This window comes from Phragmites australis, chromosome 15, assembly GCF_958298935.1.
Source record: "Phragmites australis chromosome 15, lpPhrAust1.1, whole genome shotgun sequence".
NCBI lineage: Eukaryota > Viridiplantae > Streptophyta > Magnoliopsida > Poales > Poaceae > Phragmites > Phragmites australis.
In genome coordinates this window covers 22,005,335-22,077,221 of record NC_084935.1, presented here as the reverse complement: position 1 = coordinate 22,077,221, position 71,887 = coordinate 22,005,335, and the positions used below count along the sequence as shown (strand labels likewise).

The 71,887-nt window shown below is 44.3% G+C and overlaps 5 protein-coding genes, 1 long non-coding RNA gene and 1 pseudogene across 7 annotated transcripts; 3 read left to right on the top strand and 4 right to left on the bottom strand.

Moving 5' to 3' along the window:
* Positions 1-1,850: 1,850 nt before the first annotated feature.
* Positions 1,851-3,278, bottom strand: LOC133891948 (protein FAR1-RELATED SEQUENCE 5-like). The gene is made up of 2 exons (XM_062332669.1): positions 2,049-3,278; positions 1,851-1,959 (listed from the first exon to the last, which is right to left on the bottom strand). The coding sequence occupies exon 1, from the start codon at positions 3,268-3,270 to the stop codon at positions 2,176-2,178; it is 1,095 nt and encodes a 364-aa protein (XP_062188653.1). The 5' UTR covers positions 3,271-3,278; the 3' UTR covers positions 1,851-1,959; positions 2,049-2,175.
* Positions 3,279-7,122: 3,844 nt separating this feature from the next.
* On the top strand, positions 7,123-8,878 carry LOC133892031 (putative disease resistance protein RGA3). Its single transcript, XM_062332768.1, has one exon. It carries the CDS (start codon positions 7,309-7,311, stop codon positions 8,806-8,808), a length of 1,500 nt encoding a protein of 499 aa, XP_062188752.1. The 5' UTR covers positions 7,123-7,308; the 3' UTR covers positions 8,809-8,878.
* Positions 8,879-25,408: 16,530 nt separating this feature from the next.
* LOC133892786 (uncharacterized) lies at positions 25,409-31,437 on the top strand. The gene is made up of 6 exons (XM_062333735.1): positions 25,409-25,776; positions 26,848-26,921; positions 29,602-29,751; positions 29,904-30,189; positions 30,362-30,595; positions 30,724-31,437. Exons 1-6 carry the CDS (start codon positions 25,624-25,626, stop codon positions 31,042-31,044), a joined length of 1,218 nt encoding a protein of 405 aa, XP_062189719.1. The 5' UTR covers positions 25,409-25,623; the 3' UTR covers positions 31,045-31,437.
* Positions 31,438-33,259: 1,822 nt separating this feature from the next.
* On the bottom strand, positions 33,260-35,098 carry LOC133891961 (pentatricopeptide repeat-containing protein At1g31790). The gene is made up of 2 exons (XM_062332684.1): positions 33,585-35,098; positions 33,260-33,466 (listed from the first exon to the last, which is right to left on the bottom strand). Exon 1 carries the CDS (start codon positions 35,041-35,043, stop codon positions 33,715-33,717), a length of 1,329 nt encoding a protein of 442 aa, XP_062188668.1. The 5' UTR covers positions 35,044-35,098; the 3' UTR covers positions 33,260-33,466; positions 33,585-33,714.
* Positions 35,099-45,538: 10,440 nt separating this feature from the next.
* LOC133892205 (uncharacterized) lies at positions 45,539-46,013 on the top strand (annotated as a pseudogene).
* Positions 46,014-46,847: 834 nt separating this feature from the next.
* On the bottom strand, positions 46,848-47,219 carry LOC133892204 (non-specific lipid-transfer protein C6-like). The gene has a single exon (XM_062332911.1). It carries the CDS (start codon positions 47,217-47,219, stop codon positions 46,848-46,850), a length of 372 nt encoding a protein of 123 aa, XP_062188895.1.
* Positions 47,220-48,126: 907 nt separating this feature from the next.
* Positions 48,127-49,941, bottom strand: LOC133892992 (uncharacterized). Of its 2 annotated transcripts, XR_009904426.1 has the most exons (4): positions 49,137-49,941; positions 48,949-49,016; positions 48,552-48,616; positions 48,127-48,475 (listed from the first exon to the last, which is right to left on the bottom strand). It is a non-coding gene; the product is annotated as an uncharacterized LOC133892992 (long non-coding RNA). The 2 variants fall into 2 exon arrangements; XR_009904425.1 differs by having other exon boundaries at positions 48,949-49,932.
* Between the last annotated feature and the right edge of the window lie 21,946 nt (positions 49,942-71,887).

The window sequence follows — 71,887 nt, the reverse complement described above, 5'->3', positions numbered from 1 at the left end:
AAAGATGATGTACTTGCCATGGCCGATTCTTAGTTTAAATTCTTATGTTTGATGGCTACCCTCTTGGCCGATTAAGGTGTATGAACTGTTTCGTTAATTATCTGTATACTTGCTTCGTATATGGTTGATTAAGGTGTATGAACTGTTTCGTTAATTATCTGTATCTTGGATGAAAGTGTGGGGGGCTCAACTCTGTCAGAACATGCAACTCCACCATTCTGGTTTGTAATCCTGAGGCTACGTCTCACTTCAGTTTCCACCATTGGTCAGTGATTGGTTCTCTTCTTTTTCATGATATGGAAAATTATGTCAATATATGAAGGGCAGATGTGCTATAGGAAGCACCATCTCCAAAGAACCCCTGATTGATAGGGGTGCTAGGAGCTGAACTTTCACTGCCTGTGTCAGGACTCTGGTCTGCCAAAACTTCTTTAGCTTTGGTAGATAAAACAATGTGGAGCGATATATTGATTTGCAAAATATGAGCTAGCAAATATTATTGTCTCAAGCAGTTTGTAAAATGGTCACAGGTCGTCAGTCATCTAAGGAAGCTGCAGCAACAACAGGATCAGAGAGAGCGACGGATCTGTACACGTTATAGCTCTCCGCTGGCAGCTTCTCCCTTCTCCGACGGCACCGCAAGTGCGAAACCGTTCCATCAGAACTACGCGACGCCGCGCGTCCTCCACCTCCTCGTGAGCCATCACGGCCTCTTCCCACTCCTGTTGTCGGGCAGTTTTGGGATCTTTCCATCTCTGCCCATGCCACCCCGTGCAAACTACAACGAGAGCACATGTATGTACACACTAATACACGTAACCAAGCAAGGTGAGAATGAGAACTCGTCCCTAGCTCCCACTCCCAGCTGATAGGCTGATGATAGTTAGAAACTGTGATCTGAGTTAGTTTCCTATGATTCAGCAGAGGACACATCATCCCGGTCCCTGGCCATCAAAGCTGATCGGTGTTCTCATCAGATGCTACGATGGTCACTTAAATTATTGTCTCAAGCAGTTTGTAAAATGGTCACAGGTCGTCAGTCTCAAAAGGAAGCTGCAGCAACAACAGCACAGGGAAAAGCCCATATTCATTGCAGCCCTTATGTTACAGAACTTTGTAAGAATCACAATTAGTTTGCAAAATGGAGTCATACTCAAGTGCTTAACCTATCATGCCATCAAAGCCTACAACAGTATGCCACATTGCCACCGGACACCTTCCTCTAGAACACCCATGTAATGATACAATTCATGATTCTGATTACTGCAAGAACAGCCCAAGCAAGCCATCTAGCTATAACATCCGTCAAAAATAATGGATTATACTGCACCCACAAATGTAACTTTTCTGGTGTTCATCCGAATATGGTTATGTTGTCGCTGTACCCTGGTCATAAGTAGAAGTGATACAAGTTAGTTCAGCAAAATTATCAAAACTGAATCAGTCAATACCTGCACTGCTAAATATAGACTCAGGGTATACTGCATAACTAGAGCAGAACATAATGATAAGAAAATGAACTTGGCACCTATTTTGCTCAATCATGTAAGGATCATCAAGCTGAAGATAGAATAGAGATTTAGTACATGCTGATCAATTATTAGACCACCAAATAGCAAGCTTTAAAAAAGTACTGACAACTATCACCAGTGTTTAAGGCAAGTAATAAATGTTAGAATTAAGTAAGCAGTGAAGCAACTCAAATATGGAATTGTCAAAATTCAACCATCTCAGTGGTGCACTTCAGTTGATTACAAAGATTCTTCAAGCAAATGCTCCAAAGCTCTACATCACAACTGATGCATAGAACCATATAAAAAATGTTATCACATAAGAAATATGTAACCTACACTGCAGCACCATGCTACAACACTTAAGGCATCACAGTTAGATCTTCAGGTCACAGCAACAGAAGAATTGTCCTTGGTTATTCTTTTGAAACTTGAAGTGCCATCCAAGCTGAAAAAAACAACTACAATCAGAACGTACCAAATTAAGTAGCATGAAAGTTATTATAAAATGCGGAGTACATATTACATAACATTAACCTTTTTTTTGGCAATTCCTTTTATCGTGGTCGGTTCCCTTGCATTGAGAACATCTCCTTATTCTCTTCTTGTCCACAAAGCTTTTCATTCTTTTTGGTGCCCCTTTGTTCTGCACTTGCACAGGATCTTAGACATTTATTGCTTCTGCCTCTCCTTCCAATTTATTCCCTTCCTCTTGAGTACTACTACATTTTCCATCCATGTCATTGCTTTTCCGTTTGTTATTGCGCTCGCTCAATAGAATTTCCTTCCATCTCACAAATTCTTCAGTTGAACTTGATGCTTCTTCGAAAACTTGTTTTGCCAAGTTTACTAATTCAGTCACACGTGCTCTTTGCATTGAGGTCACATGATCAGGAGTGTCAAAAGCGCTACTTGACTTGCCATTCCTTGTCCATCTGTTTAGCACACAACACTGTGGGATCGTCGCAGCACCAAGTTTAATCAGCACAACCATGATATGGCAACAGGGTATTCCTTCGCACTCGAATTTCAAGCAGCTGCATCTAACATTTGCTAGTGTCACCTCATCATCGCAGTCAACATCAAAGACCTTGCTGCCCTCTCTTGCCGCGATGATGTATTTGGTGCAAACATCAGTATCTAATATTTCCACAATCTCATAATTTAATGTCCTTTCAATTTCCCTCTGTACGAAATGAAAAATTGCCGGAGTGAAACAGGTAGCAGCTGATATTTCCAAAACTTGGTGTTCAGTAGTAGCAACTGGGATAGACTGTGATGCAATACAATCCAGTTCGGACTCATTTCTTCTAATACGAGAAACACAATGGAAATAATGCTCAATCATATCATATAGCGTCATTTTCCTATCCAGGTGCTTGTGAAGTCGAGAATTTAAGCTTTCACTTCGCTGGTTACTCTGTGTACCCAAGAAATATTTATTCTTTAAATAACAAAATGCCCACAGCTTTCTGATTTTGTACATCTTTGACAGCCACCTGCGACACTTATGGCGCTTACCAATCTTGTGGTCCTTGATGAACCTTTTCCACTTCGCCTTAAATGTTTTTGGACTACGACGCATGTAAATTAGCTTCCTAAATGCAGAAATCATGTAATGATGAAGATAGCGAATTGCATTCCTCTCAATATGCCAAGCGCACAAACGATGAGCAGTGTTAGGCAAAACTACCCTTACAACCCTTCGCATTGCACGATCGCCATCAGTTATTATGGACCTAGGTTCCTTATGGTACATTGCTGTTAAAAGAGTGCGTAGTAACCATTCATATGATTCTACATTTTCATGGGAAACAATGCCACAGCAAATATCGTAGTGCTGCGATGATGATTCATACCTATAAAAGGAACAAATGGCATGTTGTACCTATTTGTACGGTATGTGCTGTCAAAAATAACCAAATCCCCAAAAGCTTGGTAATCTAGGCGAGACTGCGCATCACACCAGAACATATTTAGCAAGCGACCATCACAATTAGTCTGATACTGGAAGAAGAATTCAGAATCCTCAAGTTGCCTTCGTTTCATATATTGCAACACTGTGTTTGCATCACCATCTGCAATCTTCCCCTTTTTATTCAAATACGAAAAGTTATACACATCCCTAAGGACATGACCGACATTATGGTACCCTCTGCACTGCTGCTCCATAACATCCATAATTTGATATTTCCTAAGACCCGCAGTCTGGTACGCTATGATTTCTTTTTTCTGATGCTCTGTGATTTTACGGTGCGAAAACAAAAACCCTACTTCATTTGATGTTGCCAACTCATGGTTGTGTGTATCGATGTACTTGTGTACATACCACAGGTTCATCTGAGGGTTATTTTTAATTACTATCTCAACAGGACATCTGAATCGAGTAAATGGGCGTGGCCTCCTTGTCCTATTTGCCATATTGAAGAATTTTGGTTGTCTGGTACCTTGTTTCGAGCAGATAAACTGGCGACATGTTATATCTTCTCTGTTTCCAGAGTATCTAACATTGCCCTTCCGTAAACTAAAGCCTTTATTCCTGGCAAAACTATTGAAAAACTCATATCCCTCATCCTCAGATCTAAAGGTCCTCTGAATGATATCTTCGTACTCGGCTAAATCTTCAAGTGTCTGGTTTACCACATTCCCATCTTGACTATGGTACGACATGTTGAATGATTACTGGTATCTACTTAAAAAAATCAACCAACATTGATTTAGATCACTCTAATTTCAGATTTGTCTTAGATTTGTGTGGACGCAGATGAAGTGATTAAAGACAAAAGATAACAAAAATAATACGCCTAATATGACCAAAGATGAAACAATCATGCAATCTGAAGCATCACCATGAGATCAGTATTTGATTTGTACTGTTCCACATCAATGACTAACTGTTCATCCATATATCGATTCAGGAATGGTAGCTAGCTACGGCCTAAACAACCAAATATTTGCATAATCAATTACTAAATAATATTCAGATTGCCAATTGTAGATTTCAACACAGACAACGGAAATCACATTTAACTACAAATGTCATTGGACTGTGAATGCAAATCTAAATGTGAAGAGGTGAATTTTAAGGAAAAGGTGAAAGAATGGGTCATGGAGATCGATTTACCTTCGGTTCCTCGCCTCGACGACGACTGACAGGGACGTGCCGTTGGAGAGGACTAGCACGGACGGGCGCGTCCGGGCGGAGGAGCTTGGCGTCGGGGTCGTCCGCGTCGTTCTCGGCCGCGCTGATGTGGGACCTCCTCGTGCTGCAGCGCTCGCGCTCTCTCCGGGACCCCTCCACGATCCGCTCGATCGACTCCGCGTCCAATGGAGTCAACGTCGACCCCGACGCCGACGGCGACGCCGACCACTCCCTCGGCGGTGGGCTGAAGGCCCCCCTCGGCCGCGCGTCGTTCTCCACGGGCGCCCGCGCCTGGGCTGTGTCGATCGACTGTGAGGCTAGGGTTCGGCGGGTGCGGGTGGCGGTGTGGCTCCGTGGCAGCGTGACGGTGGGAGACGAGGTCTCGGGCAGACGGTCACTGGGGAGGCGATTCTGATTACGGTACTTACGCGCCTGGGCTGTAATACCACTTTGTGTAATAGTACTTGAAGTGGCCTAATTAGGAGTCCAGCCCATTTGCTAATATGGGCTGTATTACTACTTTGTTTCAGATGTATATATTGACAAAAAAATTATAATATCTCATCGACGTGTGGGCCCACCTTATTTGTATGATATTTTTCAAGTTAAGTATTTTAACTACAAATATACACATTTAAAATTTCACCGACATGTGGACCTGCCTTGTAATAGATGGATTTTCCAACCTTTTTTTGAAGTATATGTCACGACCTACTGGCAATTCACAAAGGAGGAGGTACAACGGCACGGATTCGAGCTCGGGCGAGTGGCGTCCTCATCAGGAGCGCTCACCTACCGAGCTACGCTCGATTCGCATGGATTTTCTAACTTTAACATTAAAAAAAAAAATCAACAAAGAACATGTCATAATTAAACAATCACGGGATCTAGCGTTTGCACAACTATGACTTCAATTGAGACACATCACGAAGTCACACGAAAACGAGCGTCATATTTCTGAAGTTATAATTTATATAAAAATTAGATAAACGGTATGAGCCTCGTGGGGAAGCAATGGCTAGTCCACGGGGCTCGTTCAGCACTGCAGTGCTTGGTACTCATACCACGACTCGAGATATTTTTTCTACAAGGGGTAGTACAGAAATATTGACATGTTGTCCATCTATTAGGCCATTAGGCCTGCTCTTTGCCCCTGACTCACCCACCATGGACGAACCTTGCAGAGGAAAACTCTAATTTTCGGGATATTGGACTCTCACCAATGTTTTCGTTACTCAAGCCGACATTCTCGCTTCCGCTTCGTCCACCCCTGCTTTTGCGGATGCTTCACTCTAATGACAACAGGTATATCACATGTGATGATTAGATCGTACCCCTCACTTACGTCAATAGTGTAGACTGCAGGTTCACCAGGGGTAAAATGGTACAGTACAATATTTGCAGTATCGCGAAACCTTGATAGATACCTCGAAGTAAGTGTAACTCAATTAGCGTGCTATCTAGTCGGAACTATACCTTATGAGCGCTAACATATTCTTCACGTTCCCACATTACATGGTGCTGCACTGTCACGCTTCACGTCACATTCTCAAGTTCAATGGTGCGCTCTACCACGTCACCTGATGATTGCGCCGTTAGCTAGGAATGACACCATACGCATGCTAAAACAATTGTTACATTCACATGTTATGTGGTACACTATCATATTATCAGTTCTTTCAAATTTCGTATAGGACGCCTAATGAAAAGTTCATGTCCTTCAAATTTTTTACAGATCGTTGGATTTAGCTATGTCACATGTATGGTAACACTAAAATTCTGTAGATGCTATCGTGTGTGGTGTACATACTATGAATCAACACATGTTGTCTTTCCAAATTTAATAATTAGAGATTAGTCATGCCGCCTATAAATTACGAAGGAAATTCCGGTCACAAAATTTAATCAACGTGTTATATACACATAAACCAGTACGTTTTTTAACTAAACCATCACGTTTAACCAACCATACCAAAACTTTGTAACCGTATCAAAATCTGATGCTGATTCATCTGTACACTTGAACCGAACCAGTACGTTTTTTTTAACTCATCAATCATGTTGAACAAAACGTACCTAAACCAAAACTTCGTACCAAAACCAAAGCTTCGTGACGTACCAAAATCCTTTGGAGCTAAATCCGGCAACCACCCATCATGTTCAACTGTGACCGCACCGTACCAAAATCCATACCAAAACTTTCCACAAAAAGAGCAACTAATTAATAGATATTAATAGAATTTCCAAAACAAATAACATAAAAATAATTATAATAATTATGGATGACCTATTACCTCTTAGGAGGTAATATGTCATCTTCTTTATTACGATCTAATAAGATGAACGGCCCACAATTATTTGAGTGTACCGTAAAAAAATCCAAAAAAAAAAAGAAGTCTAGCCCAATTGCTGTTGTTCCGTATCAGCTGGGAGAAGGAACATTGGCGACGTGCTCGTCCGCATCTCTCGTTTGATCCTAGGGACGCGTGAAGAAAAGTATGACGTCTTCTCTTGGTCAACCCTTTGGATTCTACACCAACTCTCTTCCAGACATTGGACGATGCCTCGCGAGTCGTCAGGAAAAGAATTCAGGCAAGCTCATTTCTATCGTCCGTTCCTGGTGACCTCGCTGCAAGAATTGAAGAGGTGCTCAAGATGGAGATGTTCTTCTCTGCAATTCTGAGCGACCTTACCAGCAGATCCGTGTCTTTCCTGATCGACAAATGCTCGAGGCCGACCGCGGCGCCGTCGGTGGAGGAGACGCTGGACAGCCTGCAGAGGCTTCTCCTCAGGGTTGGCGTTGTCGTCGAGGAGGCGGAGGAGCGGCTCATCGCGAACCAGGCGATGTTGCGGCAGCTGAACCGGCTAAGGACGGAGATGTACAGAGGGTACCACACGCTTGACACCTTCAGATGCCAAGCTCAATGGGACAAGGCCAAAGATCACCAAGTGAGTCCCTCCCCTACCCCATCTAGGTTCAATCCTGCCAAGCGTGTCTGTTTCTGCAATGGTAGCAGTTCAAGTGAACAGGAGAAGCTCAATGAAGTGATTGGGTGCCTAGAGCTCACCATTAGAGATGCGAGTGAGCTTGTTGTGTTCCTGACCGGATGCCCTCGCCTGTACCGCCAACCGTACAGCATGTACCTGCTTCTGGAGAAGTCCATGTTCGGTCGCCAAATGGAGATGGAGCAAATCATGGACTTTCTGTTGGAGGCAGAGGCGCCCATTGATGGAAATCCAGGTGTTCTACCGATCATTGGCCCGGGAAAGGTTGGGAAGAGCACCCTAATTGAGCATGCTTGCAACGACGAAAGGGTTCGTAACCACTTCTCTCAGATCTTGCGTTTCAGTGAAGATAGTATAACGGATAAAATGACCGCAGTAACTCTTTGTGATTGTGGTGTGATCAAGCATAACAACCGTGACATTGGAAGTGAAAGGATACTGGTCATCATCGAGCTAACCGGGGACATCGATGAAGGTGTGTGGAGGAAATTGCACTCTGACTGCAAACATTACACTGCAATTGGAAGTAAGATTATAGTCGCTAGCCGATCGGACAAGATTGCGAGGTTAGGAACCACACAAGACTTGAGAGTACAATTCTTCAGTAAAGAAGCGTATTGGTATTTCTTCAAGGTGCGTACGTTTGGAAGCACGGACACGGAGGACCACCCGAAACTGGCATCATTAGCCATGGACATGGCACGGGAGATGAACGGGTGCTTCTTCGGTGCGAGCGCTTTCAGCGTGCTGCTGAAAGCGAATTTCAACGCCCACTTCTGGAGCGTGGCTCTTGCAAGCATCAAAGAGTTCAAGCGGACGAATCTCTTGCTCTTCGGTGCGCATTTCGCCGATCCTTGGCAGATTGTCGACCCGATATATGTCCGAAGAGTGAACAAAACGTCTTCTGAATATTTTGTGATTCTTGATGATTATCAAACGGGTTCTGTGCAGAACTCGGCTCAAAGTGAAGCACCCAACATGAGTATCAGAGATCTCCTCTTCGGACGTGTTAGGCCTCATGGGAGATTCAAGGTTCTTGCATGGAGGTCACATATACCACCTCACTACAGCTACATGCTACACTGCGAGATGCGGAGGCCTCAGCGTACGGTCTCCAGGAAGAAGAGGATTCAAGAGACCACGAGCTGATCATCTTGTTGTCTCTCAAGGTGTTGTATTGTCACGTGACTCATATATGATAGGTAATCTAGAAGCTCAACATCTGTGAAATACAAAATAAGATGTACTCCGCTCTTTTGTGTTTGACGTTTTGAACTTTTTGCGGTTTTCGAGATGCGGTTCTGACCACTTCTTAAAGTTTGTATCAACAAATGCTAATAAAATTATATTTTTGTGAAATTATTTTCAAAGATAAATCTGATCATACAATTACTAAAGGAGAAAGAATAGAGCCACATGATCAAGCAGTATATAAAAGCACTCCTCTCCAATGCAAGCAGGTGCTTAGGTTTTTTTCCCTTGTAGGTTCCTACTTGGTTGCATGTTATACTAATTAGTGGTGGCTATATATCATTAGTGCCAAATCAAGCAAGATAAGTACCGTCCATCCTCGTGGCCACAAGAAACTGCTAAGCTCCACTGCTAACTTCTAGGATGCTCCACCAGAGATGGCCTAACAGTGTCGCAGGCACGGATCCACTAGAAAATTAGCACCTTAATACAGACTCCATCTGCTCAAATTGGAAATCGTTTCAAATTAAAATGGGACATAAATGCCCTTTATTAGTTAGTTCATTCCATACTAACGATACACTATATTCTCTCGCACCCTAGCTATCTCGCTTCTTCATGTACAGTGTAACACCCTACTTTACAACTAAGCATAAATTAGTCAAAAATTCAAATTTTTGACAACATCTTCTCTATAGTTGTGATAACTGGTGACACAATCACATGCAAGATAAAAAGATATATTTTTTAAACAATATATAAAACTTTTTATGACGCAACTACGTTATACAATACTTTACAACAGGTATAAGATGATTCTTCTTCAAACAAAACATAATACAACACAAATGACGTACTGCCAAAAACAGAGATTCAAAACACGAGTTGGGTTATTAACATTATGGTGAAGTGGTGCATGCAGCTACCAAGTCCCATGCCCATGATGCATGTCGACAATCTAAGCGTACCTGTAAGAGAGTTAACAGGAGTGAGATAAGCTCGGCAAGTAACAGTTATGTATATAAACATATCTCACCTAGTTAAAGACTGATTTAGAAGCAACCATTTTACTCAAAGAAATGCCAAAACATATGAATTTAAATAGAGTATTCTTTCGTATGACATAGTATTTGTCAACAGAACAACAACAACAACAATCTCCAACAGAGTCTCTCATATATCATGGCATTAAACTCTACAAGATTCTGTATTCTTCAAATATTATATAAATGTATGAATGATATGATGCAACTTCATTTGAGAGTTTTGTTCTGGACGATGCTAGCCTCTCATGCAACTCCATGTACCAGTACGAGTCACGGCGCGATGGTGATGACTGGCCTTTATCTCCATATGAAATGCATATATGCATGTGAATTGACATCAATTCTCAATTTTTCTTCTGATAACTCCTCATGATGAATAACACCACTACCAACCCATGACGCCAACAACATAATCAAAGTTATTAAAATAGCATAATTCAATTTGTTAAATGCAATATCATCCACAATTTGAATAAATTAGGAAAAGGCAAATACTTCAATCTATTCACAAAAGAAGTAAGATATGGATATAATACATAGTACTTAATCACACCCCTATGTTACTTACTTTTTACCGAAGGCAGTGAAGAAAGCTCGTCTAACCACGATCGAAGATATCTCCACCCTGCCAAAAGGACAACTAGCACTCCGAGAGCAACAGATAGTCCAACCATGCCAATGAAAGTAGAGACACCATTCAAACGAACCTGCAAATGTGTCTCTTCACCAGAATCTTCATATATTGTAGCGAAAATGGTCATATTAGAGCATGTATATGATTTTGGTGGTTAATGACAACACAGTCCATGGGACTAACATATTTGTCAAGTATATGCTTTAGTAGATCTTATGGATGCAATACATGAAGAAGCCATTGAAACCGGGACAAAGTATGATTGAATTGGAGTCCCAGAGAATTTGTTCTCACGTGCAGAGGAGTTTGTACTCACCGAAGCATTATGTCCAGAAGCTATTAGCCTCACCAGATAGTTCGGTGCTCTGCGTACTGAACTCACTGGAGTGTCTCTGACAAATAGGAGAAGGCAGAAGAACTCATCGGATAGTCCGATGTTAAGCAAGTTCAACACACCGGACAATGAACAATGCAAAGAGAAAGCAGTTCACCTCACCAGATGGTCCGGTGATCACCGGAGGATCATGCTGGAGTATTTCTTGCAGAGAAGAATCAAGTGACTCGGTTGGCTCAAGACAACTCACCGGATAGTCCGGTGATGAAGAAATGCACATCGAATGCTTACACCAGAGCAATTTACATAGAGAGGCTACAGAGGCTCGGATGGCTCAAGTGTACTCACCGGATAGTCCGGTGATGGAGATGAAGTATACACTAGAGTGTTCGGTATTCACAGTTGGTTTGAGTGAGTTTTAACAGCTAGTTTATGAGAAAGTACTCATCGGATGATCCGGTGTTAGTACTACTGTTGTCATCGGATCCGGTGTTCACAGTTTTTTTGAGCCGTTGGGGAAACAGCTATTTGGCGGGTTTTAGGCTATAAATACCCCTCCACTCAGTCATTTGAAGGTGTGGTATGTTGCTGGAGTCCAGAGAAGCTCATATACACTTGAGAAGACATGCAAGCCACCAAAGTGCTTAAAGTGATCATCTAAGGCGATTAAGTACAAGATTAGTGAGTGATTAGTGCTTATAAGGATAGAGAAAGAGTTGCTAGGTGATTGCTACCTAGAAAGTTAATCAAGGAGTGATCCTAGCTTGTACCGAGAGGTACGCCGATGTCTTAGAGTCTTGGTGACTCGCCGATAACTTGAGCCGAAGTTGCTCAAGCTTGTTAACCCTCTGACTTGGTGTGGAGCGACGATAAGACACGTATACGGGGACGCAGAGACCCTTGCCTTGGTGGCTCAAACTCCGAAGTGATCACGACGGCAAGGGACCGAAAGAGAGGCTTGCGGTGAGACCTTGTCTTGGTTGGTTGGTGGTTCAAACTACTTGAGGTCTTGGTGGCTCAAGGGCCGTGACCGGGTGCTGACCGGGAGCATATCCTTGGTAGAGCTCCAACGTGGACTAGGAGTGGCATTTATGCCATCAATACCATGGGATAAAAATCTCTTGTGCCAAGTTTGCTCTCTCTACATTATTTATATTTCCGCATTTACATACTTGCGCATTAACCTTTCTAGAGTAGTTTGCTAGGATTGCCTATAGGTTACAAATCTTTTGAGCGGTAGAGTAGACACTCTAGATAAATTGATATAGGTTTATCTTGTGTAGTTTTTGGAGCCGATTAAGTTTCTAAGTATCATAATTCACCCTCCCCTCTTAGAACGTCTAAGTGTCCTGATTCACCCTCCCCTCTTAGAACATCACCAATCCCTACATATGTGCTTTCCATTAAGAATCCCCATTCAGCGTTTATACCGACAGTAGTCACTAGGATCGTGCCATAGCCATCAGCGACTTTGCAACCCGACATCAGAAATGGTGACTTCTGATCTTTGTGTAATGCATGGTATATATAATTATCATCAGTTTTAACTGTCTTCCTGTTATGTACATAACATTTAGTATAGCTTCAACAACAGGTATATAACGAATTTGTGAAATTAGCACCTGAACACATATCATTCTCATCATTCCCCCACTCATGAAGAAAAGTCGCCCTCGACTTTTGTAAGATTGTAATAAAATCCAATACCTTCCGTGCTTCAATTGTTCTACTCTGATTATTAATGTGTAATTTGCATGGACACATTGGCAGCATTCTCTTCTTCAAATAGCAAGCACTATCATATGTTTCTTTATTAGGATGGTCAAAATATTTTTGATCCAATAAACTCAACTTCAAACTAGCAAGATTATCACAAGTGATGCATAGTCTATGCACATAAATTTTTCTATCTACACCATAATCTGCAATCAGATTCAACTTATACATGTTAGTGTAGATACTAGGCAAATATTTCGTGGATGTGATCTTATAAACGTTTTCCATCATACAAGATAATTCCATAGGCTTGTCAAGCATGATATAAAACAATGAATCAGCAGGGGATATTCTAGAAAGCACTTCTTTGTGAATATGATTTCCACATGAGCAAAATTGTATGTAATTAATTCAGAACATGGATTAATTAAATTTGTACATATAGGCTCACATAAATTCATTGAAACAGGCTTATACTCACAATTGCTCACCTTTTCTCGCTGCACAATCAAAGTAACATGTGTTCCATTATCTTTTATATCATCCTTATATGTTGTAGGTGCTGTAGGTGATGTGTCTTCACCTTCCTCCTCAAGTGACACTGGTTAGGTATTAATTACCTTCTCCTTTTATTTATTAACCTGCATAATGTAAGAAATGCTAGAAGCATATATGAATTCGTTAGTGTATGAAATATCCTCACTTTTTCGAGTATCTGCTTCTCTCATTTCTTTTTGTGGATCTCTCACATTCTCAATTTCGATGATCTCAACCTCACGTATGGTGGAATCACACAGTTCACTAGCTTTATCTCTCTCACTCAATTGGGCTATGTGGATCTCATACTCACAATGGTTTTGATGCATCGTGTCATGTAAAGACCATTGACCAGCAATGGAACAATTCCCATCAACCACGATCTTCTCATGTGTTGCATGTAGCAAAGGGACAATTCTACATATCCACTTGGCCAAAGTGAAAGTCCTATGCTCGACCATCTTCCCTTGCTTCTGAATTCTTTTCTCCACCTCAATAGCACAATACACAAGATCACACATGCTACTAAAATATTTATATTGAATTGCAACAGCAATATTAGAATTTAGACCACTCTTGAAGTATGTCTTTGCTTTATATGCATTGGTTATACCAGCATGCCGCAATGCACGACTCAGCTCAACATAGTAGTCTTGGACAAATTTTCTCCCTTGTGCTATGCTCTCCACATGGTGAAGTAGCTCTTTATCATAATATGGTGGAACAAACTCATGTCTCATGAAAAACTTCAATGTTTCCCAAGATGTAATAAGTTGATTCACACGAAGGTTCTACCACCAAGTACAAGCATAATCTTCAAACTTCATAGTGACTCGAATAACTTCTGAAACTTTAGAAATCTTCTCAAATTTAATCAACTTCTCCATCCGCTCCTCCCACTGAATATACTCTTCAGGATCATTGCTTCCATACAACGGAAGTCCCACAAATTTTTGACCTGCCATTCATTCCTTCTTGAGACGACGGGCTGATCACACTCCGGTGGTAGTAGAGATGGTTAAGCGAATTCGAAGTTCATGAGTAATTGCACAAGTAGTAAATATATGGAGCTTGGAGGGTTTAGTGTTTGTCCGAGCAAATCTGATTCTAGGTGTTGCCCTGTTAAGTAGTAATCCAAGCTAGAACTCAATGCCTAGTTGCTGATAAGAGATATAAGTTAAGCTTAAGCAACTCACACACACAATGATAATGGATCTTAATGCAACCAAGGAAGGAGTTATACAATCCGAAATCAATCAACAGAAGCTCGCATTGCAAAAGATATGGAGAGACGCTAGCTGGTTGCTCAAACGACAAAGCATGGCTACAAGATTTGCACAATATAGATAACAAGATAATTATGATCAGTAGCAAATAATGATAATCAATGTAGTGACCACAACACTTCTATCTCTCTCTTTTTCTGCACTATTTTTTTCTTTTTCTTCTTTTTTTTCACTTGTGCTACTATGTTCAGCACATCAGATTATTGATCAAGATAATTCACAAGACGCAACTGTGCAAAGCCACGGAGCAACTTCCTATTGCTAGTCTCAAAGGGATCAAAGTTTTCGTGAAGGATGGAATCAGGTTAACTTTTTTTTTGCCTTTTTGTTTTATGGACCCAAACTTGATGAGACAAAATAAGATTGAACCATGCTGACTTCTGCATGACAAACTTGATATTTGGATAGGAGCCGAAGTAAGCTTTCTAACAAGTATAAAAACACCTAAATCGGACTCTGTATGATGATGTTATGGCTATTTAATTGAACAACACACAATCTGAAAATTCAAAAGTGTTCTTTCACAAGGATGAACTAGTGCTGTGGAGTAAACTCACCCAAAAACTTGCACGAACTGATAATGAATTAAATTCACGTGCAAATATGGGATCAAAACAGCAAGCCCTAATTGTGAAGGCAAGAACGGATTGAAACAATGAACAGTAGAATGAACACACGAAGGAATTGATGATCAGCAAACTAAACACAACTCTAATGGATTAAAACCTAACAAAACTCAAAAGAATAAAAGATTGCAAATTATGGGCTAATCTTTTTTTCACTTTTTGGGTATAGGACAGTAAACAAATATGTAGCTAAGGGTAAAAGATCCTACTGAGACAACCATGCTATGTTACCAAGATGATGCAGGGGCGCCCGACCTTCTCGACGTAGAATCTAGATACACCGTGAAACTCGATGAAGTAGATGAACAACACACTGCCCGTGCAACACGCCTTTCACCTCGAATTCGCAAAACCACACGCTACAATAGATTATTCTACTTGATCACGCATAAGTGGATGAATTGCTCCCTCAATTCCCAACGGAACAACAAGAACAATCGATGGCAGCTCCTAATTCCCTATGTAGTTATTGGTTTGCAAGAGGCTAAACCCTAGATGAGAACAAGAGTAATTGCTGCGAGTTTTTCTTTAAAATAAACATGATCTGACGTAAAAGGTCATGTACACGAGTTTATATAGCCCCTAGGACAGTTGTGACCGACTTGGACTTGAATACAAAACAAAACAGAAAACTTAAGTTACATCCGATGCATTGTTGTGATGACTGTGGCCGGCTTGAGTAATCTGACAATGGGACTGGATGCGTTGGAAAGATGAAGAGATAGGCTTTCTAACCTGTACTTATAGAGCCCAAACTAACTCGGTATGAGGGAGTTATGGAACTTTTAATCCGCGTCTATCTGGCTACACCAATCCGAGTCCGAATCGAATTGAATCTTCCTTATCTTGTTTGTCCATGATTGTATTGATTTGAGTCCATGTAGGACTTTCCAAGGAGGTGTTGCCACGCCTTTGAAAGCCTTGAAAAATCTGGATATATGCTTTATGATCTCTGCAAGCCACGAGCTCCACATCAACAAGTATCACGTGTCGTTTTGGACAACCCATACAACATGCATTCAAAACTGCATAACTCCTTATAGACTGATCCAAATCTTGCACTTTTTATTTTGTTGGAAGATAGACTCCGTATCCTTTCCAAATATGTGTCCCTTGCACGCTGGAGTCTTGTGTGTTTAAGTATAATTCATGTAGAACTTGATTGGCATAACTGCAAAGGTTGTTCTGCTTGTGTGCCTCTATCTCCCTTGCCTTCCATTGGGTCGACAAAGTATATTTGCACATCCAAGCTTCTCTGCATTCAAATCTGAACACAATTGAATAACAAATATTATGTAGCCCACAATTCTCATCAAGATCATATCTTAAAATACTTAGGAACAAAATCACCTTATTATGAAGTTCCCATTGACAAGCTTATGTCATTAGTTCTTTGTATGCGTCGGAGATGCTTTCAACTCTTTTAGTGAGTTCATGTTGTTTAAAAGTACTTGAATCATTCACCATAATTGGTGGAACAACATGTAATCTATGATTGGTATAGATATCCGCATCACGTTGGGTCTTTCGCCAGTTGGCCCTATATCAACCGTGCAATTGTTAAGATTTTTGAGCCCGGTTTCCCTCATAAAGTGGGTCAACTCTCTTCTTCTATAATAAAAAAAAGGGATTAGGGGACAAATAGTCCAATGATCATTTCTTTCAAAACTTTTTGGACAAGAAAAAATCCTTGAAAATTTGATTTACTTGTATGAAACAAGAACATAAGAACACATTGTTTTACCTGAGGCCAAGGTTCAAGCACCTGCTAAGATCCACACCGCCGTAGCTGACACCACTCACCTCTAATAAAAAAAATGGAATCCTCAGCACGAGATCCGCACCGCCGCCGCCATAGCTATCAGAGACACCACCTCAGTCACCACTTCCAATCGCCACCACTCAACAAAATGGCAAGCTTACCACAGATCAGCAGCGTCACCGAAGATCAATCATCGCCACCACCAGAGATCAGAACCACCCCTACCTTGTGGCTTCCTCGAAAGAAAAGGAGAAGGGAAAGTGCTTCGCGTGTTGTCGAACGAGAAGGAAGATACGGGAAACAAAAGCAAAACAAACCACCTCGGCCGCCCGCCCGCCACCCAATGACTCTCGCCCTCCTGTCGTAGATCAGAACGGATGCAGCCCGCCGCAACCATTAATCAACACCACTGCTGCCACTAATCACATCGCCTAGATTCACAAATCCATGACCAATTTTGGAAAGAAAAGGAACAAGGATAAAGAGAAGAACGCAGACATCACAATGGCAGTTTTTCCCTCAGCAGCCGACGGGTGGCAGGGGACATCTACGAATCTCAAAATATATTAACAACACAAATAATCAGTGTATGGGTAAAAATCCAAAAATAGATAATATACATGAGCATATTTGTCGAAATAGACAACATGTCAGCGTATTTGTGTTAGTGCTGAGTGCATTGCCTGCTGTCTTTTGTGCTGAGTACGTCGCTTGCTGCCCACTATAAGGTGCATGGTGAGGAGGAGCAGTAGAGGCATGGAGCAGCAGAGGCAGCGCGAGGCGAGCAACGGAGCTCAGGCGAAGAGCAGCAGTGCAGCGCGAGGCGAGGAGTAGCAGTGTGAGGCGAGGAGGACCAGCAACGCGAGGAGAGGAGGCTTAGCAGCGCGAGATCAGTTATAGTAAGTACTTAGATTATGCAGGTAATTAGTACTTAAATTAGTAATAATAATTAGAGTAAGTAGATTGTTTAATCCATTTAATTAGATTTCATAAATTCGAGTACTTAGATTATGTATGTAATTAATATTTAGATTAGTAATAGGAATTAAAATAAGTAGATTATTTAATGTGTTCAATTACATTTGGTAAATAATATTAAGTTGATAAATTAGAGTACTTAGATTATTTGAATAGTTTGATTATATGAATTTAATTAGTCAGTGTAATTACATTATTGATTTAGTTTAATCAGTGTAATTAGATTATTCCCTTAGTATAATTGTATGCATGTCATTAACTAGTATCATTAGAGTATTTACGTAATTTTATCAGAGTTATTAGATTTCTATAATTAATCGGAGTAATTAGTTTAACAGAACTAACTTTATTAATTAGCTTAATCACTTATGTTAATATATTTATTATTTATCGAGGGGCGTAATTAGTTGTGTATCGTACATATATCTAAGTAGTTATTGATACATGTACGTTTGTTTAGCAAATACGCTATGACTATCCATATTTATTATCGAGAACGTCCCGCAGTTTTGCATGGGAGGCTCCTATTAATTCAGAACTGCTAGCACATAGAGAGTACGGTTGAGTTACCTATTGATCTAGATGGTCTGAAATCACATGTTACAAGCCTTTTTCGTGTGAACCAACAATACTATAATGTTGTTATAGAGGGTGTGCGGCCACGGCTTGTTCCAAACAGCTCGGTTGTTGTCCATACGTTGTTCGAGATGAGAAGGAACAAGGCATTAGAGGAGAACTTTGAAATGGGGGTGCACGTAAATATAGTGTCATGACTGGTGCAAGATGATGTAGTGACTAGCGTGGAAGGATCAGACCAGCATGTGATGCACAAAGAGGCGGGAGGACATATCGGGGAGGGCAGTTCCGGTACAGAGGGAGCTAGAGTGAACCCTTCTGAGATAGATGTAGGATGCATGGATGATGAAGCCGATGGTAGCGGGGATGAAGAAGCTGCTGACAACGATGACCCGGTGCTGGCAATCCAATACTTTCGTAGTGCTGGGTAGCTGGATTGTGCCGTCGTTGAGTATAACACCCTATCTAACTTAGGATACCAGAATAGTGACATCCAGGTAGGACAACGGTTTCGTAACAGGGAGGAGGTGATCCACTTTATTAGCAACTATGCTGTAATCATAAGAATAGACCATAAGTACACCGGGTCTAACCCTTCGGAGTATGAGGTCAGGTGTATCAAGCACCCGAATTGTCCTTACTTCGTACGAGCACATAAGCCAAAATATGAGAGTCATTTTGTGCTCAGTAGACACACCCCACATACATGCAGTGAAGAGGCTAGTAGAAATATTAGCCACGTTGTTGATGCGAGGTTCATAGCCCAACTCTTTATCACCCTTGTTGGCACGAATATTTGTTTGTCGCCAAAATCCATTATAGAGGAGGTGCAGACTAAGACGGGTATGCTGATCAATTACCACACCGCATGGCGAGCGAAGCAGAAGGCGTTGAAGATGCTGTTTGGAAGCTTCGAAGAGTCTTACAACTATGCTCCAAGGATACTGCAGAAGATTGCCATGACGAATCCAGGGACTCTGTGGGCCATGGCGGATGAGTCGATTAAGCTGGAGGATGGGTCATACAACATTATTGATCGATAAATCATTAGGTTTCTCTGGTCGTTTGCACAATGCATCGAAGCTTTCAGACATTACAAGCCGGCTGTATGTGTGGATACCACATTTCTTAGCGGCAAGTACCATGGTAACCTTATGACAGAAATAGCGGCAAATGCAAACAATCCGATTATTCCTCTCGCGTTTGCAATGGTTGAGAGTGAGAACAATGATAGCTGGTTGTGGTTCCTCACCTTGGTGAGGACACGTGTTATGGGCAATAGGGAACGACTTTGCATCATCTAATACCGCAACAAGGGCCTTCTGCATGCATTGTACGTGTTGCATGATAGCACAAACTACTCCATTGTATGGCCTGATGTGGAGAGAATGTGGTGAATGCGACACTTGGGCATGAACATGTACACAAGGTACCACAACAAGGGTCTTGTAAAGAGGTTCAAAGGGTTGTGTCTACAAAACCAGCATGCGAGGTTCAATGAGATATGGAGAGAGTTAAATGAGACTACTCACAAGATGATGGCAGAGTAGGAAGCACAGGAGGACCATCTGCGGACGCAAATGGTGTGTGTGGGGGGGGGGTAATCTATCAATAGCCGTTCACGTGCTACGTTTAGCTAGTAGATATCGAGAAAGCCGACGAAGCATTGTGCCCTAATCCATGACACTCACGGTGCCAGGTTAGCACATAACATTTCAATGATTGTATTTTACTCTTGTTTATGCAAATATCCCTTCTAAAATTATTGTCTCTCATGTTAGGTATACCATCATGATAACGAACATAGCGGAGACGTTCAACAATATCCTAAAAGGTATACGCGGCCTCCCGTTGTGTGCAATCATTAAGCTCACATTCTATAGAATGGCTGACTACTTTCGAGACCGTGGTATAGCTGCAATGGAGTGCAGCACGCGGTTCATCGGACTAGGATCTACGACCGGGCCAACAATGAATTCGAGGTCATGTGCCGCCGCCGGTATACTTTAGGGTATAGCATAAGGGACACAGTGAAACAATGTAAAATTGGTCCTCATGAGGTGAAGTGCACATACAATAAGCCAAAACTGCACCATATCTCGTGCTCCCATGTCTTCGCGCTTGTAGGGACATAGGCGGCAACGACGGATCATAGTACGTATCACCGTACTTCATGATTGTTGCATTAAGGAGCACATGGCTTCCAAAGATGCGTTCCTTCAACATCGGAAGCAGCTACAAAGCGATTGAGGGGCCTAAGTGAGTACCTTATCCTCAAGCACGACGCACAGATCCTGGAAAGCCTAGAGCCACGAGGCTGCAAGGTGACATGGATGCAGTAGATGCTGTTGATGACCTACGTAAGTGCAAAATTTGCAAACAATCTGGCCATGACAGGAGGACTTGTCCGACCCGGCAGTAAACTATCAGACTATGATCAAATTGTATTGTATTAGAGTTGTTGCAATTTAGCTTATTTTATGAAGTTAATCGCAGAGATGGTTTGTATTGTAAATTGTTATTCACCTATTAGTTGTTCTACCTATTTTGTAGTATATCGTAAGGGTACTGGCATCACATACATGTTCATGTAATATACGGTACACGTAATAACTGTTGTCTTACATTATTTTTTTTATTAAACCATGAAGCTTGAAATCATTGTCATGGCTCACGGTCGTCTTCCCGAGTTTCTCAGCTGCGGTACGACGAGAACCACAGGGGAAGGATGATTTTCACAGGGTAACAAGTACAACGATTATACGTGCTTTTCAATTGCCACGATAACTTATTACTTACTCAATACATGAATTGGATACCTTTGTAGTTGGTTCCGTTGCGTGTCAGGAGTGTGTGCAAGATTAAGGAGTTAGACCATCGATTCCACGAGCCACTCGCAAGGGCAGGACTACTACCATTCGCTCTCATGATGGTCGGAGCTCCCATGGCAGGCGGTGGCAAGACTCCCCTCCCACCGATTGAGGTGTCACTGCTCACAGGTCTCGTTGACTGCTAGCGTCTTGAGACGCACATTGTTCCACTTTACTTTTTGTGAGATGGCTGTAACTTTGAGGGACGTGGCCATGCTGACCGCGCTACCGATTAGGAGCACCCTGTTAGTACTTTTGCGACCAACAAAGGAACAGTGAAAGAGTTACATTCAGGCTATTTGTTATGTAATGCACTTTATATGTTCTAATGTTATTCATACTTCATTGAGTCTCTGCATTTTGTAGGTTTGGTGTGCAATATGACATGAAGGATATTGGCCTCTCCATGTCCTGGATTCATGGGCTATCACAGTTCGGTCCATACCCATCGGATGCGGACGAGGCTACAATTATGCAGCATTATGATGTGTACTTGTACATCATGTTGGGAGGCATCATGTTCTACAACACGGTAGATGATTATGTCCTCCCTCATATTGTATGGTTAGTGGGTCAACTCGTGTTACGTCCTTATGAGCCGACATCTTACAGTTAGGGATCTGCTGTGCTGGCTGCTACGTATAAAGGATTGTGGGCCGCAACCCAACGGTTAAATAAGACGGGATCTGTTTCAGGCTGCCTACACCTCTTACAGCTATGGAGCTGGGAATACCTCCCAGTTTGTCCAGATCACTAATCACCCAGGAATAGTTACCATAGTCTTGCTAGTGAACAAGAGCTACTATTCAGTCCCCATCTCCGATGGTGTAGCAAATGATATGAGGCCTACGATGGGGTATCGGTGGTTTCATGGTAGGCTGAGATGGACTCACCAGCAAGACTATGGTAACTATTCCCGGGTGATTAGTGATCTGGACATCCTCAGCGCCGATCTCGTAGAGTGGAATCTATGGCAAATGGCATGAGTGACCGAAATTGTGACTGGAGGTCTCACCGCGCCCTCTTTTTTGCGTGACTTAGACTTATGGATGACTAGATGCTTCTTGTTGTATATGAACAACGTGGAAGTATATTCTCCTGAGCGTGTACAGAGGCAGTTCGGGCACCGATGATTGGTGCCAGTACCTCCCCCACGAGACGCTGGATAGACGCACGAGTAAATGTGTTATTGTACGTACTATTATTACGTTACATGATCCATGTTAAGAAAGTATAACTGTTTATGTCACGTACAAGAGAAGCGCACAGTGGACCGTAGGCATGCAGGACTAGTCATTCATTAATGCTGAGCACATAAACAGGTGGATGGAGTCAGCCGTAGTAGATGTTGTCATTCTTGCTGGACAATACGATGACGACACGTATTGGGAGTACCTTTCGTGGTATCGTTCTCGCACGCGTGCCACCTTACTCTGTGGACTTGTAGAGCCAGCCCTCGCACCCTTCTCCGAGGATCGTGCCCACTTTCTTCATGTTGTGGTAAGTGATACGGTACTTCTAACGATTTTCATTAGTATTACATCTGTATTACTGACATGACCCTCATTTTATACAGACCGAAACGGTGTACGAAATGCATATGCAAGTGGAGCAAGCTTGTAGGCATGCAAGCGGGTCATCAATGCGAAGGGATCGAAACCCTCTCTGGGACTACATGAGGACAAGAGGGTCTCGCTTGCTGTCCGCATTACATGGTCTAGGTGGTTGTGCCCCACGTTCGAGAGGGTATGACCTATCAGCCATGGACCCGTGTCGTGCCTCCCACAGCAGGCGCTCGTCCAGTGCCCGTGATGAATCCGTTCAGGCACAGTCATGAGAGGCACCTTCAGTTGCGGAGCATCATGTGTCATGTTCCGGTGCTGAAGCCGAGGAGTGCACGGTAGCTCCTGAGCCCAAGCAGTGTACACTAGGTTCACAGCCCCCGCAGTGGACACAACCTCCTCAGACCACAATGACAACTCCACCTGCAGTATCGACTCATCACGAGGACGTCATTGACCGCATGCAGCACACGCCTAACTGGAGCGACACAGATGATTTTGACTGGGCTGTTGCAATGTAGGCCGGAAGGTTCACTGAGCTCCTAAGCGGCCAGTACCCCCAATATCCCGATATACCTGAGGCTTCACAATGGTACCAGTATGGTGAGGCTTCACAATGGTACCAGTATGGTGAGACTTCGGCACACCGGACACCATCGGAGCTCGTACTACAGTTGTCCACACTTCCACATGAGGATCCTTCATCATGGTACATGCAGGGCCGAGTTAGTGGGTCTGGATACACGTTTGGTGGGGGTCCAACAGGGTAGGACAATGATGATGATGAGCAAAGGCACACGTGGTAGGGGCCAGCATAGGCCGCTGGGATGAGGGCCAAACAACCGCTAGACGCTTACACTCCTGGGGATTGCGTGCGGCATCGTCGTCGTTGAGTAGCCAGTGCAGTTATTCGGTGCACTTGTACTTGTTCATGACATATGTATTATTCACTATATTATCGTAGTCATCTCTACTATATCTTATACACTGTATTGTTAACATAATTACTTTTAATTTATTTAATGTTTATCAAATAGTTATGACACATATTTTTTTAGTTATTTATTAAGCATTTTTACTAATTAATTATGATATTTAATACTTGTTCAATGTTTATTAAAGAATCAGAGATTCGTGCTTTGGTATAGAGCAAGAACGTTGCAGTCAAGGATCAATAGATATATGGTGGGATTTTCTAGTACATGTTTTCCATGGACATCTACAACAATCGATGTAGCACTAAATGCCTCCTTACATGTTGTGAGTGGAGGGAAGGATGATTTATTCAAGGAGAGCAACCTAATCCAAGCCGTGTCCAAATTGCATGCAAGATCTTTCTGTTCTGCGTTGACCGTTTCGCTCCTACATATAACCACCGATGACCTTAGAGCCCTTTTGCACGAGCGGCGTCAAATGTATCTTAGGATGTGCGAATTTACCGACCATCCTTCTGTGTTAGGTTTTCTATGAGGCAAAGAAGGATGACGATGTTGCCCGACCAGTATACATCCCACATCCAGGTTCATCATTTTCGTCACCCTGCTTATCTTATTTACATTGATTCGAATGCTCCTCTTATGTGTTAGGCGTTCCTGGAAGACGCATAGTTGATCAACAAAGAAATCCCACACTTTTTGGTGATGCATTTGCTCTTCGATGGGGTGTGCCTGGTTCACATAGAAGACGGCGAAGATCAGCGAACCTAAGGGGTACAAGGGTGCCCTCTACTATTTAACCAGAAAATGACGAGGTCGATGATGACGATGATTTCATACCACCGATACCTCGATGTTTCAGCAACAATACAGGAGAAGGTTCAACGAACACTGTAAGAGGACGTTCACATATGCCACATCGATATGGCATACAACCAACAAGAAAATAGGACGTGCTCCTACCGTGATAGCTCAAGCTAACGACGATTTCATGTCACAATGACCCCTCCCTTCGAGGTCTCTATCTTCGGAAGACATTGATGACCGTGAAGATAATAGTGGATTTGCTTGTACTCATTCTTACAACTTCCAATCACCACTTCATAGATGACAACTATCTTAACCTGATAGCCTTGATTGACACAATTGGCATTTTTCCACTAATTTACGTCGTCACTTTCTACCGTCATCTTGAGATGATCAATGATATAAGGGGGAATATTGCTACTACTACATTTTAAATTGTGCATGTTCAAATATACCTAAGTGTTAAGGCTGCCTACTGCCTTAGAGGCTACATACATGGTGAATTAGGAAATTTGAAATATACATTTAAATTAGCAAATAATTACAAATTTTGTTGAAAGTTGATAATTACATGAAACCACAATACGCTGGCATCATATTCGGCATACCGTGTGCTAAATACGGTTGATATTCGACACACCGTATGTCGAATATGAGCTACAGTGCCATATTCAACATGAGCTACAGTGCCATATTCAACACACCGTATGTTGAATATGACTTGGATCCACGTATTTTTGAGTACGGTGTACCAAAAATCGTTTTTTAAAATGAGTACCAACCACGGATACTAAAATTTTAAATACACCCATCTATTCTCTATTTTTGATTTTCCTATGTGTATGCACTCCCGTTATTTACTTACATTTTCCTACCCAGTTACGTCACTACACACAGCAAATTCCTCGCGTTCACTTCGCACGCCACCATCATCACGCGGATGCCTCCTTTCCCCGCCCGCCGCACGCCCCAACATCCTCGCGATCCCCACACCAGCAAATTCCCAACACTGCCACCCCCGCCCGCTCCCCCTTCCTCCTCCTCGCCCGCTTCCCCTCCTCCCGCCTAGGGTAATAGGGTTCCGCGCTCCAGAGGGGAGGAGGGATGGAGGGGTGGGCCTCCGCGGCGGCGGCCGCCGCGCTGGGGTCCGCCGCGGCGGCGACGGTGGTGACGCTGCGGCTCGTCCACCGACACCTCCTCCACTACGCCGAGCCCACGCATCAGCGCTTCATCGTCCGCATCATCCTCATGGTCCCGGTAGGTACTGCTGCGCCCCAGGCCCTAGCATCTAGACCCTCTCCTTCTCCCGCAATCCGGTGCCCCCGCACTTGGGCTTCGTGGCGTCATGACTTGCTGTCCGGTCGCTGGAGAAGCAATTCTATAGGCGAATTTTAGCAGTTTCGTTCAACTTTCTTAGCTCGTACGTGTCTGTGACCTGTGGTTGGAGGAGCGGATACGTGTGAGGATTTGTGGGCGAACTGTGACTTGGTAATCATTTTGAAGGGTTTGGTCGTTGGTTGTTGTATGCAGTTATGGTCTATCAAGTGCAAGCGTGTTTAGCAATCATTAACATTCATACTTGGGTTAGGTATGCATTTATAGATTGTGAGGCAAATAGTAGAGAGCAGCATTAATAAATTTGTTTTCAGAGAAGCAAAGGATCCCTGTTTCAAAAGGTTCATATACTGATATAATCTGTCATCGGGGATAAGACTGTATTCTGGATATCGATTTTATGGCTTTTTTTTGGGACGAGCATGACTCACACTTTTTGACCTTTGCTACTTACGTTAAGCATAAGCATGTGTGCACTTGAAGGTGAAGAATGATGCTTGGAATTATTACACCTTATAACTCTGTGGTAGTTTAAGTATTGTGCTGGGTGGCCTATATTCTCGTTGTGTACCCTGTCTCATTGATTCAGAGATTGTTTAGTTTATCTCAGAGAATTGATTTTTGTTGTAGTGGAACTGTTGGAACGACCAGAAGAAACATATTGTTTAACAACATTACCAGTCCAGTTCTGATTCCTGCAAAATTCATCAGCCATATGCTGTTGGAATCTAGTTATATTGGAGAGTTGCCTTAGGTCTTTTGTGCCATGTCATGATTCTGTCTTTAATTTCATGCATACAAATCGTTGCGCCTACTCTCAGTGCATTAGTGTGAATATTAGTCCCAGATAGTTGGTAACTTGGCATTAAGTGTGAGCATGGAATTCTAATATCTGTGGTCGTGTTCAGTTGTGTAGTTTCATAATCTTACAGATGCACTTCGTAAAATTTCAGCACTTTATCTTGTTAACTATGTATAAGTCCATTTTTACAGGTATATGCAGTGATGTCATTTCTTTCCCTTGCCTTACCGAATAACGCAATCTACTTCAATTCTATTCGAGAAATGTAAGTCAACTACTTGTAGCTCAAAACTTATTTTATTTTATTCTATGTGTCAATCGTCTCAACTTTGCTGTAGATTTTTCCTTTTTCGTATCACTTGAAACATGTATACATGCATTTCCATAGATAATGCTGATCTCATAGTAAAAACTAAGAGGGAAAATTGCTCTCATAGCACTCCCTTTTTGGCACTCTTCCGGCACAAGTTCTGTAAATTGATTTGATCCATCACCTTAACCAATGATTTTTTTTTTTTTTTTTTTGCAATGACGCATGAAACAAAGCTATTCATGTGGGGTGTTCTTGAACTTGCAAATTGGTTAAAGTTACGGTTTGCACTAGCTGTATTGCCACTTGGTATGCTTGTAAGGCTGTAACATAGATAAGTAATTCAGTTTGCTTATGTTATTGCACTAGTATCTTTTAGTACTCTACTCGACCAATAGTGATGCATGACCCGATGCAAAACAAGAATGTTGGTGCAGAAAAATTGATGAATTAAACCTGCAACTGTATGCTAGTTATGGTATTTAGCAATCTCCCCACTTTGTGCTTCCGAAGGATGTGGTATGCTACCTCTTCTAACAGTGCAGTATGAAAGTAGCTCCTACTGATTAATGAAGCGAGATTCATTGTTTGCATACTCGTACAATCAGGGATCAAGTCACTGAGAGAATTAGCCGTATGGCAGGGCTGGATTTCCTAGCTATGCATGCTTACCTTGAAATCAGGGTACTAGCTTAATGAGCTTTTCATACTTCCTCTCTAACAAGAATATGCAAACATGGCTTACGATGATGGTTCATTTGGCATAGTTCCATAACTCCAGATAGTCTATCAAATAGTTGAGATGTGGACAAACTAGTATTTTATGATAAATTACGCATCAGTGATGAACTCACCACTTTGAGAAATCTTCATTGCGGCTAGATCACATCCTCAAACAACTATGTGAACAAGTCATGTCTGTTTTGCATGATCTTTTGTGTTGAACTGTCTATGAACTTAAAATTAATGATAAATTACGCTCTTTCTGATGATATGTGGGGAAACATAGGTGATGTAAAAGCATATTCTAATGTGACCGATTCGTTTCTGTCTGCATTTATGGGAATAATTGTTCCTCCAGTCTGAAATAGATGGCATATTAGCATGTTGGTTTGGTTTTGCAAAAACTTGTTGTTTTGGTCTTTTGATGCGACCACCAAAGGACCCTATTAATTGCTGATTTACAGTGGTATTAGTGATATGGATAGATATGCTATTGATAGAGACGATACATGCCTAGAACAAAGAATTTCTTCTTTCGTTGGTCTTTTTTATGCATTGCTTAAAATATATTAATAAGAATTCGTCACAACATTTTATATTTGATGATCCTGCTGGCTCTCACGTATCAGTAGAAGAGACGTCGATGCATGTTTCATGATTGTTCTTTTTATATACTACTCTTTTTATATACTACTGACACTTAAAATTCTATATATTTTTGTGTAATTCACTGAGTTGTATTGTGTAAACCAACTGGAGTACCTTACCCCATAACTAAGACTCTGAACTGTTTCACTTACAATACCTACTTGCTATTGCTTCAGTGGCACCAGTAAATGTGAAATTATCTAGTCAAAATTGCGTGGACTAAAAAAAAAAAAAAGGACAATTGTTTTGCTCTAGTTTAATTGAAAATGTATGCTCAGAATAAAATGATACTTAGTTACCTCATAGACTTAATGGCCTCATTGTTGATCTGTAGGTCACATAACATTTTTAAGCATCCTTTTTCAGTTTTCACTATCTTAAACTTTCTGTCGAATTTTGTTATCCCCTGACTATTCATCCTATACCCAATAGATTCAGACTATATTTATCTAGCGTTTTTGAGTTGGCATTTTTTATTCTTTATGTGGTGCACAGTGTGCACATATAAGCTGACAGCCAAGGGCATAGGAAACATAGACTCAGTGGCGAAGCTAGAGCGAAATGGAAGGGGGTGCAGCCCACAAGATTGGACCAAGTGGGTGCAGGAGTTTGAGTTGAGGGGGGTGCGTTAAGCGTAAAATTCTGAGGCTTAGCTGTGATTTCCATTTTTTTGGTGGGTGCATCCGCACCCTCTCCCTTCCAAGTAGCTTTGCCCATGCATAGACTCTTTATTAACCAGTGAAGACTGAAAACTCAGTCTTGACTGTCTTTGCAAAAACGACCTCAAATATGATGTGAAGAGAAAAGTACCTCATGACAGTCATCGTCACTAATTGCGCCTAACTTTAGAGGTGCATGATTAATTGGCCACAGTAATACAGTCATGAGTACATTATGCTTAATGTCCTGATCTGATCCTCCTTTACAAAATGAAAAGGAAGAGCAATATTTTAGTCCTATTGAAAAGCTCTGCTAGCATATTCTTAATTCTTATCAACACTCTGGCATAATTGCTGACAAATAACAGACATGATGATTCACTCTTATTGTGCTATCACTTGTTGTATTTATTATTTGCTTAATAGGTATTTTGAATATTTGATTAGCTAGCCTAAATATTCTTCCTGCTGCTAGCCCTCAAGACTCAAGTGCTATACCCTCTGTTTTTTTTTATTGTTTCTGTAGTTCCCTGACAACTTTGATTTAATTCAAGCACTGGAACAGCTAGATTATGTTGAAACTCACTTGATGGATTGTGTTTCAGCTATGATGCTTGGGTCATCTACAATTTCTTTTCACTTTGCTTGGCGTGGGTGGGAGGTCCTGGTCATGTGGTGGTAAGTTTGAGTGGCCGATCTCTGAAACCCTCATGGTTCCTGATGACTTGCTGCTTACCAGCTATTCCTCTAGATGGGTGGGTAATTCTCTTTTGGCTGATTAAATGATCAGTACTACAATTTTATACGTCAAAATTCTATTGCATGTGCCCACATGCTTTAAAATCCTTATTTCATGGATTATGATAATGCAAATGCTAAACGGTTGAATTTTTTGTCTTTCTAACAGGCGTTTTATACGGAGATGCAAACAAGGCTGTCTGCAGTTTGTGATCTTGAAACCAATACTGGTTGTTATTACCTTCATACTTTATGCAAAAGGAAAATATGAAGATGGAAATTTCAGTGTCAACCGATCTTATCTATACATAACTATCATCTATACAATCTCATACTCTATGGCACTGTTTGCTCTTGCACTGTTCTATGCGGCATGCAGAGATCTACTTCAGCAATATAACCCTGTCCCAAAATTCATCATGATCAAATCAGTTGTGTTTCTCACGTATTGGCAGGTAAAGTGTAGTGTAAGGATATGTTCTTTTTCTTTAATCTACTTGGGAGCCACTAGTCTGTTCAAATTTCTTATATGGAATTGCAGTTATGCAAGCAAATTGTTCCCATCTAGTATTTTGTTGTTACTTATGAAAATCGGTTTTTGTAATAATTTGAAAGCTTTTATCACAGGGTGTGCTTGTTTTCCTTGCTGCAAAATCCGGATTCATAAAAAATGCTGAAAAAGCTGCTTATCTCCAAAACTTTGTGCTATGTGTTGAGATGCTCATAGCAGCCATTGGGCACCGATTTTCCTTCTCCTATAAGGAGTATGCTGGTTCCAATGCCCGTCCTTTTGGTGGTTTCAGAGGAAGCCTTCTTCATGCTCTGAAATTCAATGACTTCTATCATGACACTGTTCACCAGGTAACTAGTAATCACTCCCTTCACAGTTCATCCCAGTCCCAAATGAGAATTTTTCATGCTCTGAATCTCAATTTTCAGAATGCAGTTTCACCTCTTACTTCGCCTAACTGTTTTCTCTTATGTTGCAGTTTGCACCTACATATCATGAATATGTGCTCTACAGTAACGAGGGCGAGGATGAGCCGACAAAATATGGCCCTAGCACTATTGTGCCAACAGGAGAGCACATAGTAGAGCTGGCAGAAGTCACTGTTGTGAGCTCAAAAGCTCCAGTGATGTCAAACTTATCGCTGAATGAGGAAGATCAGGCAGAAACAATGCCCTATCAAGTCATGGAAGTCAAAACTGCTTCTTCTGTGGAACTATACGACCTCTCAAACTTCCTCAACGTAGAGTTGTCTGATTACCCTGCTGAGGTCCCTGCAATTCCTGATGTAAGAGAACAATGACCTAGTGTGCTGTATAATCAGGGTGTAAATGGGCGGTAGCACTGTTGAACTGATCGTAGATTACATTGTACATAGAAATGCTGCATGTATTGTTTTTGTTTCATTTTTCTCCATTCAGGCATGTTCATTCTTTTTGGGTTAAAGGAGAGCTAAACTGATACATCAACTGAAGGTGTCAACGGAATATGCAATATCGATAGAAGTGGAAGCAACATATTTCACAGATTTGCTATTGCTGATGAGGCAGGCGTCTGTTGAACGTGATTTGTGTACTGATCTTATAGAATGTTCACGTGTATATTTTGCTTGATTGTACTGAAATATGGATCTACTGTAGATACATTCAGAGCTCAAATGGTTCTTTCCTGAGTGGAATGATGGGTTCCTTTTTTTCTGTCGTTGTAATGGAAATATGGTAGGCTGGCCTCTTCAGAGAATTGCATGCAGGTTCTTTGTTCATAAAATGCTGACTTGCCTGGCATCTTAAGCATGAACAAGGAATTTACTTTTTCGCAAGATATACAAGTTATGCTGCCAGTGATATGCTTAGAGGTAATTATAGAGATGATTGTATCATTTGTCTATGTTTATATATTTCTGATAATGTGCTATTTTAAGAATGACTATCATTTACATTAATTAATAAGTATGTGATTTATTTGTGGAACTCTTTATTTATATTATGATGTTATTCTAATTTGATCTCTAGTCATATATCATTGAGATGATTTATAAGATCAGCACATGTAATGATTGATGATCACGTTATACGGATCATAGGTATAGAGATACCGAATTAATAATGTGGATATTTATATTAGATAATATGATATTGAATAGACTCACTTTGAGATACTACTGGAATTGTTATTTATAATGTGTCATCAGTTGTTATCTCAGATGGTATATCTACAGGATATTTAGATTTGAGATCGTCATTGATTCCTATAATGTGTAGTGTCGCATTTTGCGGCTATCAAACGCTATTTCGTAACTGAGTAGTCAAAAAGGTAGTTTTCGGGTTTGTCATGAAGCATGTCGTGAGGTGTGAGCGATCAAGATAGAATTTGTCCCTTCTTGATAACTGGAGAGATATCTCTGGGCCTCTTGAAGTAGTTGGATTGAGAAAGTGAATGATCATGCTAGTATGATTAAAGAGTTAATCATGATGAATCCACTATTTGATCGAATAAATAATTGAGCTATCACAAGAGTGGCATATATCTCACCTTTAGCTTGACTGATATTGTGAGATGAAGGGATCGGTGCATGTGTATATCAAGGTTCATCTGATATGATCTTTGCTCGAGAGTAGTCCTGCTAGGGACCGCTATTGACTTAATGGGTCACATACTTAATGGGTTGGAACAAAACATGCGAATTGGATTCGTATATGAGTTTGATTGGATTATGATCAATGAGGTGTTAGAGTTCTAAAAGGTTTCCAGCGTGAGAGCCCATTAGCGAGGTCTATAAAAGGAGAGGCATAAGGTGAGACGTGCAAGGCAAAGCCACTCCGAAACCCTAGCCACAGTCTTCCACACGATCTTCCAAAACCCTAGCTGCGCGCGAGGTGCTACCACATCGACGCTCGACGTTTCTGCCCAATACGTGTGGATACTGTAGAAGCGCTGCTACTATTACGACGCTGATCTTCTCGGCGAGTTGATCGTGATGTGTTCGAGACTGGTCGTGGAGTACAACGTGACCACTCGGATCTGGTCAGATAGCACTACACGACCACTCAGAACTGGTCGAGATCGCGATAGACTTGATCGGGAGTTAGTCGAGAAACTGGTCAAGGAGCGTGACCACCTGCTCGTAACTGGTCGAGGAGCATGACCACCTGCTCGGAATTGGTCGAGGAGCGTGACCACCTGCACGAGGCTGGTCGCGGATCTGATCGAGAAGCTGTTTAAGTAGTTTGACGCGCACGACGTTGGGTCAGTCTACTGTAATTTTTCTTCTGCTGCACTGCGCGTAAGTGGTAACGATATATGATCTTCTACTTATATAGTTTCTTAAGTGAATATGGTAAAAAATAATTCTAGACTAGCATAGCATACCCATTCCTCATCATGCTGTTCAGTGCAAGGCATTTTTTTTTTCAGAAAGGAGCATGGCATCCCTGGTTCCTTCAACTAGATAAACAAGGTGGCAAGAGCCTCATACGGAACAGAAAGGAAGGCGGGAAAAAAAACGACATAGCCAGGGAAGAACCTCAAACTGAAGCATTAGTGGTACCATTAACCTCCGTTGATCCATACAAGTGGTAAAAGAAACATGTGATTGAAATCAGGATTCACCAATGCTGACCAAGTGGTGCATAAGATGATGCTTCATGAACACAAGGGCCGGCATTACTTCGAGCGAATGTCATTGTCACGCCCAGGGCTCTCCATATGCTTCATCTTTGAAGACCCTAAATAATAGTTACCCAACATTACAATACTGGGAGATGAGCTGTGGCTGGGATAATATACACTTGCAAAACATGATACATTCGTAATGGAAAAAAGGACAACTTCAAATATACTCACGCAAGGTACACCAGGCTGACCACTGTTAGTCATAAACTATACAGTCATCTCACTAGCGGGGAAAGGGAACATCATAACCCTTGTCTATTGCACTTCATGTCTTTTACACAGATCATACTGATCAAGGAACTCATCCTCCGGCAGTTCGCCTGAAACACGCCAACCTAACCGCATCCGTCATTAGCTGAGAAGGATTCATCCCAGCAGCTTTCATCTGATACATGACTCTCGTGGCCTCTCTGTACCGTCCGCAACGAGCATACGCCATGGCCATTGCGTTCCAGCACGCTGCGTCGGGCTTGCCGCTGATCACCTCGAATGCCCTGGTGGCATCTGCCAACTGCCCTTGCTTCGCGTACATGTGTACCAATCCAGAGCCGACGAACTGGTTCCTGTCCATGCCACGCTTGATGGCATCGGCATGCACCTGCTGCCCGCAGCACCCTTGGTTCTGTGATTCTGCAAACACTGCGAGGATGCTCGACAAGGAGAAGCTGCTCCTGGGAACACCGGTGGACACCATGTCCCTGAAGACGTCGATGGCCTCGTTCAGTAGGCTGTCACGGTGGCAGGCTGTGATCAAGCTCGTCCAGGCTGCCTCGGGTACAGGTTCCTGGCAAGGGTGCCGCATCATCATCACAAGCACTTGCTTTGCACAGCTATGACGACCAGCACTCTCGCAGTACAGCTGTACCAGTGAGCTACCAATATTGCCACAAACCCTGTCTTTCTTGATGATAAAAGCATGTAATTGTTCACCGAAACGTAGTTCGCCTGCACGAGCACATGACCGCAGCACAGCCACAACAGCATGGGCGTAGCTATCACCGGCTAGATCCCGCGCTTCGTGATACATGTGGGCGAACAGACGCATCGCTTCGTGATGGAAACATCCATCCGAGTAGGCAGAGACCATGGTCGCCCACGCCATGCCGTTCCTGGTGGGCATTTCATCGAACACCCGGCGGGCGGCTCCAATATCCCCACACGCAGCGTAAGAAAGCAGCACCCGGTTAGCGAGCGGCAACGGGAGGCCACCGGCGGCGCAATGGACCGCGATGTGGGCGTGCACGGAGGCGACCTCCACGGCGTCGGCGCAGTCCCTGAGGAGGGAGATGTAGACCTCCTCGCCGGGCGGGACGCGGAGCGTGTCCATCAACCGGAGCACGTCACCGGCGCCGGACGAGGACGGGAGCGCGGCAGATACTTCCGGAGATGGCTTCTTGCTGATTTCCTCGCTGCCGGCGGTGGCAGTGGTGCCGTCGTTGGGGACGGGGAGCTTCGGACGCGAGAGGAGAGGCGGTGGCGGTTTAGCCGGTTTCTTCAGGGCTGGCAGCCGCGCTCTACTTGTGGACTCGGCCGGGGAGATGGCGTTCGCGGCGAGGTGCCGGCGGCGGCGAGAGAGGCGGGGAGTCGCCGTGGCGGCGCAGAACGGCTTCGCGATGGAGCAGCGCGCCATGTGCACAAGGTTGGCTTGTTCAAGAGAGGATTTGGTTAACTTTTTGAGCCAGTCTTGCTCATTTATTGGGTCGGCGTGGCTTCGGTTGGGGTCTAAGAGACCTGGCCTTGAAAAGACATGCCCGAGCCCGGCCCAAAGCTTGAAACTGCTTTGAATTTTTTTTTTCTTCAAGCGGAATTAAAAAAGTTATAACCATAGCCGCATAGGGAGCGACAGCGCGCCAATTAACACAATCATCGCTACCGCATATGCGGCAACAAGCCATCAGTCACGCACTCCCTCATTTCTTTTCTTTTCCTCTTCCCCACCACCAGATGCTCCCTGCCATGTGTCATCATCCTCCTGCTCCACCCAGATTCTCCCCACGCCCCACCAGGTGCCCACCACCACGCCTCACCGTCATCCTCTCCCACATGGTGGTGCCACCGCCCTTTGCCATAGTCCACTTTGCAAGCTAGGGTTTGAGTGGGGGGAAGTTTGATAGCGCCGCGAGGAGGTAGCGCTTGTATGTGGTGCAATGATCTGGTGTATTGATGACTAAGAAGACAGGTCGAGATAGATCTTACAAACAATTGATTTGTGATTGTGGAACATTTGATGGAATCATTTGGAACATTCTTTTTTCGTGCCTGAAACAATTTGGCGCTAATTCTGAAACTTTTTCTTTCTGGAGTGGGAGCTTGCCGAAGAGCTTTGCCAGGGGTCGAAGATGAGCAGCGGAAAGGAAGCGTAGAGGTGGACGAAGATGTGGAAATGGTGGTGTCCCGATGAGGACAACGAGGTCTTGTGCTAGACTGCCAGGTGAGCCTTTGGGGTGTTGATGGGCCATATTTTCTTTGTTGGGCCATGCTCGGAGGTGGAAGGGGTGTGCAATGGTGGGTTGCGTGCCGCCCATGTAATACCCAATAATGATCTAAAACCTAGTGGCCACCGGAATTTCATCGTCAGTCTGAGAGGGATCTATTTTCCCAGGAGTAATTATATTTCTTTAAGTTTTTATGTCTTCTTTTCTACATCAAGTTGCTTTAGTTTTTCCTGTGATGAATTGTTCATTACATTATGTTTATATGTGATGGGATTTGTTACACCAACTCATTTGGGTGACAAAAGCCGACGCCTATACCGAAGACAATTCTTTGCCGAGTTGGTTACGAATAGATTTCTAACGAACAATATTGTTACCAACATGCAGTTCCTAAGCATTCATGAAAATCACTGAAAATATTCTTCCCGGTGTCGTAATTGGCGAAAATCATTATGTGACTGCAAGATGCCGGGACTTTAGCAAGGAATGTCTAGAAGTTCAACACGCTCGCCTCAAGGACTTGAGGGTGACAAGTTGTTCATCTAAGCTCTTCACTGTAGAAGTTAGGGTACACGGGTACTTGTATGCATCATCATTAAAATAATTTAGAGGTTTAAAAAAAGCTGAAATAAACAATTATCCTAAAAGTATTAAATTTTAGGCTGCAACAATTAGGGACAATCACATAATTGACTACCGATGAACTTTCTTTTAAGGGAAAAAAAAGAAAAAAAAATGCAAAACCCACATGCAACTTTGACGGTTCGTCAAAAACCCACCACAATTCTTCTTTGTGTTTCGAGCGGGTGCCAATAAAGGCGCTTCGGATGGGTTGCGTCTAATTCGGTCCCTCGACCAGTGGGGCTAGTAGCGGGTTTATGTGAAGGCATAGTGAGATTGATCACTGGAGGCCTCACATTGGTCGTGGTAACCGTACCCTGATCGCGCGACCGATCAGCTTTTTAGGAGGCATGTTCCCCTGGCTGTTTACACCCTTCGTGGGGCCTGTTAGCCGGGGTACCTCTTTACTGAATACACCGACAGTAGCCCCTAAGCTCCCTTGTGATCGCGGTTCAACCTGATCCTACCACTTGGGTCCCAGGCTAAATGTAGTTCACCCCAGGAGTAGTCATTGACGCTGTTCGTCTTCAAAGTTCAACTTTGAGTTCTGCATCATGGGGGGAGGTTTAAGTGTCCTGGGAGAGAGAAAAAGGGGAGGCACATTTATTGCCGTTGGACCTGAAGGACTTTTGGTTCTTTCTGCATGCCCCCTCGGGTTTTGAGCGGTTTGAATGCTGTGTTGGTTGGGATGCCGCTGTAGTCTTTTTAAACGATGGGTGTTTGAGGGTCCTTCGAGTAGTCCTCTTGCATTCCTTCTTTCCTTCAAGCCTTTTGCGCCTAGAGTCCAGTTCTTTATCCCGTCTCACCTTCGGCTCCATAGTGTGGGCAGACCCTGAGGCCATGGCGCGCTCCCCTCCCTTCTCACCAGAGAGGTTGACGATCTTGAATGATTCAGTGGAGGGGGAGTTGACCCCAGCTCTAGATCTGCCTGTCGTGGTGCTTTCGGATGTGGAGTTTGCCGCGGGCGCGTTTTGCAAGATCAAAGCCGATACTCACAAGATTGAAGCCGGCGACCATCAAGCTTCCGTTCCAAAGGAGGTCGCCTTCGCTCTCCCACCCGGGTGGATCCCTCGGCTGAGGTCATCGATGTTTCATATGACGAGGAGGGGATCAATTGGAACCTTCTAGAGAAGGAGAGCGACAAAGAGGAAGAGTTAGAGATGAAGCGGAAGGGAGATCCTCGTGGTGCGCTGGAGTCGATCAGTAGCTCCAGCAGGGCCTTTGCATCGGCCACCCTTCCTGGCCCTTATGCAAGTCGTCGTCCGATCCCCGGAGTGGTGAGCTGTCGTTCCAGGGAGGAGTATAAGAGGTTCCTTGACTCATTAGGGGCAGATAGAGGTGAGAGTCCAGTGGACCCCTTCTATCAACTGCGCGCTAGCTGCTCGAGCTAGGGAGGATAGGGCAGGCTTGTAGTAGGATAGTTAGCCCGATCAGATGTAACCAGTCAGTTTGTAACCTATCCTCTTTATGAATGAAAAATGCTGGGGTTTTATGGCGCCCATCTTTACTCTGTCCCCCTCCCAGGGCCTTGCCGATGGTCGGAGGACAAAAACGGAGTCCCACGGGTTTTTGGATGGATTGGCCTGGACCACTGCTTGGGGTTTTTTGGGAAAAACTTTCCCAATGTTGATGCGGAGAATTGGCTCTGCTTGTCCCATCCTGCTAGCTAGTGATGTTCTTGGCGTGTAGAACGACCATAGCTTGACAAGTTCGTCGGTGGCGACCAGTGCTCGGCCCGAGTGAGGACTTGTGGCCTTGTCGTCGTATTTCCGGCCACATGTACCCCTGTTATCGCATGAGCATACAAGATGGGGCTTCTCATTGTTCTGGGGTCTCTAGCCGCCTCGTTGTTTGGTGCCTTGGTCACCAGGTTCGGTAGTGGTCGTCAAGCGTGGTCGCGCGCTGTGGTCGGAGGACCAATTTGCGGGGAGTCCGTTGTTGGTCGGGAGGTCCTGCAAAACAGGGAGTCTAGTTTTTTGAGTTTGAGAACTTATAGGTCATATTCCATGCTCGTCCAGAAGGTCCTACAAAATAGAGAAAACAGGCCCGTTTTCGAGCAGCCCTACACATAGAACTTGTGCAACAGGGCGATGTTTCAGGAGTTGTGTAATTCACGGCCGTCCTCCATGGCTAACTTGACCGCACCAGGTCGGGTGACATCGACCACTATGTAGGGTCCCCCCATTTGGGGTAGAGTTTATTCTGACCAGCCTTATTCTGAACTTGCCTATGACGAGGTCACCTACGACCAGTGTTCGTTGTTGTACCCTTCAGTCGTGGTAGCGTCTGAGGCTCTGCACTACCAGCCCTCGTATGAACTTAATCGCTGCTGCGGCGATGATCTTCCTGACGGGTTCAGCCTCAATCCACTTAGTGAACTTGTCGATTGCCACGAACAGGAACTCCAAACCGCCTGGGGCTTTAGGGAACGGTCCCACGATATCGAGCCCCCAGACAATGAAAGGCCAAGAGTATGGTTTGCAGTGCCGGGGCTAGTAGGTTGGTATTTCGACGTTGTACCGACACAACTCGCACTGTTTCACCAGCTCGCGGGCATCCTGGAGAGCAGTGGGCCAATAGAATCCTTGCCGGAACGCTTTTCAGACTAGGGTGCGGTATGAAGCATGGCTGCCACATATGCCTCCGTGGATATCATAGAGCACTGTGCTCCCCTCTTCCTGAGTGATGCATTTCAGTAAGAGGCCATTGCTCCCTCGACGGTAGAGGCATCCCTCTACCAGGGAGTATCTACGGGCTTATCGCGAGACCTTTTCTGCTGCCGCATTATCGTCAGGGACTATTCGGTTCTGAAGGTAGTCCAAGATCTGATCCATCCAGGTCGTACCCGAACCGAGCAGGCCGACCACATGATGGTCGCCTGAGGTTGATGACACCGAAGGAGGCATTACCTTCAAAGGTGTTGACTCGAGTGCTCTATTTTCGAGCGGAGCATCCCCTTCACCTTGGCTTGAGACCGCAGTGGATGGCCGTGAGAGTCTTTCTTCAAAGACTCCGACCGGGAAAGATTCTCGAGAAGGAGCTAGACGGGCCAGCTTATCGGCTAGGAAGTTGTCCGTGCGAGGGACGTGCTTGACCTCAAAGCCGATGAAGCATCGCTCTAGTTTTCTCACTTCGGCGAGATATGCCGCTATTATCGGGTCAGAGCACTGAAACTCCTTTTGCACCTGTTTTACGACTAGTAGTGAGTCCCCTATCGCTAACAGTTGTTTAATCCCAAGTGTGGAGGTTGCTCGCATTTCGGACAAAAGGCCCTCGTATTCAGCAGTGTTATTAGTGGCTGGAAAATACAATTGAACGACATACCTGAGGATGTCACCAGTGGGTGAGGTCAGAACCACCCTAGCCCGGCCCCCTTTAGCGTGAATGACTCGTCAAAATGCATGGTCCAGTGCTCGTCCGCCTCCGGTCGCTGCACCTACTCGGGCTCAAAGTACGACCATTTGGCCACAAAATCGGCCAGCGTCTGGGACTTGATAGAAGTTCGGGGGACAAACTGGAGGTCGAATCCCCCGAGCTCTACTGCCCACTTTGCTGTTCTCCCTGTTGCATCTCTATTATGTAGAATTTCCCTAATTAGGAATGAGGAAATCACCTTGATTTTGTGAGCCTGGAAGTAGTATCTGAGCTTGTGAGAGGCTATGATGATGGTGTACAACAGTTTCTAAGCCTGTGGGTACCGAGCCTTGGCGTCGTGTAAGACCTCACTGACGTAGACCCTCTCCCTCGGCGATCAGGACCGCGCTTGCGACCTGTGGTGTCGGGGCAACATAGAGCAAGAGCTCCTGTTGGGCCGAGGTGCGGTTAGTATGGGAGGGGTGGAGAGGTACCTTTTGAGTTCTTAGAACGCTGTTTTGCCTCCGGTGTCCACATGAAGTGGTCATTTTTCTTCAGGAGTTTGAAGAGTGGCAGTCCCTTTTCCCCCAGCCTTGACATGAATTGCTCAGAGCAGCTATGCATCCCGTTAGTTTCTAAACATCCTTTAACCTGGTAGGCGGCCACATCTGGTCGATGGCTCTGATCTTGTTGGGGTTCGCCTTAATCCCCCGATGAGATACGAGGAATCCCACCAGCTTTCCTGATGGAACCCCGAACATACACTTCTCCAGGTTCAGCTTCATGCGGTACTTCCGGAGATTATCAAATGTTTCTTGGAGACCGGCGGCCAGGTCCGTCTTGATCTAACTTTTGACGACCACATCGTCCACGTATGTCTTGACATTTCTCCTGATATGTGGTCAGAGAATGAGTTGAATGCACCGTTGGTAAGTGGCGCCGACGCTTTTCAGGCTAAAAGGCATTTTTACATAACAAAAGACCCCAAAGGGTGTAACAAAAGCTGTTTTTTCTTCATCCCCCCTACACATGCTAATCTGATGGTACCCTGACCGGGCATCTAAGAAGCATAACAGGTCACTGTCGGCAGTTAAGTCAACCAGCTGGTCGATTCGGGGAAGGGGGAAAAGATCTTTCGAGCATGCCTTGTTCAGGTCGATGAAGTCGACGCACATCCTCCACTTACCATTGTGCTTTTGGACCATGACTGGGTTAGTCAACCATTCTGGGTACTGCACCTCCCAGATGAAGCCTGTCTCCAGGAGCTTGTCGATCTCCTGTCGAAGTGCTTCCTTCCAATCGACCGCGAACCGACGCGCCTTCTGCCTGACGGGTCGTGCGTCCGACCGTATAGACAGCTTATGCTCGATCACATTCCTGGGGACTCCGGGCATATCAGACGGATCCCATGAAAAGACATCCGCATTCTCCTGGAGGAAGGTGATGAGCGGGAGTTCCTATTTGGGGTCCAGCGAGTTCCCAATCTGGATTGTATTAGTCAGGTTAGTGTTGTCCAGGCTTACTGCTTTGAGTCGATTGTCTGGGATGGCGATGACCTGGACTTTTACTAGCCGTCCGTTGGGTTCAGCAGTCTCGGGCTGCGACATGGGAGTTAGCTTGACCATGTCGAGGCTCATCTTGTCGCAGTGCAAGGCCGTCTTGGCGTTGCCAGCAACGGTGATGGCTCCTGTTGGCCTAGGGATCTTGATTGCCTGGTACGCGTAGTGACCAATGGCCATGAACTGGGCCATTGCCAGTCGCCCATGGATCGCGTTATACACAGTCCCAAAGTTGGCCACATCGAAGAGGACCCTTTCGGTCCTGAAGTTGTTCGGCGAGCCAAAGGTGACCGGTAGCTCGATTCGTCCTAGCAGCTTGGCCGAGGAGCCCGAGGTGATCCCGAAGAAAGGTGGGGATGGCTTTAATGAGCTTCTTGGAATTTCTAGGGCGTCCAGTGCATCGGTGAAGAGAAGGTTGATCGAGCTCCCACCGTCGACGAGCACGCGGCCTAACCAGATGTTCTATACCGTGGGTTCGACTACGATGGGGTAGCGACTAGAGCGTCTGACGCACGCTGGATGGTCGGCCTAGCTGAAGTTGAGCGGGACCTTCGACCACTTGAGCCATCGGTTTGGGTCTGATGCGGTTGCCCACACTTCTTGGACCACCGACTTGTGTTCCCTATTAGAGGAATATGTCGTGGCCCATCTGAAGATGTGATGGACCATGTGATCGGCCTACTGGTACCCGAGCGCTGACTGGTCGGGGGCAGCCTGGTCTTCATCGTTTTCACCGCATTTGTGCTTGCACTCTCCGAGCTCCTGGTCAATGATACCTCATACGACCTTGCATTCGGGTAGATTGTGGGCATCTGTACGGTGGATCGGGCAGTAGCCCCGTCCCTTTTTTCCGTCCTTCTTTTCGCAGCGTCGGTGTGTAAGGTCAGCTTGTTCGACTGCCAAGACTTTGGGAGGTGCGGCCTTCTACTTGCTCTTCTTGTCTTTCTGGTCGGCTCCTTTGGAAGAGGCGGGCCGGTCGGATGCTAGGCGCGACCTAGAGTCGATCTGCCGCTCTCGGACCTCGGCGGCCTGTGCGCATTTGTTTGCGTGCTCAAAGAGCTCGGTACTATTTCGGATTACCTGGGTGGCCAGCTTCTCGACCATTTTCTGGTCTTTGACCCCCCTCTTGAACGCTATGACCACAGATTCTCCCGTGATCCTTGGAATGGTGTTCTGGCGCTCAGTGAAGCGCCGAATGTAGTCTCATAATGACTCATCTTGTCGCTGTCGGACCTAATACAGGTCATCCTCGACCCCTGGTCGAGCGTAGGTTCCCTGGAAGTTGGCGATGAAGCGGTCGCTAGGTCCTCCCAGGAGTGAACTGACCCGCGGGGGAGATTCATCAACCAAGACTGGGCGAAACCTATCAGGGCAGTAGGGAAGTAGTTGGCCATAATCTTCTTGTGTCCTCCAGTGGCCTGCACCATGGTGGTGTAGATCTGTAGGAACTCTTCCAGGTTGGTCGAGCCGTCATACTTTTCAGCTAGGACTGACCGGAATTTGTTTGGCCAGTGTACCTCCCATAGCCTGGCGGACAGGGCGTTACACCATGTCCCGTAATGGGGTGTCGCTCGTTGCTGGGCGGTGGCGTGTGTCCTAGGGGAGAGACGGCGGTCTCTGGGTCCTGGCGACGGGGTGGAGCTATCCGATGCCTCCCTGCAGGGGGAAGGCGTACAGTAGGGTTGTTTGCCCTTTTCTAGTACCCTTCGGACCCTGTTCTCCTCCTCTCTAGTGGCCACCTGGCTTTGGATTACGCCATGAAGGTCACGTTGGTGCAGGGAGTCGCGTAGGTTGGAAGGTTGGCCATCCCGACTTGGTGGTGGCCTACGGGTACTCCCCGTGGTTGGGGGAGCATGAGACTTATTCCGTTGCAGGCCTGGTTGTGACCCATGGAGACCGTGACCCTCACCGGCCCTCGCGAAAGGCGCGATGCATGACGATGTGGTCTGGCGCGGGCGGTCTTGACCAGGAGGGCGAGATCACGTAGCCATGGTGCCACCAGCGAGCCCTCCAATACAGGCACTGGCGTGTGGCTGAGGAGAACTCGTAGGGTCTGGAGGTTCTGTGCTGGCGTCTTGGTCTCGTAGTCGAGATGCTGGGCATGGAGCGACGATAGGTCGCGAGGTGGGGAGCGGTGACAGGTGTGATGGCCTAGGTGAAGACACCATCGTAGAAAACGCCCTGTGCAGGGCCTCCCCGGGATGGTGCTGGGAATGCTGGGGCTGTCTTGAAGCACCTGCCTGTTCGGTACCATGCTGGTTTCCCTCTGGGCGAAAAGCCGGGGGTTTGCCGCCGGTGTTTGAGGCGTGGAGCCCCTCCAGCGCCCCCTGCAGAATGGGCCGCCATGCAGACCTCGTGTTGGGTCTCGGAGGTCCCTGATTCCGGCTTGGTGTCCCATGCCTGGAGTACACCTGGTTCATCCAGATGGTACCCCATGATGAATACGTCGCGGCGGCCGGGGTCTTCAGAGCGGGACTCAACGATTGCCATGGATTCGACCATGGGTAGCCTGATCAAGTTTTTTCAAACTTGCTTAAACGATGAAAACGCGCCCCCTACCTGGCGCGCCAAATATCGAGGGTAAATCCCTGACAGTGATTCCGGGGTATGCTGGTCGGTGGGTGCATGAACGGTGTTTCAGGGACTGGGTGTGTGTGTAGATGGTGGATTCGGGGACACCAGGGGTTATATAGGTTCGGGTCTCCCGGAGGATAACAACCATACGTCCTGTGTTTGTATTATCGTAGATCTCATTTGGTTACAGACGGTGTTCTAGCAGTTTACTAGAATTGATTTCTCTACCTTACAAACGGGGTCCTCATCCCTTTATATAGTAGGGAGGAGGAGAACTTACATGTGGGCCTTACACAGATGGCCCCTGCTCATTCTAATATCTAACTTAAATCATCATTACGGAGGACCAGGCATGCCAACTTGCTCTGACAGCATTGTATGTCGTGCTGTCATGCGCCGTCGTGCTTAGTCCGTAGAGCCCTACCTCGCCGCATTTAATGCGATGAGATGGACGATGCCCTTCTGCACTGTCCCTATCCGCTTGCCTCTCTGCGTCGTCCCCGTCCACTTGCCTCTCTGCGCCATCCCCGTCCACTTACCCTGTTGGGTGGCTGACAACGTCCCATCTGTAGTGCGGCACTGTGCTGGCCTGTAAAGTCTCACTCTGTAGCTTTTAATGCTACGGGATGGGACAATGCCCCCCTGCACCGCCCATGACTTTATCTGTCGGAGCTAGTGCTTGGTGATGAGAAGCGTTCGAGCGGGTGCCAATAAAGGCGCTACGGATGGGTTGCGTCGAATCCGGTCCCGCGACCAGTGGGGCTGGTAGCGGGTTTATATGAAGGCGTAGCGAGATTGATCGCTGGAGGCCTCGCACTGGTCGCGGTAACCCTACCCTGATCGCGCGACCGATCAGCTTTTTAGAAGGCATGTTCCCCTGGCTGTTTACACCCTTCATTGCGCCTGTTAGTCGGGTACCCCTTTACTCAATACACCGATACACGGGTATTCAACTAAGTAGAACTAATAGATGAGAGATTAGGTTAGGGTTTCTGTGAGAAATTTTTTAGAGATGTTTTGAGATGCACCTTGTGAACCCATCTATACAATGAAGAGCAAATTTCAAAGTTTTTCTTATCGTTTTTCGTTTCAATATTTTGTGTTGATTTTCGGTGGATCTTTTGATCGTTGCAATTTATGTTGGTTTAATCCATCAAAATCATCCAAGAGAATCAATGTAACATTCTGAAAAGTTTAATTGGTCAGTTTTTCACAATTCTTAAATAATTACCAATTTAGAGTTTAAAATGTTTTCGTCACAATCAGTCTTTGTCTGATTACAAATTTCATAACTCTAGATCTAGAACTTCGATTGACTTGATTTTTATTGAAATAGTTTTGTATGACTGTCTAGTTTCTAAGTAAAAATTTGAGAGCCATCAAATGATCGGATTTTTCTGTATATCATTTTTAGTAATATTAGTTTGTCCCGAACTGATTTTAAAATTAAATTGAATATTTTATTACGGTGAATTAAAATTAAAATTTGGCTTCTCCTACCATTCATCCTCCTCTGATTGGTTATTTTGCAATCCTACAAGATCAAATTGGTTTCACGTACCCCAAAGCTAAGAATTTCCCCATGGCCGCTCTCCGAGCTCTCTGCAGCTGTGTACTCCTGCTCCTCCCGCACACGTACGTGGCCTCCACCACGCTGCAGGACAAGTGCGAGAGTTTCATCGTCGGCGACCCGAGCAGCTACGACTACTGCGTCAGGACGCTGCAGGACGACGGGGCCAGCGCCACTGCCGACGCGCGCGGTCTCGCCGCCATAGCAGCGAGGATCGCTAGGGCGACGGCCAAGGCCACGGGCGCGACTGCTTGGCCGCGTGGGCCTCGGAGTACGCCGCCGCCGTGCGCTCGCGAGGGACGCCACGCGGGGCGGGGACCTGCAGCGGGCGCAGACGCTGCTCGCGGAAGTGACGGGCGCGCCCGCGTGCTGCAACAGCGCATTCAAGGCCGCCAGACAGTTCTCGCCGCTGTCCGGCGCGGACCTTGGGCTCGACGACGAGGTCGAGTTGGCGATCGCCCTCTTGCCGTCGCCAACCAGGGCGTGATGTACACAGTACATGTCCGTTACGCTAACATCACAGAATCACATTGTGCACGCGTTGGTTTCTGCTATTTAGGGTTTGAACAATAAATTTTTGCATCGTCCCTGTGTTCTTGTTATTCTTGAACATGAATGAAGACTGCAAATTAAATACAAGTCCTGAAAAAAGATCTCATCTTTTTTTTTAAAAAAAAAACATACTATATAGCTTCTGACAGATTGGATCTGCACTGCACAAATATACCGAGACACACGAATCTACAACCGTAACACATTATATGTATAGAAACATGAGTAATTCGACATGAACCGAGGTGAACCGGCTAATTTTCCGATGGCCAAAACGCTAAATCTGTAGTAGCACGGCAACGGTTCCATAGACGATGCTTGCAAGAAGGGCAAGTAACAACGCGGTGTAAGACGAGCCCTGCAGCCTCGTCGCTCCTGCAATAGGGGAAAAGAAATTAAAAGTCAAGTTCGCATGAGAAACCAGCTTCATCACCTCGAATTTTCGTTCGGAATAAATCGGTCTGCTAGAGCAATTAATAATGCAAAAAAGCAATTTGATCTGATCTGCACTGATAGTTGAAACTACAGTATGGTTGCGCATCGCTGTCACATAACTAGAAGGCAATCGATTGCTCACCTGAAGATGGCGGCGGCGGCGGCGGCGGCACTTCAGTAGTAAACGTAAACTCAGGTGTCAGCGGCGGGAGCGGCTTGCCTGCGAGAGAAAAGAAAACAAGAACAACCACGATCACGATCAATCAATCAAGGTATACATCTAAGATTAAACAAAAAAGTACTCGTGGATAAGTTGAAGAATTTCTCGAATGAATTAACCTGAGCAGTTGCGAGTAATGGACGTGAGGATGGATGCGTCGCCGAGGCACTTGACGGTGACGTTGACCAAGGCGCGGGTGCCGTCGTACTCGGGGCCGATGAGCCTGGCGACGTTGCCGCGCACGACGTGCATGAGGCAGCACGGCTGCTGGGCCACCGTGGCGTTCACCTGAACGCAGCACGGCACCGGGATCTCGTCCGACCGGTGCTCGATGAAGTCCAGGCACGACAGCATCCGCTGCAGCGACGGCACGCACGTCTCCGACTGCGTCACGGCGGCGGCAGACGCCGGTGCCGCGAAGGGCGCCGCGGCGGCGAGGAAAACGAGGAGGGCACAGGCGAAGATCGGTCTGGATGGATGCGCCATGGCGTGAGCACTACGTGTGCGCATGGAAGGCTTTGGTTTTCGTTTCATGTAATGGCTGGTTGATGTATATATATAGACGTGGAATCTGATGTGCGCACGGGTGCTGGCAGCGACGCAGCGTACGTGCTGCACCCAGTCTCTCCTCCGGATTGAGAGGACCGGCAATCTCAAACGCTCAAAACTTTCTCGAACACAAGCAGACGGCAAATAAATGGCTGGCCAGTCCGAAAATCTCTTCTCCAAATTCAGGGCCGTATATACCAGCGATGTTGGGCTCCTGTGCTAAAACCATGGCATGTACTGGCTTATGCATATTTTGCTGTGGCGTAACCTCTGACTTAGACTAGGTAGGAAAGCCTGATTTCTTTTAGGACCTAATTACTCTCTCTGTCCAAATCCTGTAAGTTTTGAGCAACAGTTAAGCTAGCTACAGTTATACTTATTTACACAAAACTGGAACCAAAGGTGACAAGTATAATATCACAGTAGGTTCCAAATTGAAACAGTAGTGATGTATCACTGATCTATCCAGACTCACTACTACAGAAAATATCATCAGTGCCGGCTAAAAAACGCTATCAGTATCGGTTTTTGAATCGACACCGATTACTCGGCACTGATAGTCTGTGATTTTCAGTGCCGGTTTATAAACCGACACTAATAATGAGTATCAGTGTTGGTCCGTAATAAGTAACTAGCATTGATACTCAGACTATTAGTCTGGATAAAGGCACACATACGAAGATCGGTACGGAGACTATCAGTTCCACAAATCGGCACTGATACAGAGACTACCAATACCGGTTTTTTATCATAAACATTGGCACAGATAATCATATAAAATTATGAAGCATATTTTAGTCGATACATCACATATTTCGGACAACATGACGTCAATGCATCACAATTTTCAAAGAACATGGTTCATTAATACATCACAAGTTTCATATAACACAGCACAACGCATTCACATGACACTCAGAAAGTTGTCAACTCATCTCAATATCAAGAACAAGTAAAATGATAGTTGCGGACTACGATACTGGACCCTAGTAATTAGCAGGTAACCATAGTGTGTAGACAAAAATACTAGACAATAACAGTACATATTACCCCAAGCTTAATTTATCAGATAACAAGAGTACATATTACTGCTGCTACAAAAATGCTAGAACCGTACAGACTCTAATATTACAGTAGATGTTGCCCACAATCATCGGAATATTTGGTATGTGATCCAGAAGTTCTCTGTATATCTGGAAAAAAGTGCAGATTACTTAAGAAAATTCTTAAATTGAGTTGTGCATTGCACAAGTAGTATAGAAATCATACCAGCCTCTATGATTCCCACATGGCAAGAACATCAGATGGTATGTCCGTCTTAAGCTTTTGACACACTACACATATACACATGAAAGTCAAGTTATTAGAATCTATAAAAATATCAGATAAGCATGCTTGCATAAATATAGACCCAAACTGTGCTATGGATAAAATAAAATAAATAGAGAGAACTACATAAGATGTCTTAAGTACTTTAATGTGCTTTATGAAGATGACCATGACATAACTCTATCAGCAAGCTTAAGATTTGCTTTATGTTCTATTTGAAACTTCATAACAAACCTACTGTCTTTGAAAAATAAAGCATCAATTCCACAGCTATAGAATTAAACTTTGTTTTGCATATCAGCAGATTATTCAAGCCACTTTGCTAAAGAGAAAATACCTTTGCTAAAATTGGCACCGGACAGGGCCTTCACCAAAATAATGTGCTCAAGAATCTGAAGCTTTTCCCTACAATGGAAATAATAAATTTTAGCAAAAAACTCATGCTACAAACAGAAGGAAAAAATAATGAATTTCTGATCTTCTGGCTGCTCCTCAGACGAAGCTAGGAGAAAAGTGAAACAACACCTCAGCAGTAAACACAGTGCTGCAGCACAAGTTACTGCCATTTGTCATTGTCTCCAAAAGATGAAATCTTCTCTTATCTGCCATTCGAACTGCAGCACAAGGGACCTTAGCATATCTAATATGCAATAAGTAATGTTACCAGGCATCAAAAGTTACACAACAATGCTTTGTCAGATTTGCTGGAAATGCATTGCGAGTGTAACATATGAGAGAGAGAGAGAGAGTAAAAGGGGAAATTTCTTCACAACTACGGCTCCCAAATTTTCCCCAATCATAACAACTACATGAATCAAGATTCATCACCATAAGACAAAATCTAACAATCCGCACCTCTTCGGCTGTTCCGCTATATGTTCCTACCAGAAACATCTCGCCGCACAATCAAAACAAGTATCGTGCACAAAGTTCAATCAGTGATGGTAAAAGCAAAGCAAGCGCGCAACTATTTCACCAAAAGGAACATAATCCGAGAAGCCTAACCTTGGGCAAGTACTACACGGGCACGGAGGGCATGGTGGACCTGAGGAATCTCTCCAAATTCCCTGCCTCATCTGCTGGCACCGGTGCTAGCGCCGGCGCCATGCCCACCTTGACCGTCAGGGGATGGAGCTCGGGCGTTCGGGCCAGTAGGGGAGGGAGGTGGGGCATTGGGGTGGGCAGGAGGTTGGGCAGTGGGTGGGGAGGGAGCTCGAGCTCCAGCGCCGAGAGACGAGAGATTTGGGGATGGAGCTCTAGCGCTGAGAGAGAAAGGCCAAGAGATAAGAGAGAGAGGCTGTTGTGATGAAAAGATAAGGTAGAGAACGAGTGGCTGAGCGAGCGAGCGAGAGAGAGAGAGAGGGAGAGAGAGAGACTAAGCCCACGTGCCAAAACTGGGATCTATCAAAATTTGTTCAAGATTGTTAGTGCTGGCCCGTAACATGAACCGTCACTGATACTGAGTATCAGTGTTGGTTCATGGTTATTGTCAAGGGTTAATCCCTGATAATGATTCTAAGGTGTACCGGTCGATGGACGCGTGAACGATGCTTGCGTTGTGTGTATGTTTGTGATGAACTCAAAAACATAGGGATATCCAGGTTCATGCTTCCCTAAGGATAACAGCCCTACGTTTTGTGTATTTTGTTATCAGTGTTTTTGAATTAGTTACAAATGAGTTTTCTTGACTCCTGCCTCCTTCCCCTTATAAACTGGGTTCTCATCTTTTTATATACTAGAAAGAAGGAGAACTTACAAGTGAGTCCTGATTAGCAGACCCTTGCCTAGCTAGATATTCTACTCTTAGATCACTATCATGGAGAACTAGGTGAACCCAACTTGCCTTGAGAGCTCTGCCTATTCGTTCCATCCGTGGAACACTGCCGCACCTACCTCCCTCGGTTGTCCGACCTGTCCTATCGCTGTGCACCGTAAGTTCGTCTGCAAAACCATCCCGTCCCTGCGCTCCACGAGTCTACCTACAAACTCATCCACTTGCCTGGTCGTTCTGCAGATCATGTTCCATCCATCGCGTGGGGCAAGTTGGTCCGCAACACCCCACTCTATAGCAATTAATGCTACGGGATGGGGCACTGCCTATCTGCGCTGGCCATGACTTTATTCGCTGGAGAAGGTGTTTCGGTATGGAAAACACTCGAGTAGATATCAATAAATGCGATTAGACAGGTTAGGTATGAGCGTCATGTCACCAGTAAGGGCTGATCGAAGGACTATATTATATCACAAGGAGGCTGGTCACTCAAGCCTCGCACTGGTCGTACGAGCCGAGGGCTGGTTGCGCAATGGGCCAGAGTTCAGGAAATATCCTCCCCCAGTCGCCACATCCCTCATGGGGCTCATTAGTCAGGATGCCCCCTTACTAAATACTCTGACAGTTACCAGTCGGTACTCAAGTATAAATATTGGTTTGTTCCAAGAGCCGACACTGATACTCAGTGTCGGTTCAACCCAGCTCAATCATTGATCAAACATGGGGTGTTACGAACCGGCACTGATACTTCATCAGTGCGTGTCGGTTCTGACCTAGCTGGCACTAATGACTGGCGTGGATGACCAGCTCTGTTGTAGTGACTATCGATTGGCAATTGTATAACCAATGAACTGTCAGTGGTAATCTTATCATTGTTGGTTTTTGGTCAACTAACAGTGATAGGTCATCTGCTATTTGGGTTTATGTGGTAGTGGGTATCCCGACGGTGCTTGTCAGATTAGGTTAGTTAGCAAATACAACAAATTACTGAGAGTTTTTTTAGTGACTGCAACCACCAGTGAGGATCCGGTGATCGATCCATGATTTTTTTCACAAGCTGTTGCAATTTGAGAGCTGATGCATGAAGTGTGTGTTCTGTCGGTAGTTAATAATGTGATTGTTCTCAGTTGGAGAGGTTAAGTTAGGAAAGAATACCTTGTCATGGTCAATCACTATGTTCCTTCTTGATAAATTGACCATGACTTTTGGATGAGTTCAATGTTTCAGGTTTACATTCCTATTTAGTTCAGACTTTGAGTATTAGTTACTAGAAAATTATGTTGCCAAAGCGGCTTACACTTGCGGTGGCTATAGCGATCCGTGCAGGCTCTCGCACATGCTGCTGACTCGATTGTGCATGCTGCCTCCTTTTCCTTTGCCTAAGTTGCTGCAAGTCCTACATGGGCTTATTTGTGCCTAGAGGGTAGGGAACAGGCTGAAACCGCTCATCTCTTTGTTTGTCTTCTTGCTTCCTGTGTCTTCTTCTCTTCCCCCCTTGCTTGAGCACCGCGTCATGAATATGTTAAAATGGAGTGGAGGCCTCAGTTGCCCAGGCAAGTGCTTCAACCGGTGCACGATAGCGGCGACTCTGCTCGGGCCTGTTGGTACACGACAATTGCGGATACCAATAAACGCAAGGTTGACTAAGTTTCTGTCGCCTCAGCCAAATCTGAGCCATAACTTGATCAATCCATCAACAAGTTGGGACCTCTCCTTTGATTTGGCCTTCAAGTTGCCTGATATTGTAGTATTCGATTTGTTTTTCCCACAATTTCTTTTTTTGTCACGAGCATTTAATTTCTGAGATCCATGTCCTGATGGGTTATTACGATCCGTATTCAATATTTTAGATAGTAATTTCTTTTTCTGAAATTGTCTTGTATAAAGTACACAGTTTGGAAACAAAAGTGAATATTTTTCTCTAATTGCTACTTTATACTCATGTTCTTTAGTAGATAAGAGCCTGAAGTGTGCCAGAGGGCACCCAAATTCCATTTTTCTTCTTTACATTGATTTACACAAAATTTTAATATGGTAGAAATGAAGTCAAATCTTCCAGACACAGTACTAATACGGATAAAACATGTGCACATGTCACCTATCTTTTTCTCTAACAAATCTACCAAACTAAGAATTTATGTACACCATGTACACAGACAATTGGGTCATGCTCCATACGAGATTCAATTCTTCTAACACACTTTCATTGGTTTTCATATGAAATACATTTCACAAAAATATTACCTGTCGAGGACATAAATAAATTTCACAATATCCGGACATAAATATGAATCGTAATAACCCATTAGGACATGGATCTCAGAAATTAAATGCTAGTGACAAAAAAAGAAATTGTGGGAAAAAAACAAATCGAATACTACAATATCAGGGTACCTTGAAGGCCAAATCAAAGCAGAGGTCCCAACTTGTTGATGGATTGATCAAGTTATGGCTCAGATTTGGCTGAGGCGACAGAAAGTTTAGTCAACCTTGAGTTTATTGGTATCCGCAATTGTCGTCTACCAACAGGCCTGAGCAGAGCCGCCACTATCGTGCACCGGTTGAAGCACTTGCCTGGGCAACTGAGGCCTCCACTCCACTTTTACATATTCATGACGTGGTGCTCAAGCAAGGGGGGAAGAGAAGAAGAAAGACACATGAAGTAAGAAGACAAACAAAGAGATGAGAGGTTTCAGTCTGTTCCCTAATGTTCGGAGTGACCAGAACATTGTTAAGATAAAAGGGGCCGGGTAAGACTGTGTGACTAGTGTGCGTGACAGGCAAAGTAGATCCATTGCCAACAATGATGGAGGAAGGAAAAGAGGAACATGGCTGGTGAAATAAGGAGATGTTACCGGTGTCGGGAGTCATATGCGAGGAGGCGCCGGAATCCATGATCCACTCGCCAGTGGAGGCGGAGTTGACTGTCATGGTGTTGAAGGCGTTGGCTAACGCCTATTGGTCCCAGGAGACCCAGACCAAGGGGTCCACGACGACGGCGTCGAGAGCGGCTGGACGGTCGGGGCGTTGAGGGCCGAAGGGGCAGGCTGGTCTGCTGCTGTGGCGTCAGGGGGTAGCCGAAGGGCCCCGGCGTGGCAGCGACCAGAGCCTGCGGAACCTGTGGGGGGGGGGGGGGCGAGGGCGGTGCTGTGTCCCACCTGAAGGAGCCTGCGATTAGGCCACATTTGAATTGTGCCGGTCCATGGGTTGTAGAAGGATGGCCAAGGCGCACCCGCCTGGCCGGAGTTAGACTGGCCGGCGCCCTTCACGCTGTTGCCGATGCCCCGGTGGCGGCGGTGATCGGAGCCAGAGAAGGACGCCGAGCGAGCCTGCACGGGGGCGCGCGGCTGGGTGCCTGAGAAGGCTTCCTTCGGAGCAAGAGGACCCAGAGAACCGCCGGTGCCTTTAGTGTTGTCGGGCGTCGTGGCGACCAGGGCAGTCGACGGAGTAGACGAGGCAGCCGATGCCGTGAGCTTCTCAAGGAGGAGATCGTCGTGCACCTCACTGAAGGTCGAGAAGGGGCATTGCCGCTTGAAGTGTGGAGTCATGTAGGCGAAAACTTGCCGCTCAAACCGCGAAGGACATTCAAGACCAAAGTGCGGTCGGGAATGTACTCCCTGAGGTCAGCGAGTGCATCCGCCATGCTCTTCATCTTGCGGCAGTAGTCCATGACGGAGAGATCGCCTTGCGCGAAGGTACGGAACTCGGCATCGAGATGAAGGGCTCGGGTCTTGCGGTTGCTGAGGAACTGATGCTCGATGCTGAGCCAGGCTGTACATGCGGTGTTCCCACAAACGCGGACGATGTCCATGAGCTCGGGGGAGATGGTGCCATAAATCCAGGACAGCACGACGCAGTCCATGCGGTGCCACACTAGATTGTCAGGGAAGACGACGTCGGATGTCACATGGTCGGCGAGCGAGTAGCGGTCGAGGGTGAGGAGAACGAGATCACGCCACTTGTTTCAGTGAGACGAAGATGGGTCCAGAACCACCAGCACCTGGGCGTGGATGTTCGCCGACGGCTTGGGCGTGGAGATTGGCCACAGCGAGGGCCTCAAAGGAGGCAGCGTCGTCGTGCTGGTCACCATGTGGGAGCACAATGTCGTCGCCGTTCTCCCCGAAAGTAGCGCGTTGACGTGCCACGGAGGCCTCACGCTTAGGGCACGAGTGCCTCGCACTCTTGTTCGAGAGCAGCGGTGGCGGCACGTACGCGAGCATGGGCGTCAAAAGTGGCCTGAGTGGCAGCGTCTGCGGCGTCGGTGAGGAGCGAGCGCTGGCAAGCTCTATCGCCGACGGCTTCCCGATCAGTAGCAGCTTGCTCGGCAGCAACACGCATAGTAGCGGCGGCATGTTCAGCGTCACTAGCGGCGGCTGGATCGGCCATGGTGGAGTGGGTTAGGGTTTAGGTTGCGGAAGCGGTAGGTCACAGGAAGGAAAAAGCTTTGATACCATAAAAATGAGATAATTCACGCGTAAGAAAATAGATTGATTTGGTCAATATGGTGTGGTATAATATATAGCCCAAACCATCGGTGGATAAATATGGAAGGCTATCACCGGTTGGATGAGATTGACGTATACGGTGAGGAGCCACGACAGTCACGCATACTGGGATGGGAGCTACCATGCAAGGCGTATGCATGCAAGGCAGGTCCGGCATGGCGCATGCAAGGCATGTTCGGCGTGCGCATGCAAGGCAGGTGCGGCATGGCCGGAAGAAGATCCGCATGAGCCGTCTGAGAGACTCGCTAAGAGTAGAAATGAAGTCAAATCTTCCAAACACAGTACTAATACGGATAAAACATGTGTAGATATCGCCTATCTTTTTCTCTAACAAATCTACCAAACTAAGAATTTATGTACACCATGTACACAGATAATTGGGTCATGCTTCATACGAGATTCAATTCTTCTAACACACTTTCATTGGTTTTCATATGAAATACATTTCACAAAAATATTACCTGTCGAGGACATAAATAAATTTCACAATTAATAAGCCACAATTCTGAGCATATATATTGCTATATAATTATGAAATCCACACACCACATCTATTGAATTCCTAAGCAGTGGCTATTGAAATCAACATCAATAGCTCAATTTCTCAAGCAATTGCTAGGTTGGTTCTCGGACTTGCTTAAGAAGCGTTATTCAGCTTGCAAGTGAAAATTAAGTTGAATCCAAGACTATTTTAATTTTTTTACTAGATCCAAGATTATCAAAATAAATCAGAATGCCATTCACTAACACAAAATCAATGAAAGTAGACAGAGTGCCACAGAAGATTTCTTAGGATCCGTCATTGACAAAATACCTACAGACGGTTGCTAAGACAGACATATTTGTAACATGATCGCTGTCTGAGTGTGTCAGAACTCAGATAGTTTTTATAAATCCATCTATTTTTATCATACAAACACAGACGGAGTTGAAAAAAACTCATCTGTGATATTGTCATAGACGGTTTCTTGTAAGATCTATCTGTATCTTTATGATAGGTACAGACGGATTTTCTAAAAAAACGTTTGTATTTAATGACCCGGGTACTGTTTTAGATTTGAGCCCTCGTTCTTCCACTTCCCACTACTCCCCATAGACACAAATCGCCCGTCTCCCTTATTAAAGCGATGATAAGTTCATCTTCCCCGCTCTCCTTGTTACCATTCGAGCCCATTCTGTAAATATTTTTAGGGTTTGTTTTCACAAGGGAGGTTCAAGATATGGTCTCCGAATCCCCTTCCCTGCACTGAGGTGAGTAGGGTTTGCATCGTGGTTTTTGTTAGGGTTTGATTTGATTTGTGTACTGAGGGTAATGTGATATTTGTATGTTCCAGATCTACAATACAATGTCTTTGTGCACTGCTATCAAGCACTGAGAGGATGGGGTTGTTCCTATGGTTGCTTCCACGATTCAGATGCTTGGCGTCAATTTCGGTCCTGTGAAATATGTGTTCTTTGCTGCTATGAAGGACACTACCGTGGACCCAGTTTATGTTGTCAATTTCTCTATTGATATTCGTCATAATGGAAACATTTTCATGAACTACGAGACTAGTTTGAACTGATGTTAGCGAGATTGATGATTGGAGACAATACTTGGGTTGAGATTGTAGTGAAACATAGGCGGCTGAGATGATGCCAATCATATCATTCTTCAGGAATATGGCGCCAATGATGTCAATTATCACATCCTTCTAGAAGATGGTGTCAATGATGTCAATTATCTCATCATTCTGGAAGACCAAACAATATAATTAGGGATTGTGTTAGGGTTTATGTTCTGAACAATGTGGGCTGCTGAGATTGTGTATATAGAATAATGTATTCTTATGTGTTATATATCTATGTTCTTCTGTTTTATATATCTGTGTGATGTTCTTATATATATATATATATATATATATATATATATATATATATATATATATATATATATATATATATATATATATATACATGTGATGTATAATTTTGTATGATGTATGCCATATCATGAAGGTTGCCAAGAAGCAAAATTGTTTCTCAGTGGGAAAGGGCCACACATATGGTTTTTCAAATAACCCATCTGTGACACTTTATATAGACGGGGTACAACAAAAATTGTATGTGACATTTAATACACACAGACGGTTTTTTAGAAACATCCGTCTGTGTCCATTGCGAAACTGACATGTGTGTAGCTATATTATAGACGCAAGTCTTATTTAGACCCATCTATGCGTAGTCCTATTATAGATAGAGTTATAACCATCTGTAACAAGCTTGATATCACAGACACTTTTGTAGAGACAGAACCCATAACCGTCTGTGATAGTGTTTAAAATCCGTTTGTGATAACCCATTCTGAGATAGTGATTTGTCCATATTTAAACTTACAGGTGCCTTGTGAAAAATTATGGTAGCTCTAAACTGATATCTGGCACCCTAATTTATAGCCTAGATCCACATAGCAAGATCACAGCCCCCTTCCAGAAAAATATCTCCTCTCTCGAAACATTCTAAAATAATATATGTACTTTAAGATAGTTCTCATTCAAACCTTGAAATATAAAGAATATTTCAAACTAAGTTGCAAGGTTTCTATCGATGATTAGTGAACCAATCTTATGAATTTGTAGAAAGGATAGGGGATGCTTCGAGCAGATGAATCAAATAAACACATATAGGGGTTTTCAGACATGTTTAGGCATTCATTAGGATAATAACCATACATCATGTTTATCTTGTATTGATCTCTAGGACTGTTACAAGGGAGGTGCGTAGCTAGCCTAGATAAATCTAACCTAGTCAAGCAACTTCTTGTGTCTTGTAGTCTTCTAGCTTGTGCTACTTCTTCCACTTGTCCTCCGTAGGGTCCCTAGGCTTCATATATATAAGGGGCATCGTACGTCATTTGAAGTCTTCCTTCATGTTCTTAGAGATAAACTTCCCTGTATACGAGATATCCTGAGTACATTCTGTGAGAGCCATCCAAATCGCATTTGGCTTAATCGAACATGCCGATCGGCTAAAAAAAGATGAGAGCTAGAATATGCCTAATATCCAATGTGCCATGTGCTAACACACATCTAAACCGCCCACCGCAATAACCATTCGATTAAAACGAGTGCAATTCTGGTATTCCCGGTGCATGCCAACCAGGACCACACATGTACCTTTACAACACGTTCATCACAATAAGGTACAACAAGTGCAAGTTATATTATAACATGGTTTGACACAATTTATCAGAGTAAGAGGTTGTGCCAAGTTATCAACAAACTTGACTAAAATGAGGACTAGAAGCTATAGCAAGTTCATCTCTAGTACATAGTTCAACTAATACGCACCGAAAAATGTACAACGAAATATCAAAAGATGTCAATGATGTTTTTTCCCTTAAGCATCACCAGGGTTAGTCTCGTATCGCTTGGCTTTACTCTTGCCCATCACCGACATAAGCAGGGTAAAAGTAGCCAAACACTAGCCCATCCTCACTTGATACAAAAACTCAACAATAGCATCATGAGTACGAAGGTACTCGTAAGACTTACACACACACACACATATATTCTTGACTCAAAGGATAGTGCATTTGGATGGTGGTAAGGAAACTAAGCCATAAGCTAACACATTTGCTTAAATGTCATTTTGATCATCTTTTTATATGTAAGCATGTAAGTATGAAGACTTAAGCGGCTCGAGACTGACATGACCCTACTATCCTAAATCCTACCCACAACCTAATGAGTAACCTTAAACAGGTGATCAACCCAAAGAGATTACATCAACCTTTCTCTATCACACTCATTCCCGATGAGCATGACCATCATCTCAAGATCATCATGTGACTCTACGACTAAGTGTCAGGACACCAATCATTCTCATGACCGAGAGTGTGACAATTCGAATTATTCTTACACCCTGCAAGGGGTACAACTTTACCCACACAACACGAGTCCGTCCTCTCAGCCCTCGTGAGAACCTTTCTTATATGCACTGTGTCAGACCAGCCCATGCCTATGCTGCTGTGGATACCTAGTTTTTGTCGGGGCTCTTCTCTATTGGACACCCCTAGGGTCCTCACCATCCCAATATAAACTTCTCCATCTCATCATTTTTCTAATAACACTGCAAGGCCACATGTTAGTCAATGCACACAACATAAGGTATTCGGCTCATCTATCCTATACACGGATATGTGGTAAGTACGGTAAGTGTTGGGCATAGGCAAAACATTGGAACAGTCCTTAATAAACTCAAGTGAGGCTACGACATATGAGACTCCTTCCTCATTTGTCCTTACCACCCGCTTAAGTCTCGTAAACCAACACTACTTTACCACACTAACTTAACTTTCATTGCAGAGAATGTATAATAAGTCCTACAACTCACGAACGATAGCGAAATCCACTGCTCGACTTCTACCGGTATGCTAAGTATGGCTAAGCATATTTCAAACACTAGACTTAATTCTAATCATTACCCATGGTTACAAGGAAATGGTAACATCAATCACAAGGAAGGTAATGCAACAAGATGGAATCTACCAATTAGACCTTTCTAACTCAAGCTTACTTAATGCAACTAACCCATACAATAATAGAAAGTTCATCCACATAAGCATTGTAAAATAAGGGAGTAATAGGATATATGCTTGCCTTGGTTCTCTGGTGCTTCACTCACGTGCACCTCATATTCGATCTCGGTCTCAACCTCTAGACCCATTGACATATCACTCTCTAATCAATGGAACAACGCATCAAATAAATAAAATAATGAGCTAAGAGGTATGCTTATGATGCATGATCGTAACAAGATGCATTGTAACATGCCATGAAAACATTTGTAAAAGAATGCTTGATTTGATTGGGCAAGACAAGATTTAAACAATGCATTGGACAAACCTAAGCTTATTGGGTTTCTAAGTAATTGATGGTTAGATCGGGAGGGGTGGCAGTCAGACTGCGGGGGTCGAACAGAGAAGAAATTGTACTGAGTAGCTATGGCGACCAGATCGGACCAATGACGGTCAGACTGTGGGGTCTGGTGGTCAGACCGCTGTGCCTGGCTAGTAGCACCTCGCTGAGGTCACCGGTGATGACTCTGACGGCGCCTTTAGCCAAGGGCTGTACCAAAATACTCTAAAAGATTAGGGGAATTCATTTTGGATGGTTTGGGCGACATGTAAAGGGCCAAACTCTAGGGCCTCATGGATGATGTCCATGGCTAGGGGTTGAGCTTGGGTCTAAGCAAATGGGGCTAGGTTGGAGCTCGGGGATGATGGAGAAACGGTCGGGGAAGTCCCACCTTGGTGTGGGAAAGCTTATTAGAGGGTTGGCTAGCTCTGAGGAGACTTCGATTTGGAGATCGGGCTTCAGCGTGGTGCTTGGCCTTGAGGTGGAAGAAAAATGTGTGGGAAGCTTCTTCGGCGAGGATGACAGTGGGGAGGAGCTTGGGGAGGCTTGGTAAAGCTCGGGGGAGGTCTTCTCCGCTGATCTCCGGCCGTCGTGGTGGTTGAGGAGGTGCTCCAACTCTCTCTCTCTCTGTTTTGGGTCGAGGTGGAAATGAATGAGAGAGGTAGAGGAAGAGGTGGTCAATGGGGATTTAGTGGGGTTCTCAGTCCTTGTGGTCAGACCGCGAGCTGGGCCCATGTGCAGTGAGTTCTTCCTTCTTTCTATTTTCCAGCCATTTCTTTTCCCCTTCCTTCTTAAATGTTTTTGTGCTATCTAAACTATTCCAAAAATAATTCCCACTCATAAGTATATGGTGGAAACCTGAGTTGCTTAACATCGTACCATTTTCAAGTAGTTTTTAACAATTAAACAAAAACCAAAAGCATTAAACATGATGCTCAAAATTTTTAGACATGATATCATGATGCATATGCGTGAATACGAACAGATTAGGATTTTTGGGGTGTGTCACATTCGGTCACTTTCCATTCATTTAGGGATCCCCTTCCCAGAGATATAGATACACTCTAGGAATAATGGACAACCCTAGGGCATTCATATATGGTAGTTATGCATTAGTCATAGTCAAACCCTCCACCAGTACGTGAAATGAGGCTTCGATGGGTCAAACACTTGGTCGGCAAAGATAAGCATTTTTGTTCGACTGCATCATCGAGTAAGACTCGGATTCCCGATTAGGATGATACATCTTACCGGGTTCTCGAGATTCTCAGATCATCTATTCGGGGTTCTGAATGCCTTTGAGTTCTCAATCAAGTCCCCGAGAAGGTATTCCGTTCGAGTAGGATTTCTAATCAGCTTGAAAATATTGACCCGTACTTGAAAAAGGATGGGGAGGATAAGATTTGCTGGCCGGGTTCGAAAGTTGGACCATCGCAGCGGAGATTTCGAGTAGTGGTGAGAATCTTATACCTGACAAGAGATCATGATTATGGTAGGAAAATGCGCAAGCATGACAGCGTGGTGCGCTGGGCCTCTCGGGTTACTTCCCCAACTGCTCCCGCGTGCGTTGGGCATTAAATTCAATGTGATGGTAAAGCAGGAGATCGTGGCCTCGAGTCGTGCCATGGTCTTAGTCGAAGAGCCATTTCTGAGAGCCACCATCCTCTATAAAAACATAGGGGAGCCCACTTCGACATTCACCACCATCATCGTCTACCGCCCATCATGTCTTCACTCCTCTAGCACTTTTGCCTCCAAAAACCCTCCTCCTCCAACTCCTCCAGCGCCATGGGCCAAAAGAAGATTGAGAAGGTGGAGAGTTCCACCACCGACGAGATGGCGAGCGCGATCCCAGCCTGGCAAGAGTCCGACATCACGGATGAGGCTCTGGACAAGGCAGGGCACGATGAGGTGATTCCTTCTTAGGCCCTAATCGCCTGCGTGCTAGCGGTGGGGCAGACAATCCCAAGCTCGGACACCACCCGGACTGCGATTTTCCTCGATTTCTTTCATTGTGGTTTTCGCTTCCCGCTTTCTAGTTTTTTTTCTTGAGGTGCTTGGTTTTTATGGTCTGGAACTCATTCATCTCAACCCTAACTCCATCGTGATGCTGAGCATCTTCGCACATTTGTGTGAGGGCTTCCTTTGTCTACGTCTGTCCCTTGACCTCTTCAGGTATTTTTACCTGTTGAAGGGATTCCAGGGAAAGGTTGTCGGCGGCGCCAGATTTTGTCTCTAGGAGGGAAAGACGGTGGAGTACATCGACTTTTCCACCAAAAGCTCCTGGTCGGGTTGGCACAAGAAGTGGTTCTACTGTCAACTTGGTCAACAGGAGACTTCCTTACCGGAGCCTACCTCCACTGGTGAAAGCAGTGTGGATGGAGGAGCCGATGATGACCACCATCCGCTGGAATCTTATTAAAGAAATCTGGTATCTGAAGGAGAAGGGGTTGATGGCATACAATGTTGCTAGGGATTTCATCAAGCGCCATTTGAGGCCGTTGAAGTTGAGGATCACATGTGCTTGGCAGTTCGCAGCAGAGATAGACCCGTCCAATGAAGGTGAGACATGTACTTATCGACCCCAAGTAGCCATTTAGGGAGGCGGTGGGCTTGGTCCACATGAGTCATTTTTGCTTGACGTTTCCCACAGAGCTTTTGCCAGATGTGGTGGACAAGAAGACCAAATTCTATTTGACACGGTCCCCGATTCTGGCTGCTCGGACGTCCCGGTTCCCATCGTAGTGATGGAGGTGGACGCTCAAGTTAGGATCTAGTCGTTAAGTCTCCTGAACCTTATCGTTTCCCTTTTATCTTCTTTTCGAGTAGTCGTAACCATAATGATGGTTGTCACAAATTTGTGAAACTTCCTTGGTGTGGGCAACCTGACCTGGAGCCTGAGAACACCGACGCTCTGGATGTGGACCCGGACGAGGTCCAGATCACGGGGAGCAGAGGTCAGAGAGGGAGTGGTGGCTGTGGTGCCACGTCGCAAGCCTCATCCTTTTTCGCCAACGAGGTGTTAGAGGGGGGCGACTTCTTTGTGGAGGTCGACTCGCTAGTGGGCGACTCTAAGATATCAACGCCAGCTGCTTTAGCTCCCAGAGTTCTTTGTAGACCCGATGCCAACCCCGCCATCTGGAGATCCAACCCCGATGGTGGCCACCAGGTGTTCGATCATGACTCGTGCACTCGGAGCTATGGCCCTGACTCCTGTAAGTTAAGCATTTAACCAAAGCCTTTATGGCTACACTGTTTGACTTTAGGTGCATTTAGCCCCTGGTTCAAGACCACGAGAAGGCGACCATTGTCGTGGGTTTGTCTAGCGTTGTTCCCTAGTCCCGTTGGGATCGGGACCGAAGGAGGCAACCTCGAGAAGACACTCAAGAGGCCGGAGCCCATTCTAATCCCAATGAAGCCTTCCCTGATTATGAAATGACCTAGGCATGCGTTCTTGTCATGGGCGTTCTTCTCTTTTTGGAGACTACCCAGAGCATCGCCTGCAGCCCCCAAGCCCTGGCCTCCTCAGGCTCCAGTCGTCACCTCCTCCTAAGGAGGCGGGAGCAAGCCTGGTGAGCCCCTGGCATCAATTGTCGACATCCAAGAAGTGGAGATCGCTACCCCAGAGGCCGCCGTAGCACTCGCGAAAGGATGTACCGGATTCCACCGAATACAACTTGGAGGGATATGGTTGAAGGGACGATGGGTCACCAGCCAGACTCAATCTTCAATGCCTTCTTTGAGGTAAACATCTACCTGCAGGTTAACTGTTTAGTCAATGAAATAATAAGTAGTGACTTGATGTTTTGCAATTATTCGTGTATCGCCTGAACAAGTCCTGCAACGATGCTGACAAGGCTACTGCCCGAGTGGTTCGAATAAGGCATTCACGGTTGTCTTGGCAGCCGAGTGGTTTGAACTCGATGCCATAGTGAAAGTGCATCTAAGCCCCCTAAGTGGGTTTTGGCTTATTGATGACAAAACGATTAAGGATCTAATATGTTTATCTAAGTCATGAACAGGTCTAAGTCCAAATTGAGAAGACATATGACGTTTGATGCCCTTCGAAAAGAAAGGAGAAGCAACTAGGAGTACTCAATAGGTTTTAAATTCTTTTAATTTTGAAATTGAGTCTAGGATAGCCGCTCTATTAAGAGGGTTGCATTTGATTGCTTGATTAGTGTCTCAATGCTCAAGATATCCTTTAGAACCAATAAGTTGAGAGACACACTCACCCATGGACACCGGGTTGTTTAGCAAAAGTTCACTGAGTCTGGAGTCTCCGGTATTCACCGGATACTCCAGTACTCAGTATTTAGTCCGAAGTCTCCGAGATAGACTCCGGCAGAGGGTGCTCGGTTCCACTTTATTTTTGTTAAAAAAGACCGGAGTCTCCGGTGTTCACCGGATACTCCGGTAGTTGGTGAGTTTTAAGGCCGGAGTCTCCGAGGGAGACTCCGCCAGAGGTCGATCGGTTAGGCTTTTATTTTTATTGAAAAAGACCGGAGTCTCCGGTGTTCACTGGATACTCCGGTACGAGAAAATATTTTTACTGGAGACTCCAGCAGGGGTGTCTCGGTTAATATTTATTCTTTTGATAAAAGGACCGGAGTCTTCGGTGTTCACCGGATACTCCAGTACCTGGAGAAGCCGGAGGGTCCGGCAAGTCTCCGGAGTTAGTCTGAGTGGTAGCCCTGTCAAGACCGGAGACTCCGGTGTTCACCGGAGACTCCCGTAACTTAACAGAATTGTAACGGCTAGTTCTGACACGTTCTGTGACCGTTCTGACGCCGTTTTTGGAATTGAGACCGGATACTCTGGTGTTCACCGGATACTCCGGGTTAGGTCTGTCAGAACAGTAACGGCTAGTTTCTGAGAGAGGGCTATATATACTTCCACACCCCAATGGCATTAAAGGTTTGTTGTTACTGCTGAACTCTAGTCTCCTTGAGCATTCCAAGAGCATTCAAAATCCCTCCAACCACCACTAGTACTAAGTTTTGCAAACATTTAGTGAGTTTGGGTTTGGAGTGAGATTAAGGCACTTGAGTATTGAGTTCTTCATCGAGCATTCGCTGTGATCTTTTCTCTTGAAGCTTTGTGCTTCTAGATGGCAAGGCGTCGCCCGTAGAGCACCCAACCTTTGTGGAGTACCACGGGAAGTTTGTAATCGACTTCAAATTGAGTAAGCAAATTCTAGCTTGATCTTTGTGGTCGCTAGAAGAGGATAGGGTTGGAAAAGACCCGGCTCTTTGTGAGCTCCTCAACGGAGACGTAGGCACTTCTTTGTGAGGTGGCTGAACTCCGGGATAATCTCTTGTGTTCTTATTTGTGCAATTTACTTAATCGTGTGGATTTGAGAATTTACATATAAATTATCTTAGTGATCATCTTTATAGTATTTATTATTGTTTAAGCTTTGTGATATCTAGTAGACTTAGTATCACCTTTAGATTCTAGCTGCTCACTTTAATTCTTAGTTATTCTTAATTTCTTATATAGACCGGAGACTCCGGACTAGACCGGATACTCCGGACTGACCGGAGTATCCGACCTTCACTGGAGTATCCGGCAGCTTTTAATCCGTTGTTTAGTTTTAATTTTCAGAAAAGCCTATTCACCCCCCTCTAGGCACTCTCAATTGGTATCAGAGCCTAACCTCCTACAAGGCTTCACCGCTTGGAGGAAATCATAATGTCGACATCCGAAAGTCCGAGGGGTTTAAAAGATGATTCATCGAGGAATGATGACGGTAATGGTAAAGGAAAGGGAAGTGAAGTTCCTTTCAATTATGTTCGTTTAAATTCTTCGAGTAACTATATCTCCATGCCTTCCGAGCGTGCACCATTTTTCAATGGTACACATTATGCCGCTTGGAGGCACAAAATGAAAATGCATTTAATCTCTCTTCATCCTAGTATTTGGAAGATTGTTTGCACAGGCTTTGATTTACCGGATGAAGATCAAGAGCTCACGTCAAGTGAAGAACAAAATATGCACTGCAATGCTCAAGCCACAAGTGTATTACTTAGTGCCTTGAGTCCGGAAGAATTCAATAAAGTGGATGGACTTGAAGAAGCCAAGCAAATTTGGGATACTCTCCAAGTTGCTCATGAAGGGACAACAAGCGTGAGAGAATCCAAGATAGAACTACTTGAGGGCAAGCTAGGAAGATTTGTGATGGAAGATCATGAAACTCTTCAAGCTATGTATGATCGAATGATGGTGCTTGTGAACAAGTTAAGAGGATTCGGGAGTGAGGACATTGATGATCACAAAGTGATGAAGAGATTGCTTAGAGCATTTGCTCCTAAAAACCTCACTTTGGTGACACTCGTCCGAGAGAGAAGAGACTACAAAAGGCTCACACCAAGCGATGTGCTTGGAAGGATACTTGCACATGAGCTCATGGAAGAAGAAGCAAATGAAGTGAAGATTCATGCCAAACAAAGCTCAACCTCCAAGAACAAGGAGGTTGCATTCACGGCAAGTAAAAGCAAGCAAACTCAAGAATCAAGTACAAGTGAAGAGGAAAGCTCCGAAAATGAAGAAATAGCCTTCTTTGTGAAAAGATTCAAGAAGTTCATGAGAAAGGGAGGCTACTCAAAATACAAGAGAGACATGCCCAAGAAGAGAACATCAAGAAGGGAATGCTATGAATGTGGCAAAGTTGGTCACTTCATAGCCGATTGTCCGAACAAGAAGAAAGGAAAGGACAAAGAAGACAATAAGATCAAGCCATACAATAAGGACAAAAACAAGATATACAAGAAGAAGTATTCGAGTCAAGCACACATTGGAGAAGAGTGGGATTCAAATTCCAACTCCGACTCCGATGATGAAGGAGTCACCACCATTGCCATCCACGAGCCAACACCAAGAAAATCACTTTTAATGAGTGATGATGATGACGACTCCCCAAAGTGCTTCATGGCTAAAAGCTGCAAGGTAAAATCTCAATCTAAGCTCCTAGATAGGGATAGTGAATATGATAGTGATTGTGATAGCTTGTTTAAAGGTTTGAATAAAAATGTCATGGCTAAAATAAAGGAGCTAATGGATACAATAGATAGTCATGAGGAGACTCTCGAGAGACAAGAGGACTTGCTCATCCTTGAAAAGGAGAGAAACCTTGAACTCGAGGAGCTCTTTGCTAAAGAGAAGGAGAAAGTTGAGAAATTGTCAAATGACTATGATTTGGCCAATTCCTCAATTGCCGACCTTAAGAGTAACAATTTCTTGCTTCAAGAGAAATTATCTTGCTTGGATAAAAATTATAAAACTCTTGAAATGCAATTTGATACCCTTAAGAAAGGCTCATCCAACTCTAATGAAGCTAACTTACTATCTAGTGCATCTACTAGCAATGGATGCTCTCGTTGTTTCAATTTTGATATAAATGCTTGTACGACTAATGTTGAATCCTTGCAAGCGTTACAAAAGGAGAATGAGAGGCTAAAGGCCTTGGTCAAATATGGATGCATCAAAACCTATAAATCAAAAGATGCACTTTACAAGACCATCCAAGCCAAGGATAACAAGCTAAAAAGAGGTCTTGGATTTGACCAATACACGAGCAAACCAAATGGTCGTGTGCTATTGAATGGAGTGGAATGCCTCAAGTTTATCAAAGGAGGCAAGCAAGTTGGTCACACGGCTCAAACAAAGCAACCAAAGGCTCATGCTCCTCAATGCTCATTCTATGCCTCATATATGCTCAAGAGAGACCACCGTGGTATAGTGGTTGCTCTCTATATTGGTCCCCGCACAAGAGATAGAATTGTTAAAAGGAATGTGTGGGTACTAAAAGTGCTTGTGATTAACGCTAAAGGACCCAAACAAATTTGGGTACCTAACATAAAGGCATAACTTTGTTTTGTAGGCATACTCCTCCGGAGGATCAAGTTGGGTCATTGATAGTGGATGTACAAATCACATGACCGGAGAAAACAGTATGTTTTCCTCTTTTGAAGAAAATGTAGGACCTCATGAAAACATCATTTTTTACGATAATGGAAAAGTAGAGATAATATGCCTAGGTAAAATCACCATCTCCAATGATTATTCTATTTCAAATGTCTTGTTAGTCAAATCTTTTAATTATAATTTGTTATCCGTATCTCAATTATGTGAGATAGGTTATAATTATCTTTTTACTAATGAGGGTGTGATTGTCTCTAGAAGGGAAGACACCTCAATAGCTTTCTCTTGTAAGTTGAAGGGTAAACTTTATCTTGTTGATTTTTCAACGGATGAAGTGAAGCCTAAAACTTGCTTTATGGCTAAGTCTAGCATGGGTTGGCTTTGGCACCGCTGACTAGCTCATGTTGGCATGAGAAATTTGTCTAAACTTCAAAAAGGCGAACACATCCTAGGACTAACAAATGTTTCTTTTGAGAAAAATAGAATTTGTAGTGCTTGTCAAGCGGGAAAACAAGTTGGAGCATCTCATCCCGTTAAAAATGTGATGACAACTACAAGACCATTGGAACTCCTCCACATGGACTTATTTGGGCCGATTGCCTACATAAGTATTGGAGGTAACAAATATAGTTTACTTATTGTTGATGACTTTTCACGTTTCACTTGGATTTTCTTCTTGCATGACAAAAGCGAAACACAAGCTATTTTCAAGAAATTTGTAAGAAGAGCCCAAAATAAGTTCGAAGTGAAGATCAAAAGAGTGAGAAGCGACAACGGAAGTGAATTCAAGAATATACAAGTTGAAGAGTTTCTTGATGAAGAGGGAATCAAGCATGAATTCTCGGCTCCTTACTCCCCTCAACAAAATGGAGTGGTCGAGAGGAAAAATAGGACTCTAATTAAGTCCGCAAGAACAATGCTTGATGAATACAAGGTATCGGATCAATTTTGGGCGGAAGCAATTAACACCGCATGCTATGCCATCAACTGGTTGTATCTACACAAGATATTGAACAAGACCGCATATGAGCTTCTAACCAGTAACAAACCAAATGTTTCCTATTTTAAGGTTTTTGGTAGAAAATACTTTATTTTAAATAAGAAGGCAAGAAGTTCTAAATTTGCTCCAAAAATAGATGAAGGTTTTATGCTTGGTTATGGATCAAATGCCTACGCCTATCGTGTTTTCAACAAAACCATCGGTTGCATTGAAATTGCGAGAGATGTAACATTTGATGAATCTAATGGCTCCCAAGTGGAGTAAGTTGATCCTAATGTGTTAGGTGATGAAGAAATACCAAGTGAAGCAATCAAGAAGATGGCAATTGGTGAAATCAAGCCTTTAGAGCAACAAAAGCTACAAGCGACTCAAAATGATCAAGATCAACCATCTTCATCAATGCAAGTGGAACCATCAACATTAACTCAAGATCAAGGCAACAAAGGACCACAAGACCAAAATCAAGTCTATGAAGACCCAAATAACTTTTTGGATGATGAAGTGGGAGATATTCAACATCAATCTCAAGTACCACACCCACGCGTTCATCAAAGCATCCAAAGAGATCACCCCGTGGATAACATACTTGGTGATATACAAAAGGGGGTAACTACTCGTTCAAGAATTGCAAATTTTTGTGAATTTTACTCCTTTGTTTCCTCTTTGGAGCCTTTGAAGGTAGAAGAAGCTCTTGATGATTCGGATTGGGTGATAGCCATGCAAGAAAAATTGAACAACTTCAAAAGGAATGAAGTTTGGTCCTTGGTGGAAAGGCCAAAGCAAAATGTGATTGGCACAAAATGGGTCGTCCGCAATAAACAAGATGAAAATGGGATAGTAACAAGGAACAAGGCATGATTGGTTGCTCAAGGATTCACTCAAATTGAAGGTTTGGATTTTGGTGAGACTTATGCTCCCGTAGTTAGGCTTGAGTCAATTCGTATATTATTAGTCTATGCTACTCACCATGATTTCAAGCTATATCAAATGGACATGAAGAGTGCATTCCTCAATGGATCAATCTCTGAATTGGTGTATGTGGAGCAACCGCCTGGCTTTGAAGATCTCAAGCATCCCTCACATGTTTACAAGCTCCATAAGGTGCTCTATGGGCTAAAGCAAGCTCCTAGAGCATGGTATGAATACCTTAGAAATTTTCTTGTCAAAAGGGGCTTTGAAATAGGCAAAGCCGACTCTACTCTCTTTACCAAGAATGTTGATAATGACTTATTTGTTTGCCAAATATATGTCGATGACATTATATTTGGTTCTACTAATCAACAATTGTGTGAAGATTTTAGTAGGATCATGACAAGAAGATTTGAGATGTCTATGATGGGGGAATTAAAGTTCTTTCTCTGATTTCAAATCAAACAACTCAAGGAAGGAACCTTTATTTGCCAAACAAAGTATATCAAAGACATGCTCAAGAAGTTTGACATGGAGAATACCAAACCTATCAAGACACCCATGCAAACCAATGGTCATCTTGATCTCAATGGAGAAGGAAAAAGCATGGATCAAAAGGTATATCGCTCTATGATAGGTTCTTTGCTTTATCTTTGTGCATCTAGACCCGATATCATGCTTAGTGTGTGCATGTGTGTAAGATTTCAAGCTGCTCCAAAAGAGTGTCATTTAATGGCCGTTAAGAGGATTTTTTGATATTTAGTTCATACACCTTACCTTGGCTTATGGTATCCTAAAGGGTCATCCTTCGACCTCATCGGCTATTCGGATTCCGACTATGCCGGTTGCAAAGTAGATAGAAAAAGCACTTCGGGGACTTGCCAATTCTTGGGTAGGTCCTTAGTGTTTTGGTCGTCCAAGAAACAAAACTCCGTAGCCCTATCCACCGCCGAAGCCGAATATGTTGCCGCGGGAGCTTGTTGTGCTCAACTCCTATGGATGAGGCATACGCTAAGAGATTATGGCCACAGCACATTCAAAATTTCACTTTTGTGTGATAATGAGAGTGCCATCAAAATAGCCAACAATCCCATACAACACTCAAGAACCAAGCACATAGACATTAGACATCACTTCTTGAGAGACCATGCAACAAAAGGGGATATCGATATTCGCCATGTGAGAACTGAAAGACAACTAGCCGATATCCTCATAAGCCACTAGACGAGCAAAGGTTTTACGAGTTGAGAAGTGAATTAAATATCCTAGATTCTCGAAACGTGGCTTGAATTGTTGCATACATTTGCTTGTTATAGAGTTGTAGCTTTTTTAGCTAGGAGTTTGCGAAAACTGCATTTTTGAGTGATTTTTCAAAATTATTTGGTTATTTGATCTTTTGATCATAATTTGCAACTTGTGATCATAGTTATGTAATGATGCTTGTTGGCTGATCACAATTAGCAAATTAGTCTTTTATGTCCAACGGCCTTCTCCCGAAAAATTCCTCCTCAAATTTCAGCCTTCACTCTATTCCGTAACAGTTCCAGGTGCCAGAATGTCCGGTGTTCACCGGAGTATCCGGACCTAACACTGTTCATTTTTCAGCAGATTCCTGTCCAGATTCTAGTTACCGGATAGTCCGGTCTTCACCGGAGTCTCCGGTCGTCACCGGAGTCTCCGGTCGTCACCGGAGTCTCCGGTCGTCACCGGAGTCTCCGGGGTCCCCAGATTTTATATACCCCTCTGCCCGAACAGTTACTCAAACCCATCTATTCTCAACTCGTCTCTCCCAAACTTAGTCTCTTCGGCGATTTTTGAGGAACAACCAAGGAGCTTCAAGTTTTTCATCTTTTCTCACTTGGATTCAAGGCCGGAATCTCCGGACGTCTCTATTCATCAAAATCTCCGAAGTGTTTTTGCTCCAAAAGGTACGTTTTCAAAAAACTTCCCGATCTATCAATCTCCGGAGTCATTGGAATATGATAGAATAATTTAACGTTTGTAATTAATTAATTGAATATCATATCGATAATTATTAATTAGATTAGTGTAGTAAATTAACTTATAACTAATTACATACAATGCTTTTACCATAGCTATAGCTTATAGCTTAATTAGAGTAGTAATTAAGCAACACTATGAATTAAGATTAATTACTAGATAACCTTGGTTAGTGCAAGGTTAGAATATTTAATCCAACACTTAAACATATATCATTGTCTACAGTTATACTTATGTATATATGTATACTTGCTCACATACATATAGAC

Coding starts and splice junctions, on each gene's coding strand:
- LOC133891948 (XM_062332669.1), bottom strand. CDS start 3,270: ATGTACCATAAGGAACCTAGGTCCATAATAACTGATGGCGATCGTGCA.
- LOC133892031 (XM_062332768.1), top strand. CDS start 7,309: ATGGAGATGTTCTTCTCTGCAATTCTGAGCGACCTTACCAGCAGATCC.
- LOC133892786 (XM_062333735.1), top strand. CDS start 25,624: ATGGAGGGGTGGGCCTCCGCGGCGGCGGCCGCCGCGCTGGGGTCCGCC. Junction 26,922..29,601: donor TTCAATTCTATTCGAGAAAT/GTAAGTCAACTA, acceptor ATTGTGTTTCAG/CTATGATGCTTGGGTCATCT. Junction 29,752..29,903: donor CCAGCTATTCCTCTAGATGG/GTGGGTAATTCT, acceptor TCTTTCTAACAG/GCGTTTTATACGGAGATGCA.
- LOC133891961 (XM_062332684.1), bottom strand. CDS start 35,043: ATGGCGCGCTGCTCCATCGCGAAGCCGTTCTGCGCCGCCACGGCGACT.
- LOC133892204 (XM_062332911.1), bottom strand. CDS start 47,219: ATGGCGCATCCATCCAGACCGATCTTCGCCTGTGCCCTCCTCGTTTTC.